The sequence below is a fragment of the Durio zibethinus genome, chromosome 17, assembly GCF_047325235.1.
Source record: "Durio zibethinus cultivar Kanyao isolate XHJ-2024 chromosome 17, ASM4732523v1, whole genome shotgun sequence".
In the NCBI taxonomy this organism is placed as follows: Eukaryota; Viridiplantae; Streptophyta; class Magnoliopsida; order Malvales; family Malvaceae; genus Durio; species Durio zibethinus.
In genome coordinates, this window is record NC_143178.1 from 8,207,851 (window position 1) to 8,279,939 (window position 72,089).

General features: G+C 32.5%; 3 protein-coding genes, 1 long non-coding RNA gene and 1 pseudogene across 8 annotated transcripts; 4 read left to right on the forward strand and 1 right to left on the reverse strand.

The window, feature by feature from the left end:
- The first annotated feature begins 18,934 nt into the window (after positions 1–18,934).
- On the forward strand, positions 18,935–20,476 carry LOC111288218 (uncharacterized). 2 transcript variants are annotated; one of them, XM_022879011.2, is made up of 3 exons: positions 18,935–19,325; positions 19,759–19,853; positions 20,110–20,476. In XM_022879011.2, exons 1-3 carry the CDS (start codon positions 19,112–19,114, stop codon positions 20,146–20,148), a joined length of 348 nt encoding a protein of 115 aa, XP_022734746.1. In that variant the 5' UTR covers positions 18,935–19,111; the 3' UTR covers positions 20,149–20,476. The 2 variants fall into 2 exon arrangements, with proteins under 2 accessions (XP_022734746.1, XP_022734756.1); XM_022879021.2 differs by having other exon boundaries at positions 19,762–19,853.
- A 1,984-nt stretch (positions 20,477–22,460) lies between these two features.
- LOC149514006 (uncharacterized) lies at positions 22,461–24,267 on the forward strand. Of its 2 annotated transcripts, XM_089745812.1 has the most exons (4): positions 22,461–23,090; positions 23,583–23,671; positions 23,768–23,850; positions 23,941–24,267. In XM_089745812.1, the coding sequence occupies exons 1-2, from the start codon at positions 22,552–22,554 to the stop codon at positions 23,596–23,598; spliced, it is 555 nt and encodes a 184-aa protein (XP_089601938.1). In that variant the 5' UTR covers positions 22,461–22,551; the 3' UTR covers positions 23,599–23,671; positions 23,768–23,850; positions 23,941–24,267. The 2 variants fall into 2 exon arrangements, with proteins under 2 accessions (XP_089601938.1, XP_089601937.1); XM_089745811.1 differs by having other exon boundaries at positions 23,768–24,267.
- Positions 24,268–43,513: 19,246 nt separating this feature from the next.
- Positions 43,514–44,861, forward strand: LOC111288228 (CEN-like protein 1). Of its 2 annotated transcripts, XM_089746408.1 has the most exons (5): positions 43,516–43,678; positions 43,756–43,948; positions 44,057–44,118; positions 44,236–44,276; positions 44,382–44,861. In XM_089746408.1, the coding sequence occupies exons 2-5, from the start codon at positions 43,826–43,828 to the stop codon at positions 44,597–44,599; spliced, it is 444 nt and encodes a 147-aa protein (XP_089602534.1). In that variant the 5' UTR covers positions 43,516–43,678; positions 43,756–43,825; the 3' UTR covers positions 44,600–44,861. The 2 variants fall into 2 exon arrangements, with proteins under 2 accessions (XP_022734767.2, XP_089602534.1); XM_022879032.2 differs by having other exon boundaries at positions 43,514–43,948.
- Positions 44,862–45,249: 388 nt separating this feature from the next.
- On the reverse strand, positions 45,250–50,755 carry LOC111281310 (E3 ubiquitin-protein ligase XBAT33-like; annotated as a pseudogene). The gene is made up of 10 exons (XR_016329177.1): positions 50,143–50,755; positions 49,950–50,009; positions 49,424–49,495; positions 49,034–49,218; positions 48,567–48,727; positions 48,425–48,483; positions 48,298–48,344; positions 48,045–48,188; positions 46,809–46,900; positions 45,250–46,144 (listed from the first exon to the last, which is right to left on the reverse strand). The product of XR_016329177.1 is annotated as an E3 ubiquitin-protein ligase XBAT33-like (transcript).
- A 1,268-nt stretch (positions 50,756–52,023) lies between these two features.
- LOC149514007 (uncharacterized) lies at positions 52,024–55,350 on the forward strand. Its single transcript, XR_016329178.1, has 3 exons — positions 52,024–53,636; positions 53,719–54,297; positions 54,379–55,350. It is a non-coding gene; the product is annotated as an uncharacterized LOC149514007 (long non-coding RNA).
- The last annotated feature ends 16,739 nt before the right edge of the window (positions 55,351–72,089 follow it).

Below are 72,089 nucleotides of genomic sequence, written 5' to 3' on the forward strand. Positions count from 1 at the left end.
GCGAAAATTTTTTCTGGAAATTTCTGGGAAATTTCCAGATTCCGGTGAAATTCCGACGAAATTTGAATTTTCCGACGAAAATTTCGGCCAACCTTGAAGTTTCCAGCGACCTACCCAGTTTCCGGTGAAGAATCCCAGAAACCGGCGATCTTCCGGCCAACTTTCGACGAAATTTCCAGATTCCGGCGACATTTTCCAGAATCCGGCACCGGTGTTCTTCGGTTTTTAGAGAGAAGGGAAAGAAAAAGGGAAGAAGAGAGAGAGGGAGGAGCGTTCTACCGAAAAAACGAAGGGGATTGCCTTTTATACCCTCTCAAAACGACGTCGTTTTGGCCTTAAGTAACCCAGAGGATCCGCGCGTTTTGCTGAAAACCGACCCGACCCGGACGTCGACCCGCTTTCTGACCCTCGCGTGCCAGCCCCCCTCCAAGCCGAGCCGAGCCAAGCCGCCAAGCCGCTCCCCCGAGCCGTTTTCTCTTCCTTGAGCCGAGCTGAGCCGAGCCGCGATCCGAGCCGCTCCAAGTCTTTTTTTTTTTTTGAATTTTTTTTTCTTTGTTTATTTGTTTATTTTATTTTTTATTTATTAGATTAGATTTATGTAATATTCTTTTTTTTTATTTTTTATTATTCTATTTTCTTTAAATAAAAATAAAAAATTTCAAAAAAAAATATTTTTAGGGAAAAGTTGAAAGTATCAATTTTCCTCAGAAATAAATTTCAAAAAAAAAATATTTTTAGGGAAAAGTTAAAAGTATCAATTTTCCTTAAAAGAAAAATAAATTTCCAAAAAAAAATATTTTTAGGGAAAAGTTGAAAGTATCAATTTTCCTTAGAAATAAATTTCCAAAAAATATTTTTGGGGAAAATTGATACTCAGAAATAAATTTCAAAAAAAAATATTTTTAGGGAAAAGTTGAAAGTATCAATTTTCCTTGAAAATCAAAATTTCAAAAAAAAAAATATTTTTGGGGAAAAGTTGAAAGTATCAATTTTCCTTAGAAATAAATTTTCAAAAAAAGGGTTTTTGAGGAAAAGTTGAAAGTATCAATTTTCTTTGAAAATCGAAATTTTCAAAAAATATTTTTGGGGAAAAGTTGAAAGTATCAATTTCCCTAAAAAAAAAATCATTCTTTCCTTCCTTTCTATCTTAATTTTGATTTTGGTTTTTTTTCTTTAAATAATCCGACGACGGAGCCTCTGTAAGTGAAACAGTAGTTTTTCTTGCATACTCTTGAGGTGAGGGAATTTTCTCAATTTTCTGCTAAAAGTATTAGAGTCAATTGAGAATAATTTTCAATAATTAATTACTTGGTAAAATTTTAAGGCTTTTGGATAACACAAATTTAAGCTGGTACCATCTTTTGATGGGCGTTGTGAGGGTGCTATAACCTTCCTCACACGTAAACGAATTCCCGAACTCTGTTCTGGTTTGTAGACCTGAACCTAGTCTTTTAGGGACCCTTAAACTTAGATGTTCCCTAAAAGGACAGATTCCATAGGTGACCAATCGCACCTAGACAAAAAAGATTGGTGGCGACTCCCTAAAGTCAATGCCTAGCGATAGATCCCCGGATCTAGACGTTATGACAGCTTGGCGACTCCGCTGGGGAATTTGAGAGTCAGGCCAGCAAATAATTTGTGTTATCCAAAAGCCTAATAAAATTGAACCATTTTTGTATATATGTGTTATTATTCATTCCTGTTTATTTATCTTGTTAATTATGTCATTCATGTACATGTGCATAACATGAGCTCTATACCCGAGCTCCGTCCCTCTAGGAGGGAGTAAAGTACCTATTGCTTTCGTGAGGTCTAATGCCTCCGCAGTGGCTAGCGAAATACTCCCACTCAAATTGAACCTTTTCCGCTTGTAGCCTGTAATGGGTGAGGATTAGGGTGCCTTACTAGTCTGTGATGGACAGGGATGTAAGGAGCAATTTGAGGACCTTTAGACTTTGACCTTAAACCACATATAGTGAACCTTAAGAATGCCTAACCTATAGATAGAGCTATCACTCTTCCTTTTTAGAATTGACCAAAAGCATAGGATTCATCCCTTTTACTTTGTGTGATGTGTGATGTGTAAAATTACTTAGTTATTTGTTTTTTTTCTGGGTATACTAACCTTTTTCTTATTTCTTTTGCATTGGTTCATACGCATATCATAAGGTTGCATAAAAGAACATTTGCTTGAAAAACGGTCTTCAACAAATTTTTTTCATGGACACCAATGAACGCCTAGTTTGCTCTTCATCAGTATTAGCACCCTGTGGGACACCTAATGAAGTAAGGGCCCTATCAGAAAAGACTCAATTGAAGATGGGAGATTGCTTGCCAATTGGGTATGAGTCTACTCTGTCTCAAGAAACATCTGTCCTCCTCAAACAGAACAATTTAGAAGATTTGGTTGACATCTGGAAAAAGATGAGTCTGTCAAGACAAGGGCAGTTTTGTCAGAAGCATGGGCATATAGCACACCTTCTAGCAGTGGCTGTTGATGATCAACTAATTAGAATTGCAACACAATTCTGGGATCCTGCATACAGGTGTTTTATCTTTAACGAAGCTGATATGACTCCCACCATAGAAGAATATTCGATCTTATTGGGTTTGCATCTAAAGACTCCTGACAAGATATATGTCAAAAAACATAAGTCAGGATTTCGTAAAAGTCTGGCTCAACTCATGGGGATAGACAAGGAAGTTGTGGATTCTCATACAAAGAAGAAACAAGAACAGGTTTGCCTACCTTGGAAGTTCTTTCATGAGTTTCTGATGCAACACATCAATGAAGAACGAGGGTTAGACATATTTGCCTTGGCTATATACGGACTGGTAATCTTTCCAAAGGTTTTGGGACATATTGAGATAGCAGTGGTTGATTTCTTTGAGAGTGTGATCAATGGCTGTAATCCTTCAACGATAATATTAGCAGAGACTATCAGATCTTTGAGTTATTGTCGTCAGAATGGAGGGCGCTTCATAGGATGCATACAACTATTGTACGTGTGGATGAAAAGCCATTTCGAACAAGGAAATGGGGCTTTCTCAAAGATTTATATCCGTAATCGCTTTCCGATCAAAGAGTTCTGCGAAAGCGGGTGGTCAAAACAGAAGTCTAAACAAGAATGGATAACTTTCTTGCAAAAGTTGGAAGGTGCCAGGGTGAGATGGTTAGCCCCATGGATGAATCGAGAGCCTATGTTATACCAATGTGGAGATAGTACAGTGGTTTCACTTCTAGGTTTATGGGGAGTGACGAATTATGCACCGCTCTTAGTGAGGAGACAATTGGGGGGAGAACAGTTTATTCCTATGACTTATAGGCTTCATCAGTTAGATTTCTCTTACAATGAGCCTAAAGCATTTCAGAGGATGAATGGGATGATCAAAGCATGGAAAAATCCCCAAAGAGTGAGTCCTGGACCATTCACTGAAAAAGTCACTCCAGGTTACTTGGTTTGGAGAACAAAGAGAAGACAAGAAATGGTATTCACTTATGAAGTCTCTCAACCACCGACAGAAGAAAAGCTTGAAGAGATACCATTAGAGTTAGAGCTGGCAACAAAAAAATTTGAATTTGAAAAGATCAAGTTAAAGAAAGAGATTCAAGAACTTCAAGAAGAAAAAGCCCAGTGGAAAGGTAGAGCTGAAAATTATGAAGTTAAAGTTCATAAGATTGCTAGAGAACGTGATGCAGCTACTGAAGATCTAGCAAGGTTACACCAGGAGCATAAGGGGCTATGTGTGAGAGAAAGGGCCAAAGGGATAACCATTGTCGAGCTGACTGAGGAAAACACAAGACTGAAGCAAGAGTATGCCGAATTGAAAGAAGAAAGTACTGAAGCACAGGTAGAAATTAATATTTGAGCGGGCTAAGTCAAAGGTTGGATGAACAAGGAGACCACATTGCTGCATTGGTTAGAGAACATAGAGAATTATCATACCAAGTCTGGTGTGGTAAAAGAGAGAACCTAGGGAGGCAGAAATACATTGAGCACTTAACAACCCAAATTCATAAAGGGGTGCGTAAGGCAAGAGAGATGGTGGAAGAGGCAGAGGCATTAAGACAAGTGGTGGCCCCAGTAGGGGAACATGGACAGCATCTCTTGAACTTCATAGAAGAAGCCAAAGCTCAGTATGAACAGATCAAACAATTTTATGGCTATAATGCTAGGATGATAAACTCAATGTAGACCAAAGTTTTTTTTTTTTGGAATAAATGAAATTTTTTAGTTGAATACCGTTTTGAGGCAAATGTTCTTTGCATACATGCATTTCTCATTCATTACATTCTCATTCTCATTCATTACACTTACAAAATAACCATGTGATGATCATGCCAATTTACTGATTCTAAGATATGGTACTCAAGGTTCCAGGATAGCTCCGTCTAGCGAAAATCCTGCCCATCGATTCAACACAAGATTCAGAGTAAGGCAAATGGAGCAAAAAAATTCCCAAAGATTTGAAAAGATAGAGAAAGCCCAGGAAAAGATTGAGGGTGAGCTAAGCAAGATTCTGGAGGCTCTTAATAACATGAACAAAGGAAAAGGAGTTGAAGGAAGTACAAGCCAGCAAATTCCCCCATTACAAGAAATAGCTGACCTCCTGTACCCTCCAGGTTTTGGCCCACCCCAAGCTCAGTCTGCTCAAGAGGTCCCACCACAACACTTCGCATATCCAACATATCCTGGAATGCCATCGACTTTCAACCCCGGGCAGTATAACAGCTATATAAATCCTGTCTTCACTGAAAAGACAGTAGAACCAATTCCTGATCTAGATGATTTAAAAGAGAAGGAGAAGGAAAAGATGAGAGTAGAGGCTGAAGAAAGTTCCAAGATTAGCATGCTAGAACAAAGGCTAAGGGCTGTGGAAGGATTTAGCTTCTATGGGTCAGTTGATGCCGCTGGGCTCTGCCTAGTTCCTGATGTGGTTATCCCCCATAAGTTCAAGGTACCAAAATTAGAAAAATATGATGGTACAAAGTGCCCCAAAACCCACATCACCATGTATTGCAGGAAGATGGTAGCTCATGCACAGGATGAGAAACTCTTGATGCATGTTTTCCAAGACAGTCTTACTGGCTCTGCGGCCAGATGGTATGTTCAGCTGAACAGGACTCGCATTCGCTCGTGGAGCGATATGGCACATGACTTTATCAGTCAATACCGACATATCATCGATTTGGCCTCAGATCGTTTGTCTTTGCAGAATCTGGAGAAAAAGGCAAACAAATCTTTTAAAGAGTATGCCCAGAGGTGGAGAGATATTGCTTCTCAGGTACAACCTCCTCTGACCGAGAAAAAAACTACAGTGCTATTTGTTAGCACTTTAAAACCTCTCTATTATGAAAAGATGATAGGGAATGCAACAAAAAATTTTGCTGATATGGTAATCTCGGGAGAGATCATTGAGAGTGTCATCAAGAATGGTAAGCTAGAAGGAAATGAAGCATCTGGTAAAAGAATCTCGAAGAAGAAAGAAACTGAAGCTCAGGCTGTGAGCTTTGATAGACAGCAACTTAGGGGTTATTCACCCTACCCCCCACCAGAATATCTACCCTATCACCCCACTGTAAATAACACTTCTTTTCACCCATACCAACCACCATACCCCCAAACCTATCAAACCTCTCATAGACCCTAAAACACCATGTACAGTTCTAACATTCAACCTAACCCAAAACCACAAATTCGCCCAACTAACCCTGCTGGTGGCTCGCGGGAGCAACGAACCACTCGCGAAAGACCTATTTTTGATCTTATTCCCATGACCTATACGAAATTATACAAGGAGCTCTACAACAATCATTTGATTGCTCCAAGTAAATTAGAACCCCTCAAGCCACCTTACCCCAAGTGGTATGATCCCACTGCCCACTGTGACTACCATTATGGGATTGCTGGTCACTCCACCGAAAATTGCACTACTCTAAAATATAAAGTGCAACGGTTGATCAAGGATGGGATGATCTGCTTTGACACTGGAGGGATGACTGCACCAAATGTTAGTGGCAATCCTTTGCCAAATCATAATGTGAATGCTATAGGTGAAGAGCATGAGCGCCAAGTGAAGAAAGAAGTGGTAGATATTAAGACACCTCTCGATCAATTATTTGATGTCTTACGAAAAGTAGACATGATACAACTGGTAAGTCCACACAGCTATCATGAAGCATATATAGCTGGTACTAGTTGTAAGTATCATAGTGGGGCAAGAGGCCACTCTATCGAGACCTGTAGACAGTTTCATCAAGAGGTGCAAAAACTCTTGAATTCACATCAGTTGGAGGTCTACGAAGAAAAAGAAGGCTTGAAGAATGCTGAGGTGTGCATGACTGATAGGCCTGAAAAGCTGTTTCCCAAACCAGTGACAATTCGGTGTGGAAACAAACCAAAATCAGTCATAGACAAGCTCCTCCCTAGGCCGGTAACTTTTAAAGTCCCGACTCCTTTTCCATACAAAGATGATAAAGTTGTGCCCTGGAGATATGGATGTGACACTGTAGTGCAGGGGCAAAAAGAAGAGGTCTCCAAAGCTGATGCTTCCAATATTACTGGTGTAGGAGGCATTACTCGAAGTGGGAGATGTTACACCTCAGAAATGCTAGAGAAGGCTAAAGAAGGAGAAAGATGAAATAATCCAGAGATAGAGCCTGAAGAAGATCAGCCAAAGCCAGTATCAAAAAGAGAGGTTTGTGAATTCCTGAAGCTGGTAAAACATAGCGAATATTCAGTTGTGGAACAGTTGAATAAAATGCCAGCTCGAATCTCATTGTTATCACTGTTGCTGAACTCAGAGCCACATCGAAATGCCTTGCTGAAAGTGTTGAATCAGGCATACGTGGCACATAACGTGTCTGTCGAATATGTGAATCACTTGGCTGGAAACTTAGTCATGCCAAATCATATTTCATTCAGTGATGATGAGATTTCTTTGGAGGGAAAGAGAAATGCTAAGGCCTTGCATATCACAGTAAAGTGCCAGAGTCATATCATAGCTAAAGTCCTTATCGATAATGGTTCTGCCATCAATGTCATGCCTATGTCAACTTTGGCAAGGCTACCCATCGACTATTCTCATATGCGAGATAGTCAGATGATTGTGAGAGCCTTTGATGAGACCAGAAAAGAAGTCCTGGGAGATATTGAGATGCCCTTACAAATTAGGCTATGCACCTTCAATGTAAAATTTCAAGTGATGGACATCTCTCCGTCCTACAGCTGTTTATTAGGAAGACCATGGATTCACATGGTAGGAGCTGTACCCTCTACTTTACATCAAAAGATCAAGTTCAATGTAGAAGGTCAATTGGTAGTAGTAGTTGGGGAGGAAGACATGCTGGTGACTCAACCATTGAACACTCCATATGTAGAGGCTGCCGAAGAAGCATTGGAATGCTCCTATCGATCTTTTGAATTGGTCAATACTGTAGGTGAAGGATTCCAAAGTCAGCCTTTTTCAAAGATAATGGTGAGCCAAGTCATCAATAAAGGCTGGTGTCCAGGACTAGGGCTAGGCAAAAATTTACAGGGAATTAAAGAACCTCCAACAATAGCAGACAATAGCGATAGGGCAGGCTTAGGCTATGAGATGGCAGAGTGGGAAGTCAAAAGGAGGCCATCAAGAAAGACACCAAGACTGATGTTCATCCCACACTTGTATGAAACCTTCAGACCTGGAGGATTCATGAACCCAGATGCTAGAAAAAGTGTGGAAGATGATTTTGCCCAGTTAGCCATTAATGCTGTTGAAGATGAGGTGAGGGTAAATCAAGAAGAGTGGGTTCGTCTCTGTCCATCAGATTACGAGCTGAACAATTGGAGTGCTATCGAGATGCCTTCGACTTTTGATTTAGATGCAATGTAATTGTAGCATCCCAATAGCTATTGCCCAAGGCATTGGGGTGATCTTTTTGTTCGGGCCATTCATCATTTATTATTTTTAATAAAATTAGGAAGTATGCATTTTCATTCATTTCTTCTCGTGTTTTCATTATTTCCATCTTCCCAAGCACATCTTGCCAACATATCCCATTTCATTCAATTGCAGGTCTTTAAATGAACATGAGGATAATCATGATAACAATCAAGAGGTTAGCTTTGAGAATTCAATTAACACTGATGAATTTGATAATGAAGAGAATTCTGAAGAATATGTTATGCCTCCGGACCTAATGAGGATGATTGAACAAGAAAATAAGCCGATTGAGCCCCATCAAGAGTTAGTAGACTTAGTGAATCTGAGAGATGTAAAAAATAGGAAAGAGGTCAGAATGGGCACTTCACTTTCATCTGAAGATAGGCAACGACTGACAGACCTACTCCGAGAATTTGTAGATATATTCGCTTGGTCTTATCAGGATATGCCAGGGCTGAGCACAGAGATAGTGGAGCACAGATTGTCTCTAAGGCCAGAATGTAAGCCAGTTCAACAGAAACTGAGACGGATGAAGCCCGAAATGCTACTAAAGATTAAAGAGGAGGTGAAGAAACAATTCGATGCAGGTTTTCTACAAGTGGCTAAGTATCCAAAATGGGTAGCCAATATAGTCTCAGTTCCTAAGAAAGATGGAAAAGTATAAATGTGTGTGGACTATCGAGATTTGAATAAGGCTAGCCCAAATGATAACTTTTCTTTGCCTCATATTGACACACTAGTAGATAACACGGCTAAGCATTCAATTTTCTCCTTTATGGATGGTTTCTCGGGGTATAATCAGATAAAGATGGCTGCAGATGATATGGAAAAGACTACTTTTATGACCATGTGGGAAACTTTCTGCTACAAAGTCATGCCTTTTGGGTTAAAGAATGCTGGGGCAACATATCAAAGGGCCATGGTAACACTCTTCTATGACATGATGCACAAAGAGATCGAAGTGTATGTAGATGATATGATTGCAAAGTCTTGTGGGGATGAAGATCATGTCACCAGTCTCAGAAAATTATTTGAGAGGTTGAGAAAATTTCAGCTAAAATTAAACCCAACCAAGTGCACCTTTGGGGTAAAGTCAGGGAAGTTGCTAGGCTTCGTAGTCAATGAAAGAGGAATTGAAGTCGATCCCGATAAGATAAGAGCCATCCAGAATTTGTCACCTCCCAGCACACTAAAAGAAGTTCGAGGTTTTTTGGGTAGATTGAACTACATTTCTCGGTTCATCTCTTAGCTTACCTACAAATGTGATCCCATCTTTAAGCTTCTTCGTAAAGATAATCTTGAAAAGTGGAATGAAGAATGTCAAAAGGCGTTCAATAAAATCAAGCAATATTTATCGAACCCTCCAGTATTGGTGCCACCTGTTTCAGGAAAACCTTTAATTTGATATCTAACTGTATGTGAAAATTCAATGGGATGTGTGCTGGGGCAGCAAGATGAGGCTAGCCGAAAGGAGAGAGCTATTTATTATCTGAGTAAAAAGTTCACTGAATACGAATCCAAGTATTCTTCACTGGAGAAAATGTGTTGTGCATTAGCGTGGACTACCAAAAGACTTAGACAGTACATGCTCTATCACACTACATGGCTCATAGTGAAATTGGATCCCATTAAGTACATCTTCGAGAAGCCTTCTTTGTCTGGGAGAATCGCTAGATGGCAAGTAATGCTCTCGGAATACGACATTATATACATGAGCCAAAAAGCAATAAAAGGGGGTGCTATAGCAGAATTTCTTGCAGATCGTGCTACTGAAGAGTATGAGCCGATGAAGCTAAAATTTTCTGATGAAGACTTGATGACTATTTCTCAACTGGAAGAAAGGGAGTATGGAGAAAAATGTTGGAGAATGTACTTTGATGAAGCTGCCAATGCCTTGGGGCATGGAATTGGGGCAATTTTGATTTCTCCAGAAGAACAGTACTACCCTGTAACAGCGAGGTTAAATTTTAATTGCACAAATAACATCGCTGAGTATGAGGCATGTGTTATGGGCCTGCAAGCTGCTATAGAAAGAAGAGTGAAAGCACTGAAAGTGTTTGGAGACTCAGCTCTAGTTATATACCAGTTGAAAGGAGAATAGGAGACGAGAGACTCAAAACTCGTTCCATATCATAAGTATATTCTAGAGTTGATGAAACAATTTGAAGATGTCCAGTTCGATCACTTATCTCGAGAAGAAAATGTGATTGCTGATGCATTGGCTACTCTGGCTGCAATGATTCGAATTAATGATGACATTGACATTCAGCCCATAAAGTTAGATGTTAAGAATATACTAGCGTATTGTTCTAATGTAGAGGGGGAAGAAGATGGAAAACCCTGGTATTATGACATCTTACAGTATGTCAAGGATCAGCAATATCCAGTTCATGCAACAGAAAATGATAAAAGGGTCATCCGAAGATTGACTATGAGCTTTTTCCTGGACGGGGATATCCTTTACAAAAGAAGCAATGATCAAGTACTATTGAGGTGTGTAAATGAGACTGAAGCGAAAAAAATCATTGAAGAGGTGCATGATGGAATATGTGGGGCACATACTAGTGGACATATGATGGCAAGACAGATTATGAGAGCGGGATATTACTGGTTGATTTTGGAGAATGATTGCATTAACTATGCTCGTAAATGTCATAAATGCCAGATATATGCTGATAAGATTCATGCTCCGCCGTCTGCTTTACATGTTATGGTACCACCATAGCCATTTTCAATGTGGGGCATGGATGTCATTGGTCCAATCACCCCAAAGGCTTCTAACAGGCACAGATTCATTTTTGTGATGATAGATTACTTCACAAAATGGGTAGAAGCAGCTTCATATGCAAATGTGACACACTCTGTGGTTTGCAAGTTCATAAAAAAAGAGATCATCTGTAGATATGGACTTCCGGAGAAAATCATTTCAGACAATGCCAAGAATCTAAATAGCAAGATGATGCAAGAAATATGTGCTCAATATAAGATCAAGCATCATAACTCGGCACCATACCGTCCAAAAATGAATGGGGCAGTTGAGGCAGCCAATAAGAACATAAAGAGGATTTTAGAAAAAATGACTGAGACTTACAAAAATTGGCATGAGAAGTTGCCATTCGCATTGCATGCATATCGAACGTCAGTTCGCACCTCTACTGGGGCAACCCCATTTTCGTTGGTTTATGGGATGGAGGCTGTACTACCAGTGGAAGTAGAGATCCCCTCTTTGAGAGTCTTAAAAGAAGTTGAGTTAGAAGAGGCTGAATGGATTCGAGGACGTTATGAGCAGTTAAATTTCATAGAAGAAAAGAGATTGACTGCACTGTGCCATGGTCAGCTATACCAAAGAAGAATGATGAGGGCTCATGATAAGAAAACTTGGCCTCGTTGCTTTCGAGAAGGAGAGTTGGTTTTGAAAAGAATTCTCCCAATCCAGCACGATAGTAGAAAAAAATGGACTCCGAATTGGGAAGGGCCGTATGTGGTGAAACGGGCCTTTTCGGGTGGAGCGTTGATACTGACTGAGATGGATGGAAATGATTTACCCCATCATGTAAATTCTGATGCTGTGAAGAAATACTATGCTTGAAAAAAATGAAAAAATGAAAAAATGAAAAAATGAAAAAAATGAAAAAATGAAAAATGAAAAAATGAAAAATGAAAAAATGAAAAAATGAAAAAAATGAAAAAATAAAAAAAGAAAAAATGGGAAAAAAAGAAAAAGTGAACAAGGAGGACTCAAGGCGAAAACCCCAAAAGGGCGGTTTGAGTCATAGGGGGTTTGTCTAAGTTGAAAACCTGAAAAGGCGGCTTAGATAAGGAGAATACAGCATCGAATCTGAAAGTCTGCTGATATGGAGGTTAGCAAATTCAGAAGAGTTCCAAGTTGTTAAATACATCAGAGGGTTGAGTTTTCAGAAAAAACTTTGAGATATGTTATCATGATTATCTTATTGTTCATTTCGGGCTTTGTCCCCATACCTATCCTTGTAATTCTTTCTTGGCCAAAGTTTTCTGACATTTGCTAATAAAGAAACATTTTATTTCATTCTTTGCTTTTTTTTTTTTTATGATTGTTTCCCTACCATTCATATCTCTTTCTTCTTAATACCCCATCATGGAAGGAATGTGTAAATGCATTCTCCCTTTCTGAGTTGAAAATAATGATTGATGAATGAATAACAACATAAAAAGATTTTTACATTACATTGAATAAATCGAGAGTGATAAAGGCAGAATCGAGATGTTCAGCTCCTGATTAAGACATTGAATTTGGGAAGAGATTTTTGTTACAGGAAGAATATGAATGGAAGAAATAATTAAGAGTCACACTGGTTCGATCTTAGAAGAGCAGTGCAATTGGATCCTTGAGGAATCAAAGGGCTTGACACCCAAGAAAGAAAAAAAGAGCTTGAAAAACTTGAGTACCATACATTAAACAGGAATTAATTGGCCAACATTTGCATAGCATGCATTGAAATTCATATGCATTTGCATAGCATACACTACTTTCAAGAAAGTATAGTGTACAAATTCAAGAAGCAGGGGTGTTCCAACATCTCACATGGAAAAGACAGATATGAAAAGACTTTGCAAGTTTGAGAAAAAACTTGTCAGGTAAGTTCCTAATCCTTAAAATAGGATGTCTCTTGGTATCAGGGTTGATTTATAAGACCTTTGGGCATAATCTCCTGAAATCCCTTCAAACACAACTTTCAACTCCTTCGGACATGATTGTCTAGGAGTATTTACTTCTTCAAAGTTCGTTGCCTCTGTTTAGAGGAGCAATTTACTTTCCAAAGTCGTGGTGCCTTTGTTTAGAGGAGCAATTTACTTTTCCAAGTTCGTTGCCTCTGTTTAGAGGAGCAATTTACTTTTCAAAGTTCGTTGCCTCTGTTTAGAGGAGCAATTTACTTTTCAAAGTCGTGGTGCCTCTGTTTAGAGGAGCAATTTACTTTTCCAAAGTCGTGGTACCTCTGTTTAGAGGAGCAATTTACTTTTCAAAGTTCGTTGCCTTTGTTTAGAGGAGCAATTTACTTTTCCAAGTTCGTTGCCTCTGTTTAGAGGAGCAATTTACTTTCCAAAGTCGTGGTACCTCTGTTTAGAGGAGCAATTTACTTTCCAAAAGTCGTGGTGCCTCTGTTTAGAGGAGCTTTGGTAAAACAAAAAAATAAAAAAATAAAAAAAAAAACAAAAAAACAAAAAGACCAAAAAATGTTGAGTTGAGTCTTGATTGGGTGTCTACGTCTTTGCGCACTTTCTGTTTCACAGAAAATGTGCAAAGAGGGGCAGCTGTAGACACCCAATTAGGTCCGGCCCAGATCAATTGGGCCTGGCCCAAATGGGTAAGCCCAATTTAATTTTATCTTGTATTTTTTTTTCTCTTTTCTTCTTCTTTTGTATTTTATGTATTGTATTATTTATTATTATTATTATTATGTATTAATATATGTATATATTTATTTATTTTTTTTTTGTTAATATTTATGTGTATTTTATTATTTATGTATATATATATATTTTTTATCTTTTTTATTTTATTCATTTTTGTATTTTTACTTATCTAATTATATATCTGATATATTTTTTTATTATTATTTATCCTATAATATCTGCTGATTTATCTTCTCTAATTATCTAGTTTTTTATTTTATTTGATTTTGATTTTGGAGGGCTGAGATTGAAGGCTGAAGAATCCCATTGGAAATGGGAATTCAATCAGAAGAGTCCAGTGGGATTCAAAGATTGAATTCCCGTCCAAGGAGGAATTGGGATTGATCAGGAACTCCTGATCAATCCTTATAAAAGGGACTCTGGAACAGAATGCAAAACACACAGAAAACAGTAAGCAAAGCTACTGATTTGAGAGAAAAGGAGGCGTTTAAGAAGCTAAGAAAAGTTTAGGAGTGTTCTGGGAGTGAGAAAAATTTTTTAGAAATTTTTGGCAAAAATTTTTTCTGGAAATTTCTGGGCAATTTCCAGATTCCGACGAAATTTGAATTTTCCGACGAAAATTCCGACCAACCTTGAAGTTTCCGGCGACCTACCCAGTTTCCGACGAAGAATCCCAGAAACCGGCGATCTTCCGGCCAACTTCCGATGAAATTTCCAGATTTCGGCTACATTTTCCAGAATCCGGCACCGGTGTTCTTCGATTTTTAGAGAGAAGGGAGAGAAAAAGGAAAGAAGAGAAAGAGAGGGAGGAGCGTTCTGCCAAAAAAATGAAGGGGATTACCTTTTATACCCTCCCAAAACGACGTCGTTTTGGCCTTAAGTAACCCAGAGGATCCGCGCGTTTTGCCGAAACCGACCCGACTCGGGCGTCGACCCGCTTTCTGACCCGCGCGTGCCAGCCCCCCTCCGAGCCGAGCCGAGCTGAGCCAAGCCGCCAAGCCGCTCCCCCGAGCCGTTTTCTCTTCCTTGAGCCGAGCCGCGATCCGAGCCGCTCCAAGTTTTTTTTTTTATTTTTTTGAATTTTTTTATTTCTTTGTTTATTTGTTTATTTTATTTTTTATTTATTAGATTAGATTTATGTAATATTCTTTTTTTTATTTTTTATTATTCTATTTTCTTTAAATAAAAATAAAAAATTTCAAAAAAAATATTTTTAGGGAAAAGTTGAAAGTATCAATTTTCCTCATAAATAAATTTAAAAAAATATATATTTTTAGGAAAAAGTTGAAAGTATCAATTTTCCTTAAGAATAAATTTCCAAAAAAATATTTTTAGGGAAAAGTTGAAAGTATCAATTTTCCTTAAAAGAAAAATAAATTTTCAAAAAAAAATATTTTTAGGGAAAAGTTAAAAGTATCAATTTTCCTTAGAAATAAATTTCCAAAAAATATTTTTGGGGAAAAGTTGAAAGTATCAATTTTCCTCAGAAATAAATTTCAAAAAAAAATATTTTTAGGGAAAAGTTGAAAGTATCAATTTTCCTTGAAAATCAAAATTTCAAAAAAAAAAATATTTTTGGGGAAAAGTTGAAAGTATCAATTTTCCTTAGAAATAAATTTTCAAAAAAAGGGTTTTTGAGGAAAAGTTGAAAGTATCAATTTTCCTTGAAAATCGAAATTTCCAAAAAATATTTTTGGGGAAAAGTTGAAAGTATCAATTTTCCCTAAAAAAAAAATCATTCTTTCCTTCCTTTCTATCTTAATTTTGATTTTGTTTTTTTTGCTTTAAATAATCCGACGACGGAGCCTCTGTAAGTGAAACAGTAGTTTTTCTTGCATACTCTTGAGGTGAGGGAATTTTTTCAATTTTCTGCTAAAAGTATTAGAGTCAATTGAGAATAATTTTCAATAATTAATTACTTGGTAAAATTTTAAGGCTTTTGGATAACACAAATTCAAGCTGGTACCATCTTTTGATGGGCGTTGTGAGGGTGCTATAACCTTCCTCACACGTAACCGAACTCCCGAACTCTGTTCTGGTTTGTAGACCTGAACCTATTCTTTTAGGGACCCTTAAACTTAAATGTTCCCTAAAAGGACAGATTCCATAGGTGACCAATCGCACTTAGACAAAAAAGATTGGTGGCGACTCCCTAAAGTCAATGTCTAGGGATAGATCCCGGGATCTAGACGTTATGACATTATTTTTTGACAACTATGTAGGTAGAAAAACTACATTGAAAGAGTTTGTTAAGCAATATGAAATGGCTTTGCAAGATAGACAAAAGGTAGACAACTTTGCTGACTTTACAACATTGCATAAGAAACCGAAATTAAAAACTCCATCACCATTTGAGAAACAAATATCAATGTTGTATACCTATAAGGTATTTAAAAAGTTTCAAATTAAAGTTTTAGGAGTATTTAGATGTTATCTTATGAAAGAGAAGGAAGATGGGAAAATCATAACATTCAAAGTCTTAGATTTTGAAGAAAAATAAAGACTTTATTATTGAATGGGATACATCAATGAAGGAGATCTCTTACCTATGTCGTTCATTTGAATATAATGATTTTCTTTGTCATCGTTCATTAAGTACTCTTCACTCCTTGTGTTTAACATCTTTAATAAGGATGTTAAAACCAAACACAATAGGGCAAATATGTGTAAAAAAGTGCTATCAAATAAACAACATTATGATCAGTTGTTTCAAGGAGCCATTGAATTGATTGGAGAAGGCTTCCAATCTTAGGAAAGCTACAATGTTACACATAAAACATTGGGGGATGTCTTGAAGCATTACTTAAGCATTAATCATTCCATTAAAATAAGTACTAACTCTGCATGCGGAGCTAATGAATATGATATTCATAAAGCAAATATTGACAGTAACATATTGCCTAGGACATTGATACTTGATCCCCAAGTGTCAAAAACAAAAGGAGCTCCAAAAAAAATTAATCATGGAATTGAAGAGAAGCAGAAAAAAAAACGCAAGGAAAAACAATACAGTTTCATATCATTAATTTGATTCTTACTACATATTAATATTTAAAAAAAAAAAAATAAGATTCATACTATTTACAATTATGTACTTTATGAATAATTAAATTTTTTTGTTAGAATATGGTTTACAAAAAAGAAAACTCCAAGGATGGAGGAAAAAACTCTATATAGGATGTGGTATGGAGTTAACTAATATTAGTGATACTAAAAAATAACTTTCATTTCTTATAACTTTTCTTATTACGAAATTTATAACATTTTTATATACTTTCTAAAATAATATTACACTGATGTTTAGGTAATCTCAAATGCATCAATTATATATGAATCTTATCATGGCCAGCAAAGGATAAATGAATTGGTACAAATTATTGCTTTATATTATGTACTATATTTGTTGTTAATCAATAAGTATACAAGTTCATAGACAGATATAATGTTTAATTATACTTTACTTATTCAAGAAACATATATGTATAGGTGTTTAATTTCTTCATTGTTTTTTTTTTTAATTTTATTTTGATGCATGTTTAAGGAACAAAAAGGTCAACAATATTATACCAATATTATCCATATGAATGTCAGTCCAACAATTTTACACAATATGGTATATATCTAAACTTAACTTTTTATTGTGAATTAAATAATTATTACTTCATTTTAGATTATAATTACCAATTTCTAGTGGCAGCTATGACTAACATTTTAGGTAGTACCTCAACATTGAATTGGACAACACATTTGATAGATGAAGAAATATTTGAGGTATAATTCTATGACATTGTTCTTATTTATAAGATTTTGTATAATTACTTTTATTGACTTGTTAATATTTTAAATTGCAAGGAAATTTCAAAAAGATTTATTGTTGACTAATCTCTTTAAAGATTTTTTTTTTTTTTTGTAAATTTAGCATCTCTATTTATAAATTTCCCAAATTTAATAGTACCTATTAGAGAGATATTTGGATATTTTGAATATAATACTTTGGTGGAATAAAGATATGGAGGATGCAATAAAAATTTTAGTTTATTTCATTTTTTTTGGTTGCTTAGTGGTGGAAAAAATATTTGTATGGTTTGTTAGGCTATGATTCAATAGAAATAGAATGTTAGTATTATTGAAAATTTTATTATCTACTTGAAAATTTAATTGATAGTATAAGAGCATTTTTTAAAAAAATTTCTTATGGTATAAAAAATTATTTGCTATTTACTTTTATGGTTACTTTTTTTTTTTTTTTTTTGCACTTGCCACATGATTAATTAATTTATTTTTTGAAGTTTATTTTGGTCAGTATTTTTTTTTTTAAAATTTGGACTTGGATAGGTCATGCTCAATTACTTGTGATTAATTAATATTAAAAATTAAATTGAGTAAAAATATTTTTTAACAATTAATAATAGTTGAAAAAGGAAACAAAAATGATAGATTCAATTTTTAATGTAATCATAAAAATTTTTAAAAAAATTGAGATACGTTTGATTATGAAAAGAATTGCATTAAAAAATATTACGTAAAAAATGAAGGAATAGATTAAAAAAAAAGTAGAAAGACATTTTAATCTAAAATTTTGGATGAAGTGAAATGATAAAACATGAGGCATTTTAACTTTCACGTAACAAAATGTATATATTTGAGATTCGAAACATCTTAACAAATAACCGATTTCCAATTTAAAAAACATGATGCGGTCAATTCTTACATCGAGCGTTAAAAGGACCTGTTCGGACGAGTGTCCCTAGAATTCGCCTGCCTTACCCTGTCCTGCCTGAGATTCTTTTATGAAATGATAACATGTAAGTATAATGACAACTGGCAAGCAGTCGAATTTAAGTTGAACATTCCATATCTAAATTATTTTGAATTTAGATATTTTTAATTTAAATATTTTTAAATATTTTTAAATTTAAATAAATTTAAATTTGAGTTAAAATTAAATTCAAATTAATCAGGTATTTTAAATTTTATGTAAAATATTATTGTTTCGTTTTTTTTAGTTTATTTTTTTCGTTTAAGTAATTTTAAAATTGAATTTTATAAATTTAAATATTTAATTTTTTTTATCAAATCTATCTAATTTAAATTTAAATATTTTTACAAAATTTTGAATTTGAATTATTTTTGTCACCTTTACTTGAAAAAGGAAACTTTGAAAACTACTATTATTATTAAGTGATTAAGATTATTGTTCTTTGGTGGTTTTTTTTTAAGTTGGATTCATAAAAAAAAAAATTTATATTTGATATATTGTTAATATATAAATTTTATATATTATCAATAAATTAATAATATTATTTTATTAATAAAATAAATTAATAATATTATTTTATTAATGAATAAATTATTTTTTAAAATATTAAATTTTATGTATTTATTTTAAAAATTAATATTTATTTATTAATAAAATATCATCATTTTATTTATTGATAATATATAAAATTTATATATTAATAATTTATCAAATATAAACTCAAAAAAAATTTATATTTAATATATTATTAATATATAAATTTTATAAACTACTAATAAATTAAACGATGCATCTATATGAAACCCTGAAACCCATCCCTTGGAATACATCCCAAAAATAAAAAAATAAAAAAGAAGAAGACACATACACTCTAAAAACAAGCTTGGCGTTTAAAGGAAACAAACAAATAAATAAATAAATCCACCCACCTACCCACCCACCAAGGCACCAACTGTTTGTTTCTCGGCTATCCGAGAGAGAGAAGGAAAGAGAGAACAAGGTTGTCTTTGGCTAGCTTTGGAGCCGGAGGGCATGGACACGCACGTGCCCAGAAATCGAAATGAGTCATGGACGGACGAGAAGCATGTGCACTTCTTGAACTCCATGGAGGCATGGTTCGTCCGTACAATGCTCGGGAACAAATATCGCTATAATCTCCGTCTCGACCCTCACCTGCCAGACAGCTCTGAGTCAACTCTCGATTACAAACAGAATATTCAGATAAGAAAAAAGCATGCCACTTCAGGTAATGTTAACGTTCTTGTCGTCGACCTTGTTTTTTTTCTTGTTCACGGTGCATTTGGCAACAGTATTCTCCTTTTGTAGGATTTCAGGGTTTTAGTTTTGAGCTGTGTTAATCATGGTTCCATCTTCCATTCCATGGTGCAAAATGGTGAATTTTAGCATAACGCAATTGTTTTTTCTATAATCTTTAGACCTTTCTTGTTTAGTGCTTTAATGTTTTGTTTTAAGTTCCAACGCCTGGAAGATTTTTTTGGGCATTTCGTGAATTTTTTTTTAGAGGTTTGAAATGCGTTTTGACCAGCCTTCCAAACACCACCGAAAGAATATGCAAAATGTCGGATATGCCTGGAGATATTTGTAGTAGTGGCCCCTTGGTTTCTTTTTTTTCCCTTTTAAGTATTCTTTGTCTTTGGTCCATTTTGGCATCCCCGCAGCAGATTTTATTGGCACTACTAGAAGCAAAATGAAGGGCACGCCTAACAAATGTTCAAGGAGACCATCTCAGCCGCCTGACTCGTCACAAGATCAGGTGGGTCACACTCTCGACCACATGTAGATTGCACATTGATCTTTTTATTCATGATCAGATTGTTGAAAATCAAGTTAGCTGGCAAGTTCCAATCTTTACAACAGTTTGTCTTAACTCTTCTGACATTCATGAATTTTTAGTCTTATGGTAAATAAACTTCTGTCATTGCTTTTTTTCTCTCTTAATTGCATGTGTGGGATTCAATCACTTTATCTTTTCTCTACCATCGAAATCCCCATATGTAATGACTTCTCAGGTGGTCCCACAGATTGAAAACAGAACAGGAGATATATAAAGATGAGAAAGAACTTCCCAGTGTATGCCAGTTGCATCCATGGCACCAGCAGATTGATATAAAGATTTATTCTTCTTTGTTTTAGGACTTTTTTTTTTATTAATTTCTTTTCCATTGTTTCTTTGCTTTATGTGTAGTGGGTTTCTTAGTAGAATAGCAGCAGAGTGATTTGTCAGTGAATGTACTATGAAAAATGGTTGAATTATGCTAATGGATGTGTCCTTTCTGCCCCAGAACATTTATAGTAGTACTTTCCAGGATTATGACAGTTTTGAATTTTATTTAAGCATTTCAGTCAGAAATTGAATTTTAATTATTTAAAGTTAGAATTATTAATAGATTATACGAGTATTGGATTATAGACTGTCGGTAAGTTTTTTCACTTAGTTATAAAACGCCCTTTTAGACTTGCATTTAGGCCAGCTGATTCATGAAAGGTATTTTTTACTATATCTTGCTCAGGATCCTTTCGCTCTTAAAAGTGTACTACTCCCTATGATTATACAATGTTGTGATTGTTTTTATATATACTCGAATTCTTTATTGAAAAGATCACAGGAGATGGCGACAAGGATAAAGAAAGGAGGGACTTCAATCTTTGATCTCTCAGGCACGCCTAATTATCATCCTGATAATAGAGTTCGTTGTTTAATCTCTTCACAAAATAATACCTTACTAATTTACATATATAGTACATATATAAAAGCCTATCAGATGAAGTTAAAAGTGTATCTTACCCTATCTGTTGCAAGCGACCGGTGCATGGCAATGTTTTAAGCTAACTGGGCATAACTTGAATTTTATAAACGTCAATGGACAATGATCATGTTTTGGGATCTCAACAACAGAAATTACATATTACCAAATATGATGTTTACCTGGAAGATTTTTATTTGGATGTGTTTGGTGCAATTTGTAGTTAAATTCTCGAGTTAGCTACCATCAAATGACTTGAGGTTGCAGGAAGAAAAAGAGAGGGCCTCTTTCATTCCTATTCAAATACTTTTCACTTCTGTTTGAAGAATTTAAATGGAAATTAAGAAAGCAAAAGAAACAAGTGAATGTAAAAAAGAAATTTATTATCAGAGCATGGCTCTTCATGCACAAACTCAAACCAGCATTAATAATTAACAAAATTATGTTTTTCAGTTCATTATTAGTTTTCAAAGAGGCAATAGTTATTTCTAACTTGAAGTTAATCCAAATGAAAGAAAACAACTTTTCATTGCATTTGAGTCCTAAACATATTCCCTTTTCATTCCCTAAGCAATAATTGAATGTTTCATTCCTATTTCTATTATTTTCAGATTATCATCACTAATTTACATTTATATTTCCATCCCTGCAGTAATTGTTACCCACCCATTGTGAGAGAAGAACAAAAAAATGCTTGTCTTACGGCCCAGAAAAGTTATCAGGTTAATGGTAAGAGAACTGAAGCTAGTCTTAAAACAATCCAAATGGAAAACAACCTAGCTTCCTGAAGCAAGGATCTTTGATCGGAAGCAGGAGAGGGGCATTTTCAAATATTTGTAGTTCTAATCTCGACCTAACAAACTTGTGCACAAATGAACTTCCATTGGGGTTATCTAGAGGAAATACATAAAGTCACCGATTTAGATGAAATCAAACAAACTTAAGATGAAGAAATTGAGAATCGATCTGCAACCATCAGTACTAGCTGTTTCAGTGAGTTGTACCAGTATTAGAATTCCTCAACCTCAAGGTAGGATTGGGAATAGTGTCCTCTTTTGAGTGTGAGAAGTGTCAGTAGAAATAATACTGCGTCGGAGAAAATGAAAAGATGAAAAACAGGGAAAAAAAAATTTAACAGTCAAATGTTGGACTCCAAGGCCCAACCGGAGACATTTACTACTTCATTTCCTTTTTTTAAATTAATTTTTTTATAAATTAAATTCGATTATATTATCTTATCCCTTCTTCTCATCCTTATATTTGTTTGGATTTTAAATCCAAAATTAAAAATAACCTTTTATATTTAAAAAATAACACGAGAAGTCAAATGCTTATATAGGTGAATCAAAAACAAAAACATTTATAAAAAATAAATTGAATGCTATTGTAATCAAATCTAAATTTATATGATCTGTTAGTACGGGACTCTTAATTTTAATAATTAAAATTTAAATTTTGATAATTTTAAATATGAAAAAAATTGTTCATACAAGGAGAAAAAGCCTAATTCACAGAGCCAATAGGGAAAGGCAGATTTTTAATGTAGCATTTCTGTTTCAAGGTACAACGTGGACAGGACGCGCATATCAGTTGGGCTTCATTGAAGTCAAGGCCGACAAAACGAAGGAAACAAAACGACCCAAAGTCCAAACTGCAAAACTTTCCTAGCATAAACATATTCCCTAGTTCCACGACAAAACCATCGGGATGTCTCAATCATTTCTCTCGACGCTCCAAATTCCTTGGAGCAAACAAGCAATGTTACCTTTCTTTCAAGTTTACAAGAATCTTATACTCCAAACCTTACTCTTTTTGTCACTCACTTTAATCCTTACATTCCTTAAAATCCCAATTTTCTTTTTCCAGGGTCTCCACACTTACATCCACCCTGAAAACGTTGGTCACTGTAACAACGCCTCTTCTGGTGTTAGAACTGCTATTCGTAGACTTTCTGGCTCGGATTCAGGACCTGGACTTGATGGTTACCAATCTTTGTCATCAAGGAACAATGCAGAGCTCAAAAAGAGGAGCAAATCTAAAGACATCTTCGAGTTCGATGAAAACAATGCCCAGATCTTCGGGCTGAAACTCGATGATGGTTACCAATCTTTGTCATCAAGGAACAATGCAGAGCTCAAAAAGAGGAGCAAATCTAAAGACATGTTCGAGTTCGATGAAAACAATGCCCAGATCTTCAGGCTGAAACTCGATGAGGGTCCTCTTCAAACAAGGCTTTTTTTCAATGGGTATCACAATTCTTTTGTTTTCTCCTTTGTGGGTATTTCTTGTTTGTTGCTTTGGAAGTATTTAGGTGAGTCTAAGGGTTCCGGGGTTTTGGCAAATGGGAATTTGATTCCGGTTATTTTTGGATTTATTGGTTTAACCAAAGTGTTTTAATCACTTGCAAATATATCGTTTGAGAAATCTGCTTCTAAGAGGTCGGAGAAGCAATTTAGTGCTATTTTTGGCGTTGTGAGGTTTCTTATAGGGATTATGATTTGTTCTGGAATTGGACCGTCGGTTTTCGATTTCCATTCGATTCAGTTGAAGGGTCTTGGAGGATTTTCTTTGCTGTTTTGGTGGGATTCCTTGCTGGTTTTTTTGTATGCCTGCTGGGAAGAATGCTAGGTCCTTTTGGCTTGGCACTGATCAGCTTAGATGTAACTTGTCCATAATTTATTGTGGATGGTTTGCTAGAATGATTTTATATGCTAATTATTTGTTAACTTTGTTCACAGCTTTACTTTGGATTAATCCACTAGCTGAAATTCTTGTTAACAAGAATACTTCTGATGGTAGAGGAGCTCATGAGAAGTTGTTTGGAAATGTGGGTTTTTCAAAATTGGATTTTTCCAAGTTTAGGGTTTTGTGCTTATTGCTTTCCGGGGTCTTACAAATTGTGGCTTTACGTTCAAACCTGCAGATGTTTTTGAATGAAGCCGTTTTGTCTTGGTACTAAAGATTACATGCCAGCAAGGTCCCGATTTGGGTTTTAGTCGTGCAAAGGTATTTTTGCACAATCACTAATTATGCCTTGAAATTTTGCAATTCTTTGCACCACCAGTTTTGGTACTTCTCTTTCTTGGCTTATCTCAGGTTGACAGTAACTCATTTGGCAAGTACAACTTGGTTTGTGGTTTTCTGCCTTATTCTGCTTTTGTTAAAGAAGTAGCTTTGTTTATGGCTTGGTGGATCATATTTGTGTGGGCGGTTATTACTTCAGCAAGTCTGCTGTTTTATCTTCATGGTATTTTGTATGTTTTCTGATAACTTGGTTTTTTGTACTGACCTTCAGCATCTGGCCTTTACTTGGTATTTTTTTCCTATTTTTGGATGGAGATTGTTTTCCTTGTAACAGATTATTACAGATGTTTGTCAATAAATTGTAATGGAATACATGGGGCAAGAAAAGCTCTTCTCAAATGTTGTTTCATTTCAGTTTATTTCATTTATTGTTTCTATAATCATGCCTGTCTAAAGATGTAGTTGGAACTTTGCAGAAGTGTGCAGGTGTAGGATGATGTGAAGCGTAGTTGAATTTTTTTGGTTTCATATTTCATTTCAGTTTATACAATTTATGGGTTCTATGGTCATGCCTGTCTAAAGATGTAGTTGAAACTTTGCAGAAATGTGCAAGTGTAGGGTGATGTGAACCATGGTTGAATTTTTTTGGTTTCATATCTATTATTCATAAGAGAGGTGTAAACTGCTGTCAGGATGCATATCTGGATGCTTCCATCTATTATTTTCTGAACAATTGTGCTGCTACCAGGTGAACTAAGCAATATAGTTTCCTGGTATTATTGTCATCATTTTCCCCTCTATTCTTTTGTGTTGAGTGTAAGGACCTCTTATTGCTTCATGATCTTGACCTGCATTTTGCTCTCATAAGGTAAGTCATGTTTCCAATTTCATGCTACAGAACTGTCATCCTATCATTAAGCTGTCATGTGAGATACAAACTGTAATTGATATAAGTTTTTTTACTGTCATTTAAGTACACTGATTCTGCATGAACTTTTTTAGATTATGTAGGAATTCTAAAATTTGTGCAGATATTATATTGCTGTTGACTTTTTGGAGTACTTGTTACATGTTTGAATTTATGGTTTTGAATTATGCTATGTTAGTTGCAGAAAACAACAAATGCAGTTTTCTTGTTTTAGTTGAGTGGATGATTTTATCATTGTCGACGTGTGTAGCTTGTCTTGTATATGTGGTAGTAATTGTAATTTCTTGCCAATTACCTGTGAGGAAAATTTTGAAGGCCAATGATTAGGTAGGTAAATTTGTGAGCATCTATTGGTATGTAATAGAAAGCTGATTGTTAATGACTTCTCAGCTCTCGCAAACCTGATAAAGAGTCGTTTTCTGTTGGATGGAGAAATGCCAATTTTCATGTCTTTTTCTCTTCCCATGCAATGTTTGGCATCATTTTGAGCGCCAATTGATTCTTGGTCGTAAAAGCAACGGGGCAAATTTGGATCCAAAAGAGGGGAAAAGTTTTTATTCTTGGAATTTAGGAAAAATCTTCCAAAAAAACAGGGGAAACGCTAACCACGCAAGGGTACTAAGCCCAAACATTGTCTCTAACAAAGCTTTTCATGGTTAATTATCCTGGAGAAGAATTGTTGTTGTTGCTAGTTCTTGAAGAACAAGGAGAAAGAAAAATGGAGTTCAAAACCTAATTAAGTGCTACAAATTGAGAAACTTTCTTGTAAGTAAAAGTAAGATTATGAGCTGTCTCTATGTAATTTTCTTTACAGATTTTACAATAAATATAAACTAGTAATATTCCCCATCTATAACTATACATATTACTACTTAAACTGTGGGACTCGAAAGTGAAAAGTAGTAAGTAATAAAAAAGAAGGAACTTGGACAGCGAACGGCCCAATAGTTTCAGAATTAGCTTGGACATCTTCAAAATTTGATCGAATCCTTGTAGCTAAAATAAAGTCGTTTGATTATAGGTAGCTATTTAGGTGACTCGTAAAAACTTATTACAGATTTTATGATTAATTTAGGTATTGCGAACTTGATACGATTTTAACATTTTTGCATTATTTAATAAGATGGAAAAATGGAAAGATGAAATTTTGAAAGAGAAAAACTTGCAAATATGAATTAACATATATTTTTTATTAGTGTGCCTGGTAAAAAAAATAAAATATACAATTTTATTTCCATACATTGTTTGGTATAATTAAAAATAAAATATTATATTATATTTTTTAATCATTATACCTATTGTAATTAATATATAAAAACAAATTTAAATATAATATGATTAATTTTGTAAATATGTAATGTTTGATTCGCAATTCATACGATTTTTTTCTTTTATCTAAGCAACTTTTTTAATTTGAAATAATTTATTTTTGTGAATAAATATAGAATAATATTATTTTTTTTCTCTCATAATCAAATATACTCAAATTTTATTTATTTTTTACTCTCTCTTGTTTATCCCTTCTCTTTTCTACTCGTATATTATTTTATTTATTTATTTATTTATTTTGGGTAACAATACTTACAAGAATGTAGCTTTCGCCCCGCCTATGGCCTATAGCCTATGGCCTATGGCTCAAGGGGCTCATAAAAGGTAGTGAAAATTTGATAAACTATTATCGATTATACGTTCAATTTCAGGTATTGAGTTTTCAAATATTTTCAGTAAATGATTGAAGTACCAGTTTGTTTATGGTCACACCCACACCATGGTTTAAAAATAATAATAACTAGATTTCTACCCTCACTTTTTCGAGGGTTTTTTTGTCAACATCAATTTTCTTTTATGCTAATTTCTTTTTCATTAGTAGAGAATAATGAAGCGGAGGCATCAACATTACTTTGCTCATTTTACTGCCAGCTAGTTCTCACATTAAATTCATTTTCAAATGCTTTATTAACAACAAGCATGAATGGTGATGGTTGAAAAAGTTCTAAGATAACATGCTACAAATAAATCAAATCAAATTTTATTTTCAAAGGAAAAAGAAAAAAATAGTCGCCAAACTTAAATTGAAGTAAATTTTCAACTGAATTAGAAAATATATCAAAGGGAACAACATTCAGAAATATTTTAACATTTTACCACAAAAATGAAAGAAAAATAATAGAGTTGCATCATATCAATCAAAACTTCAAACAATCAATGATTGTTGCACTCTCTTGAAAAATTATGTGTAATGTCTTATAACTATATCATGAAGATCTAAAAGCCTAGCTCTAAAATACCTCGAAACTTTTGAGAATAGAACCCATAAGATGTAGTCGGGCCTCGTGAACTTTGGATAGTTGGTGTGTTGGTTTTGACCTAGAGTCCCGATTAAAATTGAGATTCCTCAATTAATTTGAATGGCCTTTGCTGCTCTTCTATAGATTGAGCTCTATAACCCTTCAATAGTGTAATAGTAACTTCTTATTATCTTAGAACAAATAAACTCCAAACCCATTTAAATATATAAAATAACAACAAGAAGTACTTAAAATACAGATAGTTCATTCAAAAGCAAATAAAAACTAATAAACTCTTGGAAAAATCATTCCAAATTGATGAAGATAATGAGAAGCTAATATATAGACAAACGATTTAAAGCATTTAAATTCATCAAAATTGACAACCTAAAGTAAATTTAAGGCAAATAAAAATCTGATTAACCCAATCTAAATTGCATGCATTTGAATCGAGTAATGAAAAGGTAATAATTGGAAACAACAGAAAAGATAAATAAATACCCATGGAAATTCAAAGCAAACCATTGGTTATCTACATGAGGAGATTAAGAAAAAGGTATTGGTCAATACTTTTGAAGTTATATTCTAAGTGAATCTTTTGAAAAATGCTTAGAATGGAATAATACATGTCCAATAAAGATTGACAAGTTACTTACAATTATTCCATATCATATTCACAAGCATGCAATTATTTACGAAAGGCATAAACAAAAATTTAGTTTGTACATCAAACATCCATGTGCAATCCAAAATGAAAGAAAAAATCTACCTTTTGTGCATCCTTTGTAGTAGCAAATTCAACATGTCTATACCTCTTAAAATTTTTTTCAGCATCAATGGAAAAACATATTTCCATAATCTCACCAACATCTTTAAAGAAATTCCTTTTGTAGAATAACATTGATAAGATAAAAATAAAATTTTAAAAAAATCAATTCAAAGCGAGTCAAAAACCTAAACGTACACATCATCTTGTTCAACTTGAAAAGGTAAGTTTCCAATAAATAGTGTCTTTCCAACAAAGGTAAGTTGTAAGGTAGCTTGAGATTGGTTTCAAACTAGGTGGAAGAAAGTCCTAAGTTTTTATTTTATTCTAATAATAAACAAAAGCTTCAGGACATGCCAAAAATTTACTTCTTCCTCATAAGGTTCATCTTCATATATAATTTATATCATTCAAGTCTAGGCACAATTCTTTTATATTATTTGAGTTTAATTATAATTTAAATTCATGTATTTTTAATTTCCTTATTGGTGGAATTGTTATGCTCATCTTAATTTTTAGCAATTTAAAATTTCATATTCCAATTTACTTTTAGAATAATTTATTTTTATACTCTTTAGATCTATTCAAAACAAAATAATATAATAATAATGAAAGTCTTTGAGGATGAGATTTTAAAGAAGTCTAAGTAACGATTCTTAAAATCTTTATGTGAGAATATTTTTTTAAAAGTACTACCAAAATAATGGAGTATTTAAAAAAATATTCAATACAAAAGATTTTTCATTCATTTATTTTTCAAAAATTATATTTACAATTAAATAATGATATATACAAAAAAAAAGGGAAGAAAGACTTTTTTTAGTAATGAAATTAATATAATGATACATGAATATTGCAATTAACTATTTATATTTTTTTTAAAAAAATAAATAATAGTAATAATAGTAATAATAAAAATTAAAAATTAGAATTAGAATTAGAATAAAAATAAAAATAAAAATAAAATAAAAACAAGAAGGGAAGAAATAAAATGAAAATCTCCAAAGATAGGATTCTAAGAAAGTCTAAGTAAAGATTCTTAAGAAATCTTCAGGTGAAAAAATTCTTCTAAAAATACCACCAAAGTATTTAGGTATCTAGAAAAATTTTTATAAAAAGATTTTCTTTGCTTTGTTCCTTTTAAAAATTTTTATCAAATAATTAAGTGATTAAGATAAAATTAAAGCGAGTAATAAAAAATATATAACATAAGGAAAATAATTAATATGTTTTTCTAATAAAAAAGTAATAAAAATATATGTAATAAAAATATAATAAAAAAAATAAAAAAACATTTGTATGCATATTGCACTTGTAATTGGCATTAATCATGAAAGTAACTCGAGTTTTTGTTAATAGGACTATAAGAAGTCCAAATAGTGATTTTTGAAAATTCCTTAGGTAAGAGAATTTTTTTCTAAAAATATTATCAAAGTATTAGAATATTTAAAATGATTCTCAATACAAAAAACTCTCGTTTACTTTTCACTTCTAACAATAAACTTTCATGCAATGTAATAGCATCACAAGTTAATCCATGTGCATCATATTATAAAAGTAAATCAAATCTCTAAGAATAAGATTCTAAAGAAATTTGATTAGTGATTCTTTAAGAATTTCTAGGTAAAAAAATTTATCTAAAATACTGTCAATATACTCGAGTATTTAGAGTAATTTTTGATAAAAATTTCTCGATTTAACATAAGAAATGAATTTTAAGAAAACATTTTTTGAATTTAAATTATAGATATCATATTTGACTATATGCATGGTAGGTATAAATATTGAAGATAAATATGAACCGTTAAGAATGAGATTCTTGAGAAGTCCGAATAGTGATTTTTAAAAAATCCTTAATTGAGAAAGTTTCTCTTCATATTGCTAGAGTATTGGAATATTTTTAGAGATTTTTTAATATGCAAGACTTTTATTTATTTTTCAAGCAAACAACTAAAAATAAAACATGTTTTTTATTACAATAAAAAAATTAATTTTAAATATCAAAATTAAGACTTTTTTGTCAAAATTAAAAGATAACATATAATTAATTGGAGCCGTTTTTTAATAGGCGTTATGGGGGTGTTAATTTTTCGTCATACATAACTTACTTTTGAACCCAAATTGTTTTTGTAGACTTAAAAATTATCTTTTTAATTAATTTTAGTATCTTATTAAAAAGGTAAATTTTAATAGGTAGCCAATTGCACCTAACCAAAAAAGATTGGTGGCAACTCCTTTTTATTTTTAAATTTATCTTATGGTTTACAAAACCGTTATGACAGCTTGATGACTCAATTAGGATGTCATTTTTTTTTTTTAGTGTTAGGCCAAAAATTAATTATGTGTTATCCTTAATTTTGATTTAATGGTCTTATTGGTATTTAACCTTAATTTCTTGATTTTATTAAAACAAGAAATAATAAAAACAAAGCAAAAAAAAAATAGAAAACTTGCATCTCATTTTAACCACATCATTTATTTATTATTTGTTCATTTATTTTGTTTAGTACGCATTATAATTGTTATTATAAGCCACCTAAAATAAGGATTATAATATTCTATTCCTTCATTCACACACGGCACATTCATATCTGTATGAGCTTTATACTCAGGCTTTAATCTTTTTAGGAGAAAGTAAAGTAATTATACTCTTATGAGATAATAACTTCCACAATGACAAGCAAAATACACCCACTCAAATTGAACTCTTTTCGTTTGTAGCTTATAATGGGTAATGATCGAGGTACTTTACTAGTCCTGAGTGGACCCCAATGATGAATAATTTGGAAACCTTTTAGATGCAAACAAATTCAAACCAAGCATGTAATAAGCTATAAGGGTCGATTTTAGATAAAGCCATGCCTACCCTAACATTGAACTACTCAAAGACCTAACAAACCCCATCTACTTAAGACATGCTTGAACCTATAAAAAAATCTCATCATCTTTCAAGGAACCACAGCAATAAAAAGTAGCAAAAAAAAAAAAAAAAACAACATAAAATTACAAAAACAAAATGATGGGAGTTTTGGCAAGGGTAGAAGGCTTTGGGGCTTGAGTTTTGTAGAAAGGTAGATCTTGGGGAAAGAAATAACATATCAAGAAATAATGGTGTTTTGAACGACAATAGTAAAGGGAAGCCAGTGGTTGCGTTGGACTTTTGGGTGATCAAAAATGATGAAAAAAGGTTGAGGGAAGGAGAACAACATACAAAAAGTGTAGCTGGATCGAACAACAGGATGGTGTTTTTTTAGGGGTTTAAACTTTCGGGTTTCAAGTCTACATCTAGGATAAACCAAGTTTCCTTTTTTTAAAAAAAAAAAACCACTTAGATAAAAGTAAAGAGGATGAAGAGAGGAACCTACAGTTGAAATTTGCAAGCCAAAGGGTGTTGAATGGAAGCAACAGCAACGGTGGCACCAGCCGATTGAGATCTAGGGTCTAGAATGACCTTTTTTTTTTAAAGAAAAGGGAAATTGTTTTTTGAAGAAAAAAATGTGAAATGAAGTAAAAAAAAAAAAAAAACACTTAGGTTATTTAGTGCTTGGCTATATAGTCTATTGTCATAGTGGATTTTTTTTCTACATCATGTGTCATGTTTGTATTTAAAATCCACGTGTTTACTATAACAACACTAATGGATTAAACTACTTTGTTTCAATTTGAGTTTAATTGATCAACTATTAAATTTAAACAACTTAATTGATTAAAATAAAATATTAAAGACTTAATTGATAAATAAATTTTTGTTTGAGAATCTTTTTCACTCTTCAGCCAAAGAAATTTTCAAACCCACTCCCTTGCATCGTCACATGATATCTAGGTATTTTACCAATTTCTTTACATTCTTTATTTTAGTTTTTTTTTTTTTAATCAAGTTTAGCAATATCTGTATGCTTTGTCTTGTTTTTTTGTTTTTTCCTAAAAGTAACATAACAATTATTCAAAATAAATGGATTTAATTTTAATTGTTAATGATTTAAATATTTTATAAATAAATTTATATCATAAAATTTTATTTAACACAGAACATCAAAAGCAAAATTGTTTCATCACATGTTAGTTAAAAAAAATGAAATACAACTCAATACCAACAAGCTGAGTACGTTTATAATCTATCTAACAATATATTAATTTATCTGTAGGATTCTGAACTTATGATATTTGGCAAGTTGACTCAGCTTATATTTTTACACCATGTATTTGCTTTATAATCCTATTGGTTACCTTAAATTTTTTAAGTCAGGGTGTATTGTTTTTAATTTTCTTTACTCTCTATGAATATTAAAATCTTTTCTCATTTAAGTCCTGATATTTATTAAACCTATACACACAAAACATTAAAGTGCTTAAGACTAGAATGTAGACCAGAGGGAAATTCATATGCCTATCTCAAAAAATTAATCTCCTTGCATTCTTCTTCCATTAAATTTGCCATTGTTCATTTGATAATGCTCATTTACTACACAAAACAAACCCCTAGCCTTCAATGCAAGAAACGTTTTGGATAACCTGAAAAACCATTCTTTCTCTATCGCCAAAAAATAGTGTTTGCAGATTATTATTCCCTTTCTCTCCAAAATTAAAACAAAAGAAAAAACCCAAGAAAATCGTCAAGTATCAAATTAAGCAATTCAATAGAGTAGACTAAGAAAAGATCAAAGATGTTTGGAAGAGCGTCAAAGAAGAATGATAACACGAGATACTATGAGATTCTGGGTGTTTCGAAGAATGCTTCCTAGGATGATTTGAAAAAAGTTTATAGAAAAGCAGCCGTTAAAAACCAAGAATGCTTCGTAGGTGATCCTAAAAAGGTATAATATTTACATTAATTTTATTCAAGATTTTATCTGAGTTTTTTTTTATTAATGGTGGGTGTGATTATTTTATTGCTAATTTTGCTTGGTTGGATGGCAGTTTAAAGAGTTAGCTCAAGTTTATGAGGTATTGAGTGATTATGAAAAACGTCAGATTTATGATCAGTATTGTGAGGATACACAGTCAAGGAAGGAATGGCTGGTGGTACTGGGGCTCATGACGCTTTAGACATCTTATCGTCCTTCTTTAGTAGTAACCTCTTTAGAGGTAACAGATTTAGTTTCAGAGATTGTTATTTAAGTATTATTTTCATTCGAATTCTGACATGTTATCACATTTTTAAAAGGTGATAATATTTGATTTAAAGGATCCTAATTAAAGAATAGGTTCACTTTCATTCTAAAATTGACATGTGATCATTTTTTTTTTCAAAAGCCCACTGGCCTAGAAAATCCACCTTAATCGTGTATTATGTATTGCTTGAATTCTTTAGTAGCAATAAACATTAACCATATTTTTTAATGTAGAGCAAATAGAGCTAAAAGAGTTGGAATATAAAACCAAAATAAAAACCAAATAGAATTCTAATGATCATCTTCTAAAAGCCTTTGAATTTAAAACAGTTACACGTCTTTTTTCTACCAAATGATTATGTATTTGAACGTGTAAAAAAATAAACCAATGATATGTTGTTCTTCTTTATAATATATGTGCCACTTATTAAATAGCAATAAGATAATCGATTAAAAACTATCAGCCTTTTATCCATACAAATTAATGATTTTTTTTAATCTCTTTCAATTTCAATGAACTTTAATTATATATCTTAATCTAGAGAAAATAAAGCTACAAGAGCTTAAATCTTAAGAAGAACTAAAAATAGAATAGATTCTCAACCAATATGTTCTAGGACAACTTTGAAAAAAAAGAAAAACAGCTACACCAATGTATACCAACAATATACAGTAGATCAAGCTTCAGATGAGCAAAAAAACAATGGAACTTTTATTTTTCTTAAACTATCATATGAACAAACAATGTACAAAGTAATGAGTTGTTTCAAACTAATATTATTTTTGAAGAAACTGGTATTTGTAAATACAAACTTACTTTACAAAGAAACTGTTAGAAACAATCAACAGATACTTATGTTTATAATTATTAAGACTTATTTATGGACCCATGTTTATTATTATAAAGACTTACCGAAACATTACATTATGTGCTATGATAAAAACTTAGGTTTTGTAAATTATCATTAGATGCTTTTATTGTGTTTATTATGGTTAAATCAGCTATTTGATATTATTTATTATTAATCTTGAATTGATCTTTATTTTGAAATAATAAAGTATTAAGCTCAATAAGCTTGCTTAAGATTAGGAAAAAGATTTATTTAGTATAAATTCTTAAGTTTTATTATTTTGGTACTAAACAAATAATATTATTTTCAAAGTTTAAACAAACCTTTTTTTATATTTTTTATTTCTTAAGTGAAAACTATCTTTAAACATTATTTATTTGAGCTTAAATGAAAGCCAATTATTTTTTTTTAAGTGAACTTATTCATTTTGGACTTAATATAATTTTGATAATATTGGTTCTGAGAAATAGATTAACTTAAAAAAGTTGTTTTACAAGAATAAAGTTTTCCAAATTGACTTATCTTTTTTTTGTATTAATTCACAAAGTTTTAACATTTGAATTTTATATAGTTTGAAAGCTATTTGAGTATACTTTCTAATGGACTAAACAAAATCAAAATCCAATTTTTCTAAGAAAAAGATTTTAAATTTTTATTAGATATTATACAGTTGTCTAAAAACTGCACAAGATATAGTTTTAAAAATTCACTGTAGTTCGAATATAATAAATTAAATGATGAATAAAAAGCTTTTTAAGTCTAGTTTCTAAATTTTTAGATGATTTTTTATTTGGAGTTGTATAACTCAAAATATGATCAAATTAATGAGTAGAGTGCAAAATAGGAGAAAACCACCTAACTTGACCCAATTGATCTCTTAAGGGATAGGATTAATCCCTTGCTTGACAAGATCGATTCTCTCTTGTATAGGATCGATTATGTATCTGTCTAGAAAGCCAAAATGTTGAAAAACAAGCAAAAATGATCGATTCATACAAAAAGGGATCGATTGGGTAAAGCACGAAATCGATCTTCTATTAAAACCAATCGATCCCTTATGCTTAGAAAAGCTCTAACGGGCTAGTTTTTCAAGCTTCAATGAGTTTTTTAACTCCAAATCACTCTTAATGGTTAGTTCTTCAATTCTTTTATATATTGGGCATTCTAACAAATCAAGAAGTAGTTAGAATCAAGAGAGCAACTATCAACAAGCCATACATTCATATCTTTGAAAGAAATAAAAAGTTTTAGAGCTTTAAAATTTATATTTTTATATTTATTGTATCCAAATCATATTTGTGGTCCATTCATCATTTCTTTGTACTTAAACTTAGTAAATATCTAGCCTTAGAGAGGCTATTCTATTATTTACAAAATTGCCTTTGATAAACAAAAAAGGAAGAAAGCAAATGTGAAGTATCCTCTTGAGAGTTTTGTAGTGAGATTGAGTAAAATACTACAAAATGTAAAAGTTTTTATATTAAGCCTTAGAGAGAAAAAGAAAGGGTTGTATTTTTAATTCAAGATTAGTGTATTAAAGCCATGGGATAGACAACCAAGAAAAGAGGATGTTAGTGCCTTGTCGAGAATAACCGAGTCTTTATACATCATTATATTTGATTTTTCTATCCATATTTCTTTACTTTACATTTGGTTTAAGATTATAAATTTATTGTTATTTGTGTCATATTTTAATATTGATTTTAATTTTTCATTTAATTATATTAAAATTATTGTTTGGGAAGAATTTGAAAAAATTCAATTTACCTCTCTCTTTGAATCACCATCTCACTTTAAAAAATTAATATTTATGTTAATCAATTAAGCTAAGATAAAATAGAATATGTGCCTTTCCTTTTTAATGTTTTGTTACATTCAATGAGAACTATATAAGAAATTTTTTTATATATTAAGTGGAACCATACCAAATTTTGATTACTATATTATTTATTTGAACATAATATATATGATATAAATTTATAAATTATAAATAATATTTTTCATGCATGCTTTATTTCATTTCAACTATTAACATAATATTATAAAATAATGACATTAAAACCCACAACAACGCACGGAATGTGACACTAATAATTAATTATTTATTATTTATCAATTAATTATTATTACTTGTCAATCATTTATTATTATATTATCCATCATTTACTAATTATTTGAAAATTTAAAAAGATTTGATGAATTTTTTAAAGTTATAATCATAATTAAGTATTATATTTATATAATCAATTAAATAATCGATTATTACATCATAATTAAATTATAATTATTAAAAATCAATTAACAAATTATAACATAACAAAACAACTAAATTCACATACAATAAAACTTGAACCTAAAACATTAAGATTTTAGTTATTGCAAAACTTAAAAATATAATTATAGTTGAGTGTTATAAAGATGTTTATATTTGTAAAAGTATAAAAAAAAAAAAAAAACTATTTTATGCTTAATTAATAGCATATGTAAATTTTTATAATTATAATTGTGAAATTTATTATTATGTTATTAATCATTTATTACAATCTTATTTGCTAACTACCCAAAACTTTTTGCTAACATTTTTATTTTTAAAAAGTTTTTAATTTAGAAGTATCCAACATGATAATTCAATTGTAAGTTACCTGCAAAATTTTATTTTAAAATATTCCGTTTGCCTTCTAGATAATGTATATTTAACTTTTTTTAAGCGTTAAAGCTAATGTTATTAATTAATTTTTATCATTATTTTATTTTTATTTAAAATTTTCACTCATAATTTTATTTTTAAAATGTTTTCAATCTAAAAGTATGTAACTTATGACATAATTGTATTATTATTAAATTGTCCATCATTTACTATTTATATTATTAATCATTTACTAAATGTGATTTATAACTTGTTACTATATAATTAATCATTTATTATTGTATTATTCATAATTTACTATTATATCATCATAATTTACTATTATATTATTAATTAATTAATATTATATTATTAATAATTTTTTACTATATTATCTATCAATTACCATGGTATTCATAATTCACTCAACAACCGCTACTGCTCTTTCTTGAACATGTTAAGTCAGATGCTATATAATTAGTACATAGAGACAATGAAGATGTGTCCCAGATTTATCGACAAAACGTGAAATTAAAATATTTAAAAGCAACAACCCTTTACTTGGTGAATTCTAATTTCTAACTGTAGTCTAAAAGTAAAGTATAGAGAACCAGTATATGTGTTTGATTAAACCTAAATAAGCAGCCTTTCAAAAGTTATTAAAGGGAAATAATTATGAAGCTAATTATCTACTATAAATAATGAAAGCTGTAAAGTTCTGAAATTATTGGCTGCTATTCCATCTTACTTTTTTTCAAACCAACTTTTGATTTACGGCAATGTCCACTGGGCATTAGCCCTTTGTTTGTTTAAACACATGGAAGCAGATTCTATATTTTGATAGTATCATATGATTATATATCTCAGTACTGAAATCAGAGCTGCAGATATACATCAGCATACCATGTGCTACTAGCAAGGCAGGCTAGAAAACTACTCTTCCTTCCCTTTTCTTTAGAGTTGAGATTTTTTTTTTTTTTTTTTTTGAAGATTGAAAAATTACTCCTTTCAAATTTCAATTGTTATCACAATAAAGAGTTAAAGACTGAAAAGAATGAGATTACATTGTTTCTGTATTATTTTACAGGTTTCATCTGCTTGCAATATATATATATATATATATAATTTTTCATCTTATTTGGAAAATATAATTTAGTAAAAAAACTGCAAAGCAACCAAGAATTTCTGGAATTGGGAGGTCATGTTTCAGTTTTAGGATGAAAGGTTTTAAGTCAATCCCCATCAATTGCGTTGCATGCGTCAGCCTATCAGCTGGCTAAACCTTTTTCTTAAGATAAACAAAGCATTACCTAAAGAGTGTTGGTTTGGCATAGCTCAATGCGTGCACGCCTTGAGAGGCAATAAAAGTTGGGAAGAATTTTAAAGCGTTTTCATTTTCTTTCTCTTTTTCTTTTTCCTCTTTAACCATAAATAACTTCCCAGAAATGGAAGATTGAGACTGGAGAGATGGAATGTGACATGACTTTGCTTGGCCAAGGGCAACTGAACTAACTTTAACAACTGGCTGCTCACTCTTTTGGGATTTGTATTCTTTCAAAGTTCCAGGAAAGCCGGTAACTGGCAGTTGAAAATGATGCAGAAGAAAGACACAGAGAGATTATTGTTCTGTTCTGGGTTTTTCTCTGTTGAAAAGATGAATTGATGGATCCAGGACCTTAATGACATTATCTCCATCTTTATTAATTATTGTTACTTGAAAATGCTGGCTGTATTTGTCGGTTTTTGGCCCACGACTCTATCCCTTAAAACAAGAAATATTGCAATTCTTCGTCCCTCCCATCTCTGCTTGGCTTTGGTCTCTCTCATGTTAATCTCACACTGGTAATAGATTCTTTTTCCTCCAAAATTCTAAGCTAATCATTGAATCATATGCTATAACTTAGTAGTATGGTAGAGCCAAATATTGCTATGGTTAGAAGAACGATGTTACTTTCATTGTTCAAAATTCCAAAGATGCTTTGCAATTCCCCCCCCTCCCCTTAAACTTTTTCGAGTAAAGGAAGTTGGGTTATGGGATCATAATTTGTGGGATTGTGACAGGTTGATGACCTATCTTCAACCTCGACTAGTCCCTATCAATTTTACCCATTTTTAAATGCAATATTTTTTACTATCACTTACATGGAACTTTGTCATCTCTATTGAAAATGTTAGATACTCGTGATCCAATGGCACTTTAGAAGGATAGGAGAAAACAATTACCTCAAATTCCATGATGGAACCAGCAAAATCTAAAAAAAAATCGAAATAGTAAATTTGAGAAAAGGGAGTCGAGTTTTATATTAAAGAAGGTCGAATTTTATATGTAATATTATAAAAAATTATTTTTAGGGATCATGGTCTGTGCCTATTCCCAGATTTGCCTCTGCCTAGCTCCAATCTTGAATCACTCATAAAGCAAAATACTCCAACCATATAATAAACATTAAACAGAGTAATCACTTGGCATCACTAAGCAATAAATGCCATCCAATATAACCGGTGAAAAATAGCTAACCGATAAATTTTTAGGACTAAACTGTATACCATTCAAGCAAAATTCTCCCAAAAGAAAAAAAAAAAAAAAGAAAGTTAGAGCATGCAAATATGCAATAAATGGACTAGTCAAAGAAGAAGCAAAGCAATATGATTCTTAATAACAAGTTGCCTCATCACATTTGAAGTTAATTCAGATGTGTCATACAAACTGTTATGTATATACGATTCTTTGATAATACGAACGGTAGGTTTTGCGCTGCCCGTCCAAATTTAGTTTCAAGCCAACTACCTAAGCAGCAAAAACTTATTTCATCACCATACATAACTAATGTCCAAGAGCTAAACTCAACATTACTGTTATTTCTGTAGATGCAACAACTTTTACAGGTTTGATTCAAATCAAACAATATGGAAAAGATACAAATTTTGCCTTCATTTTTTCTGTTCCACTTTGCGTTGGCCCCAGCATTAGATGAAATAACTGAAAATTTTTTACTCTAGATGCCATTCAGGCAAGCTTGCGGGTTTTGCAACAAGTGTTTGTTTATTTTAAGAACCTTGTTGGAAGTTGGGTTTATTACGTGAATCTTTGTCATATTTGTTTTGTCATTGTTATCATTCGAGAAAGCAAAGGAAAGAAGCTTCTCCATCCCAACTCGGCAGACAGCATTCTGCCGCTGAGTTCAAGTCGCACATTTAATGGTCTTTCAACAGGTTTGATAGAATGCATCGCAGGTTTTTTAATTGATAGAATTCACACATAATCAATTTACATCTTTTGGGAACCTTGACAGATTAGTTTCTTACTTGACCGTGTGCCATAGACCTATCAGAAATCTCGACTGCTTTTCTCTTTTTTGTGATGATTATGTTTGAATTTTTTTTTAACGAAGTTAGGTTATTATTAATCGATAATTTTATAATTTAATAAAATGTATTGATAAGTTTAATTTTAATACAAAATGTGTAAGAATTTTAGTAATTTAATAATGATCATTTCTATGTGAATTTTGCACATTTTATTGCATATTGAGTTAGTATATTTTGACGACTGTATAAACCTTTTGACTCAATAAATTTTTTATAAAAAAATTATATGATTTCAATGTAAATATGCGATTAAAGATTTTTATTCACTTTTAATGAAAAATATTTATTAATTTAGAATTATTAGTAAAAGAAAACGAATTATCTAAAAAATTACCGTTATTTTAGTTTATAAACTATAATTGTTCAAATAAATATATCAATTAATTTGTATATTCATATATGCATCTCGAAATTATGTAAACCTAGCGAGACCTGGACGGTTGAATAAATTTCAAAGCGCACGTTCGAGAATTGTGGCCTGATAGCGACCAAGAAAAAGGAATGCTGGCCAGAGACTCAAGAGGGCTGCTATGGTGGCTTTCCGGAGATGAGGCCCAACGAGGCCTGAATCAACCATAACCTTCTTTTGAATATACAAGCCAACGCAAAATAGGGGATTCAGTTGAGAATTGAGAAATCTATAGGCCATTGGCCCAAGAAAAGAAACTATAGGCCTAGAAGTTAAAAATTTGAAAGTTGAGGCCCAATTTCGCAGACCAATAATTTAAGACGAAGCCAGCTCACTCCACGAAGCGATTGGTCAATTTTGAAACCGTCTCGGTGGCCAAGAAAATCAACATCAACAATCGAATGGTGCAGAGATTTGACAGTAGGAATATAACAAAAGGAGGGACTAAAGAGTTCCTTGCGAGCATCTACGACTTTTCATGGCCTTTAATTGGCCGCGTTTCTTGACCCTGCAGTTGGGTTATAGCTTCATCGAATCTCCGAACAACTTACCAATGGGCGGCTTTTGGATCTTCTTCATCAGCTCTAGAAGTTTAAAGGTAGTACCGATTTGCAGTACACTCTGTTTAGGAACCTGTTTTTGTACATAACGTTATGGTGAACCTTAACTCGGGCGGCCAGTTTCCGATGAAAAATATTTCCAGAACCGTTTCAAATCAAAGGTGTAGGCCAATAACAATTTACAGTATATTATCAGTCATGAAAAAGCGAGAATGAGACAGCAACTTGATTAAAATTTGATATATGTTGCATTTTAAAAGAGAGACAAAGGGAAATATCTGCCAGGATTTCTTCTCGAACCATTACTTTCAACGAGCCTAGTCCCCAGACATAGTCGTACCAGAAAATTTTGCTTTGCCAGGATATCTAATGTGATCATTTTACAGCCTAAACTTTCACTTCCAACTTCCAAAGGCTGAGATGCTGGCCAGGTGCAGTTCCAGGATAACATGACACCTGGGTAATTAGTCTAAAACAACGGGCTTCTAAAGGTGTGTGTGGAGAACTACTCGTTAAAAATAGATTTTATTTTTTTCCTGGATTCATGCTGATCGTTGAGGAAGCAAGCAGTGTCAGTCGAAGAAAATGGGAAGCAAAAACTTTCTAGCGTTGAATTCTCTGTTAGACAAAAATTATTCTTTGAGAGTAATTCAAATACGTGTCGAATTTAGAAAGAATTATTCTCGCAATAGAAAATCAGATAAGTGGCAGATCCCCGCTTCAAATGCGTCCATATATATGTGTCTCATATATAAACGCTAGTCTGTAAGAGTGAGAGTGATACCCATACTTTACAAATATCTAAGGAAAAATAACTATTCGATCGTTGAGCTAAAAGCAAAAGACATTTATGGCGTTGGCTGCCAATATTTTCCCCACGTACAGCTGGACTTCTTAGTTTTCCTCTTCGTCTCACCCTTTTTCGCTTCTTCTCTGAATCTTATTCATTAATTAACTTAGAAAGGAATATAAAACTTTTATATTCGATCGAACTTTCAAAAGTTGGTGAGTGCTGTGCTTGGGAGAAGTGCGTCGCAATATTGTGAAAAGAGGAAAATAATGATGTTCTAGCTATAGTGATATTATATTATATATATTGCCAAAGGCTATAGCTATAGCCTATAGTCTATTGTTCTGCTCTGCCAGTAATAAATTAAAATATTATTAGTATATTATATGAGAAAATGTTAATTAAGGTGAGACTTGAGAAGATGATACTGAAGAAAAATTTGTAATTAATACAATATTTTTTAATTTAATAAAAATACAACATTAAATTTAATTTTATATAATATAATATTAAATGCTTAAATATGTCAACTATATGTATACAATGATGTTGTCCATTAATTTATATTGCAACAATTCAATTCAGTCCAGCAAATGGCTCCATTTTTTAACTTGAAATGACAAGACCCTCCTTAAGTGGTCCTAATATGGTGCATTCCATTTAATTTCAAGAAATTACTCGAGCTAAGTTTATTAATGAAATTTTAGCAATTTTAAAGCTTTATGATAAAGTCAAACATTCATGAAATTATATATATTAATTAGTAATAAATTAGGTATTTAATTTAATTAATTTATATATTTATTTTTAAAAGATGACATCTAATAATTTTAAATTTTAATGTTAACAATCTCTTTTCATATTCTTAAATGACTATTTTTATAATAAATTAATTTAAATTTGATATAAATATATATATGTATCAATTTTATGAAAATCATATTAAAGTTACTAAAAATTATATGTTAATCTCATATGTATGTCACCAATAAACTTCAAAAAGTTAGACAAAACTCCAAAGCTTTTTTGAGAAAGTATTTTTATCTATCAATTGTATAGATGTTTATTCAATTGATTTGATTAATTTCATAGTAATTATTTAAAACTAAATTAATAGAATTATGTTATTTTCTTTTTATTAATCGAATCAAATTTTTTAATTTTAAAAATTAATTAACTAAAATTAATTTGATCGGTTCAATTAATTTTTTTCAATTAATCGATTAATAAAATATATTAAATTAAATTATAATTTAATTTCTTAATTTATTATATTTAAAACAAATTAAATAAAATTATTCAATAAAATATTTAAAAACCAAATTATTAGATTAAAAACTTAGGTAACTTATAATGAAATTAGTAATTTCATATATTTTTAATTTTATATATACATTTTATTATATTTCGATTAAAATTTTGTTTAATTTTATTTTAGAATTGAATTAATTGAAAAAAAAATTTTCTATAATTATTTTTGATAATCAATTGAAATTAATTTAGTAACTAATTAGTTAATTGAATTTAATCCATTTAATCGATTAAATCTCTTAAAATATATATATATATATATATTTACCATTTTGCTAAATGAGATGACACTGACAGTCCAAATACCCTTTGCCTCCTTTCATTGAATTACCTACGAGTTTTTAAACATTTTGATCCCCTTATTTTTTTGGTTTCTACTTTCTTATGAGAGAAAGCATGTGTATGGAGTGAAGCACCTTAAAAGCTGAATTCCCATTTGTCCGAAGATATTATATTAAAGTGGAAAAGTCGTATTCTTCATTCATATGAAGCCAAGAAGCAAAATACGTGTTAGATTCCATAGAGAGATTTGGGCTATGAAATAAGCATTTTAAGCATTTGTGAAGGGATCTCTACGAAGCCAATAATCCCATCTCTTCACTTGTTTCTTCCTTCATTTTCATTTTTTGTAAAATTAGAAGATGTCCTTTCCGGAAAATGGACTTTTTTTTATGCTGAAGCATTTTCGAATCCTTGAGCCTCAAAACCAAGCTCCCTTCAAGTCTCTTTCTCTCTTCTATGCATAAAAGCTCTCATATTCCTCCAAACCCATTGCACCAAAGCAGCTGAAGCAAACATTTTGTATCTATCTCTCTCTCTCTCTCTCTCTCTCTCTCTCGATCATAACTGTTGCGTTAATTTGTCTTCATCATGTCAAGGGTCCCCGAGCCACTGACTATTGGAAGAGTTATTGGAGAGGTGGTGGACAATTTCTCCCCAAGTGTCAAAATGACGGTAACTTACAACTCCAACAAACAAGTTGCCAATGGCCATGAGCTCATGCCTGCAGTCATTACTGCTAAACCTCGGGTTGAGATTGCCGGCGAGGACATGAGAGCTTCTTACACATTAGTAAGTTCCACCAAAACCTTGCACTGTACGGTATAGTAGGTTAATATTAGTACCGAAGTCTAACTCTTGCAATTCCTTTTATCTGCTTCTCTTTTGCTACCTTTGTAGATCATGACAGATCCTGATGCTCCAAGCCCTAGTGATCCGTACTTGCGAGAACATTTGCACTGGTTTGTATCAGTATCAGCATCACTAAACTCTATATTTTCGATCTTTACTATAAATTTTCTTCAATATATGAAGTTTATAACTTCTATAACGTAAACCATTAACGTATCTTCCTGCAGGATGGTTACGGACATTCCTGGTACAACTGATGATTCTTTTGGTGAGTTTCTAAAATCACAATTTCAAAATATATGACCTGTTTCTGACTCATTTGAACCTATAAAGAATACAATTTTTCGCACTCAATCGATTTTAACGCCAACAGGGAGGGAAGTTGTTAGCTACGAGACCCCAAAGCCAACAGTTGGCATCCACAGATACGTTTTCGTTCTGTTCAAACAGAGAGGAAGACAAACAGTGAGGCCATCATCTTCGAGGGATTACTTCAACACCAGGAGGTTCTCAGACGAGAACGGTTTGGGCCTCCCAGTGGCTGCAGTGTACTTCAATGCCCAGAGAGAAACTGCTGCAAGAAGAAGATAACCCTACCCGCCCTAGTCCATACATAATAGCACTACTAATAATCCACATCAAAAAGAAAGAAAAAAATGCGAATGTAAAGACCCAACATTATCTCTCTCCTGGATTTAGGGTTTGACACGTATGTTTTCTGTGGTGGCTATTTTACTCGTAATCTTGTCGTGTCGTTGTGAGCTACTGCTAGGTGAGGATACTGGTTTCGGTTGTCTGTGGACTCGATCCTCCTTTTAAAGTTCTTTAATTAAGGAGTAGTTTTCTGATTTGATTCGGGATGCACCATAGTAAATGACCGTGGAAAGGACTGTTATGAAAATAACAGAAATTAAGGTCTGCTTTATCAGACCACCCTTTCTTTAATGATATCTTATAGTATTGCAGTAATAGTTTTAACTCTATGTTAAAATAATTGGACATTAATCAAATATATTACTTCTTAATAATCTAAATGTAGCTGGTTTTTCCATTCTCAACTTTTTATGATCATATATGTAGGATTCACAAAAATAGTTCCATATCATGAAGATAACAACTCCAGAGTTTGGATGGATATTAATGGAGCAGAGAGGAGGAAATATATAATTCAAAAACAAGGCATCAGTTAAACAGGCTTCAAGTAATAATTAATCAACTTGAAATTTTGAAATATCGGTTAGTGGCGATCAAGATTGCAAATTTTTGTTAATATGAGAATTATATACATCCAGTGCCAGTGGCATCTCTTCGGCAAATCCTCGAACGACAGAATACTAGGATATAGCTAGCTGTCTCTGTTCCCTAGACATTGACTCCGTATCATTTCATAATATAACATTGACTAGCAATTAGATTCACTTTCTGAATATTTCAATAGAAACAAAATTCAAGCTTTCTTGAACTAGTAATAAATACATAATACTACCCAAAAAAAAAAATCGAAGATTTCATGAAGGGTTTTGCACCCGGGGTATTGTCCCACAATGGAACCTATGACTGAAGCTCTTTCGTAGAATAGATCAACCACAGACGAAACCAATCAAGCATTTATTTCGGAATTGCATTGATGCTCTCTACTGCAGCTCCTCCTACCCCAAAACATGCTTGAACAGGTTGTTCTCTCCAGTCTTGGTCCTTCAAGTTTATCCTGGTCAATTGATGTAGCTTGCGAACGTCTTGGAGATTCATCTTGAGTTTCGGTATCTTGAGGTTCAAAAGAAGGGCAAGGACCATCATTGCAGGTGCACAAAGGGATGGCAACAGGAAGAAATGGACTACAGGTAACTGGACAGAAAAGATCTGAAGAAACTGAGGCGACGTGATTCTTTACGGTCTCTGAAGCAGGTGATGAGCAATCTGTATCACAAGGATGAAGCATGCATGGGGTACACAGACCAAGTGAAAGATGCAGCTTAATTTCTTTTGCTGGTGAACTGGGCAATTTGGCAAAGGAAAGAATGCCATGTCTACAAAGAGGGCATGGAATAGACCCAAGTGGGGCCACCATATTGGAAGGAATGTGGCTTGTTGAGCAAAGATAGAGTGCACACCTTACGCATAGTTCATGCCCACATCCTGAAAAGATAAAATGAATTCACAGGGTGCAATAAGTACAATAATTGCATACCTGTAACTTGAGAGCCTTATAATTGATTTTTAGTGAAGAAATAAATACAGAAGTTTAATCATGACAGAAAACATAATCATGAAGTTGATATTAAAAAGATTTCCAGGCTCATTTACTAAAAATTTAAGCTCCTTCTGGATGTTACTTCAGCTACTTGCGTTTTACCTCCAGAAACAAAATGCAAGTGTCTAGATACCAAAACAAATAGTAATATATTTTGGATAAGAGCCAAAAGCACAATTTCACTATATATTCTTGATTGATTCCTAAATTCTAGCGCTGGATTATCTAAGTCATTGTACTCACCAGCTTGCTTCCTAACTCACCATAACTTCAACTATAAATTTAGGTTTTTCTATGCTATGGCATTAAAATAACTTCGAAATCTAATCTGTATCCCCTCTCTTGTCTTCCAAGGCCCCAACTAGAAGACTAGTGTGATAGTGTTTGAAAACTCATAAAAAATGATGCTAAAATCAATAAGGACAACCATACAAAATTAAAGAACGAAGTGATCCAAACAGTTGGCTGCTTTCTGCCAGCATTTTCTACAAGAAAAAAATGTGCAGGGAGTAGAAACCAAAATTATGAAACAGCAAGTTGAAGACATACCTTCAGCCGCAACACTACACGCTCTTTCAAGGCAGACAGCACAAGTGTCAGCATCATCTGAGGAGGTTGTTGAGGACTGCAACCCACATTCTCTGAAAAATAATAGTCAAAATGAAGGTTATGCACCATAAAAACTTTTAGCATGCTGATGAACCTAAAGTATCTGATTGTTGTATGTACTCAAACTGAAAACCAACTAAAAATTTTTAGCGCTAAGGCTATGATTTGCTGGATTAAGACAGAGATTGCATTTTGGACACAACTGCCCGCAATTCGGCAAGAGTAACAACTCATACCATTTTTATTTGAATAACTGAAAATAAATTACTGAGTCTATTTTCTAACTTTTTCCATAGTCCATAGGTAAGTCATTACTGCAAACAAGGCATAATAGCAACAGTAGTAAAAGAAATACTTGATTGCAAAAATTTGAGAAATGGAAGAAATCCTGCATCTGACTGCGGTTGACAGTAATATAGGCTCTTTCAAGTGAATTTAAGTCAGCATAAGCCCTTTACAACATTCTCAAACTTTACAATATTATCTATGGTCACTCATATTCTCCAAGCAAGATGAAGTTTTTAAATTTTTTCTCCTTATTTAAAACAGACGAAAAAAAAAAAAAACACAAGGAACAAACAATCCTAAAAATTGAAGTTTTAAACAGTCAATTTTCAGGGTCTAGGAATTATCTAGAACCAAGCTTTGCGTATTAAAATGAAGCCTACACATCATGATTTAGTCGTGACATATGTCACCTACTATTGATTTGCAACATGAAAGAAGCCTGTGCCTCAAAAGTAAATGTTTATTTTTAACCCGTTTTAATATGATAACCAGTTTCAGATCACCTAAAAGTTTCAAACTTAGGAAATAGTAAGTCTTGCAAGGAGAATCATTGTACCAGCAAAAATAAAAAATTTTGAATTGCTCCCAGCCACACTAACCACATATTGATTTGATAAGAAGCTTATTAAATTTCTATTATTTTTCCTCTAATGATATATCTCTCTGTCATTTAGAAGTATGTTATATACCAAAAGACTAAAGTATCTTGAATCACCATTATATCTACCATCTAGCAAGCTCTCCATTCAAGTTTGACCAACTCCAAATCATCAAGGATGTCTTTTATTTCTTTTAACAGAACATTGTGCAATACAACTGTTCAGTAGTGATTGAAAACTAGCAATCCTAGCCTATATAGACTGTAGACTATAGTAGTTATAGGATTACCTTGCTATGTTAAGTAGACTCAAAAGTGGTAAGGACAAGTAGTTGGAAGAAGGAAATCTAGGTATGATTGTGTTAGAATTAGGTGCCAACAAGGGCTCAAGCCAATGACGACCCCATATCCTGGCAACATCAAGTGGCAGCCACCTGAGAAATACAGATAACTCTTTTAGCCATGGTACGTGCAGAACTGAAACAGCAACCGTAGTGAAAGACCAAACAAACAAGAACAGAATGAGATCAATAGGCAGTTTACCCATTGCAATTCAAAGTCAATCGACTGGCTCCTCTTGCAAGAAGGATCTGCAGATAAAAGAATTAACATAATATCCAATTCAAGAAAATTACAGATGGGCTCAAAAAACATTGTTTATAAGTCGTGCCTGGCAGCACTCCAAGTTTCCCCCACAAGCAGCATAATGCAAAGGAGTGCTTCCAGCTCCTGCCCAAAAAAAGTAACCATATCACCCAAAAGTTTAAATCAAATGACAATCATCCATGGAAAAAATAAAAAGAAAACCATACCTATCAAATCCATTGTAGTTCCATAATGAAATGTGACAGAAGAGACATTGGCCTGAAGGTCTAACAAAAGCTGTACACAATCAAAATACCCATTTAGTGCAGCCATATGAAGAGCAGTAATCCCACCATCAGCCGCTTTATTTACAAACTTTGACAGTGCACTGCATAGCAATAAGTTACACAATTAGCACAACTACACGAGTGCCTAGAACTTTTGGCATTGAAGTTTGAGGAGTGATTCCATAGCAATGGAAATCACTTGGAGAATATATATGCTATGAGCATCAATGGTTTGCACATCCCAAAACTTAGATTTTGCTGTAAAATAACTTTTTCTTTCCGTTTAATTTATTTCACAATATTACAGAAGAGAACATGCAATAAACCCTGGACCTAATCCTCCATTTAAATTCAAATTAGAGCAAGCAGGAGCACATAGTTATTCAGTGGAATGGTAAAACACACACCTTTGATCATTTTTATTCCTCACACTAGAACCATCCCCTCTTTCACCTTCTATTTGGGTGTTTATAGCTTCAAATGGAGCACTAGGAACAAAATCAGCTACAACTAGTCTTATGCATCTTACGTGTCCATTTGCAGCAGAAAAATGCAGAGCAGTTCTCCCACTCAGATAATCTGCTCTCATAACCTATACATAAAATAACAACAGTCATCTACTAATTAACAAACATTCAAAAATACTTCCTATAAGTTTATAACAAAATTAGAAAAAGAAAATTTAAATGAGAACCAAATGATGCTCTCATGAGCAAGAAGCACCCAACCCAGTTATAACTAAGAATCATTTAGTAGTCATATTTTATCATAAAAGTTAAAAAAAGAATGGAACTCACATTGCATCTGAAAAGCAGAAGGGTCTGTACAACTTCCCAGTGCCCGTATCTACATGCTTGCATCAATGCCGTCTTTCAAATAGAAACATTCAAAAAAAAAAAAAAAAAGAAATAAAAGTTAGTTATACTTCAGATCGGTTCCATCTGTTGCCTAGCAGGGATCAGATTTTGAAGTCCAGATTCTTTGAAGCGGGCTTTGGGTTTCCACAGAATCAGATTTGGAATCTAAAATCATGTTAAACGATTTCTAAAAACCAATATGATAGATTCTTTCGAAAGGTTAGCCGACCAGAATATTTTCTTTAAAATTATGTCCCATAATTCCAATTTTTAATTCCAAATCCCATATCCATAAATCAAATGCCAAAGTTTCCAAAATTTGAAATCTACATAGGAACTCTAAAAATAGAACTAAACCCACAACTAAAAACCTGCATAAGAAAATTATCATACCAATCATTCATTCTGAAATTTTAAAAAACAAAAAAAAGAAAAAAACAGATAAGAAAATGACAAAATCAGTTACCTGGCCACAGTAATTCCTGGAATTAACATCAGCTCCGTTTTCGAGCAACAAAGCAACAATCTAAGAAAAGCCCACCAAATAAACAAAACAGGAAGTCAAAAATATAATTCAAAAGGCAAGCAGTAAACATTATATAAACCAAAGGGAAAATCAAGTACAAATTTTTTAACGGAAGATAAAACAAAAAAGAAACCTCATTGTGGCCTTTGGCAGCAGCGAAATGAAGAGGAGAATTAAGGCCACCAAAGGTGGAATATTTAGCAAGACAAGGATTGCAATCCAAAAGCATCTTGGCTTCCACCAAATCCCCATCTCTCGCCGCCGACACTAATCTCTCCCCTGAAGCTGAGCACCCAAACGAATTTCCCATCTTGATTCTCTTCTTTTCTCCTTCTCTTTCTGTTTCTCTCTCAGGTATCTGTCTTGGGTTAGGACTTAAAAAGGAACTTTTTTATTCCTTTTGTATGGGAATTGAAATTAGATCAACTGTCTGAGAACAAAATTCAAATAAAACAACTTTTAAAAATGCAACCCTAAAATGGTTGCCGGGATGGGGATTTTCGTGTCTTGTTCTCTTTTCCAAGTAGGAAAAAACAATTTCAAAGTAGTCGTAATGAAATATGGGAGAGGTGTCGGATTTTGTTCTTTTTCTTTTCGTTTGCTTGTTTTGGGGGGCTGTGCTTCTTGTTTGTTTCTGCTGTTTTTTAGGACAAATGGAAAAGAAACAGGAGTGTGCTGTCTCGCAAACTACGTCGCAACTATCACTTAACCTTTCCTTTCCTTTTTTTTTTTTTTTTTTTCTCTTCCCTTCTAATTCTCATCTGTCATGGTTTTTGTCTTGTTTTCTTGAAGTCCTTTTGTTTTCGTTAAAAAAAAAAAAACAAAACAAAAATTGGATGGCAGATGACAGTTTCACACTTCACTTCAGCTTTTAAAATCCCCAAAATCCCTCTTCCCATGTAACAAAATTGAAAAAAAAAAAACCTATTTCAAAATTTATTTGGCTCAATTTGTACAAAATTGTCTTCTATTTTTAGATTCAAAAGCAGAAACGCCAGGTTTCGAGATTTAGTATTGTTAATAGTGTTTTGGGTGTTAGTTGGAGAGAAGTGATTTGGTGACTATATAGTGGAAAGCTTTAACCTGCACCTAAAAAGCACGATCAAAGGGCATTGGAGTTAATTCTTTAGGATGCGTTTTAACATTCAAGTCTGCTAAGTGTTTAGAGGTTTAGCAAAGAAAAAGATGCACAATAAACACTAGAGAAACTTTAAGAGGAAAAATGTTTGGCTCATATCGTATCTGGACCTTATTTTATTTTATATATAAAAAAAATGACATAGTTTAAAATAATTTATAATTGATGATAAATTTCGTGAAATTCAAAAAAGATTTACATAAATGATTGTAAGCTGTGTTTATAATCTCAAATAAATATAAATTACATGATTTTTAGTAAATTAAAAATTAATTAATTTTATTATAAAGTGATGCCTTAGTGAGACATGAGTGAAGGGTTGTTGGGCGAGTCCCTCTTGATGAAGTGCAAGCTTACTCTATGACAGAGTGTATATGGCAATACTTATATGTGATGACGTAATAGTCGAGCATATGCTAATTTGACGATTATGGGAGTTGCCCTTATTAATTGAATAAATAGGTACAACAACTGCCTGCAAGGCTGAGAGGGTTATAAAGTGACTGCTCTTAGGCCTTTGGCGAGAGTTGGTGAGGAAGCACTAGTTGGTATGACGTTGCTTTGGCAGGTTATGAGTGATGATGTGTCTTTGTGTCCCTTTTAGATAAAAGACACGAGCTTGGCGTGCCTTGTGTTTTGTCGACATATAGGGAATCGTAGGTGAGGATTTAGGAAAATTTTTGTGTCAAATACTTATGCAATGCATGTAGTGTGTGTGGGTGGAGCATGTCTTTGAACACATTGTTCAGCACGCACCTGTGTTTCTAAAAATGCGATTGCGTAGGTCACGCGGTGCAATAGGGTTGAAAAATTGAAAGGCACAATTAATGGGTTTAAATTTTAAATTGTACTAATTTAACAATGAAGGGAATAAATATATATATTTTAAAAAATGTGTGTAATCGAAGCATTATCCTAATTAAGAATTAATCTTGATCATTTTGAAATCAGTTAAAATAGTGTTTTAATTCATATTATTTCAACGAAGCATTTAGCTGGCTATAAAAGAGGGAGATAGAGAATTTTTAAACTCAATTTGTAACTTGTGAGCAAATTGGAGAATTTGTTGTCTAAGTTTTGTGTTGTTGGTGATTGTGTTACTGTTTTCTTGTAAACTTTCTATGGCTAAGTAATCTTGTAGATTTTTTTTGTGTTTGTTTGATTTTTTGTAGGGAAATGGCACCGAAGAAAAGGATTGTTATTTAGAGCTCGAGTGATGATGAGAATACCATGGTGCCCGCTGTGAACAGTGGGGGTTAAGGTAGGGGAAAAGGTGGTCGGGTTAGGGGTCTAGGGGCCAGGGATCGCTAAGTAATGGTGGTTATGGTATATGTATCATGATAAATGAGGTAGGGGCTCTTGATTCTGTAGTAGCAATGGCAAAAAAATGGGAAGAAAAAGGAAGTCGTGATGGAGGAGCCCAAGGATCTGGCTCCAAGGACATGGCCATCAGATATTTATCGCTCTAACATGACACCAAGCATGGTGAACCAAATCTTGGACTGTGTAGCCTTCGATCCAGGTAATTCCATGTATACCATTTCAATGCCTGATGAAAGTTTCACCATCAGCTAGATTAAGGCCAATAAAGGAATGACAGCGTTCTATTTGCACAATTTCCTCTATGAGTTCTACCTGCCACTACTCCATTCTTCCTATTGGTGCTGGTCATGTTTAAACTGACAGTTCGCAAATAGCATCAAATGCCTAGGCAATCATATGACGTACTTCATTTACTGTCATCTGAAAAGTAGGTCCCTTAGTGATCGTGATTCTGGTGTTGTACTTGCTGAGGGAGATTAATGGTTGACTGTACTATCTTCAAGCTCATGAGCAATCATGCATGGTCAAGTTACTGTCCAATAGGCATTCTTTGTATGACATATTTATGGTGGCCTGTACTAAAGCTCTTGGCATGCGGTTTTCTTTTAAAATTAAGTGGTCTTATGCCAGCGGGCCAACAAGAGAGACTCAAGAGCTCAAGGAGGATGAGCTAAAGTAAGTGAATGCTCTAAAGAATGAGAAACTGTTTTATCTAGAGTTGGCCATCCGCAAAAACATTTGCAGCTAGTGAGGATCAAGGCTTGGCTACTAGTGTTCAAGAAGTGCTAGACTAGGAAAAAAGTCAAGATGGGAAAAAAATGACCCCTAAAGACAAGGAGAATTTGGGCGGGAAAAAATGTAACTAGGTTGTTTTTTGTTGCCTTATGTATTGTGTTACTATGTTAACAATTAATGTTGATGTGGAGTTATTATGTTTGTCGCTGCATTGAAAAGGCAGCAGTCAAGCCCAAAAAATCTGTGGCTCATTAAGGAAGTCCCCTAGCTGGTGGCATACAGCAAATAATATAAAAAAGATCAGTTATGGCTACCTCTGTTAATCTACGGGGAATGTTAACGTGCAAGGTGTTGAAAGGGTCCAGGGTATTCAGGATAATGAAGGGGTGTTAGGTGTGGGTGTGCCTACTTTTGGTTTCCCAGATGCTAAGGTTGTTGCTAAAGGTAATTGCATTATATTTTGTTTAATTTAATTATAGTTAACTGATTCAAATATTTATGTTTGCTTTGTAGAGATAAATCACACTTCAAAGCTTCAAAAGATACTCCAACAAGTGAAGTAGAAAGGGAAGAGGTATTTACATGTCAATTTTCTTCTCGTAAAGAAACAAACCGTGATGAGCTCCAACATGCCCAGCAGTGAATGCTTACTTCTGGCAAAGTTCAACCAATAGTGGTCAAATAGGCCTCTCTAATGCCTTCAATTGCAGGATCAAGTGCAACTCCACCTGCTTTAGTCGTACCCAACTTAATGCCAATTGTGCCTTCTGTAACAACTTCTGTTGCTAGCACCATTCCTGCCCTTATTGCACCTCTTCTACCAACTGTTGCTACTCCATCTATGATGGTCAGTATTGACATTAGAAGGCTCACCAATGAAAACCTGGTGGCCTTCTTAAAAGCTTATGCTGGCTACAAGTTGGATAAGATGTCCTCAGATTTTACTGCAATCAACAAATGTCCACTACTGTATTCCCTATTAAGGCAGCATGTCCGAGTGCCACAACTAGTCTTCTTCGCATTAACAAAAAAATGGTGCAACCATTTCCTAACCTTACCAACCTGCAGGTTGAATTATGCTTGGCTACTGAGGTAAGTATTGAATAAAGTTATTTTTACTTTTGATTCTTCTACGTTGAATGAGTTGTTAACAGTGAGTATAACAATGTGCAGTCTTTGGGTAATAAGGTAGGTCTTTACGAGCAAGTCAAAATGCTAATGTAAGACTTAAGGTGCAAAAGGGAGATGCTTCAAGATGAGGCCTAAGCTAGAGCCAAGCAAGAGATATTACAGGAGAAAAATGCCTCCATCGAGAGCCTGAAGACTTTGAACACCACCCTATAAAAAAAGTGAATAAGTTGGAAACTAGTCGAAAAAGGCCATTGTGAGGAATATTGCCATTCAACAATATTTGGATGCTACAACTGCTCACCTCAAGGAGGTGAAAGAGGAAAAGAATAAGTTGTAAGGCGAACAAGTGGCAGCTACAGCACGCACCAACCAAGTTGAAATAGGAAAGGATCAAAGTCAAACATGGGCCTAGCAATTAGAAGAGAAGCTTGCAAGGCTGAAGGCTAAGCTGGAGGCGGAACATGCTGCGTCTTCCAAACGATTGGTAGAGTAAGAAGATGAATGGACTAGTGTTTACTTAGCCACTGGCGACCATTAAAGGCTTTTAACCATGTATCAGGTACAACTACAATTGAGGCCTCTAGACTTAAGAAGGATTGACTTTTCAAAGATGAAGATGCCACTAGAAGTTTTCAAAGTAGAGTCCCCAAAAAACTTAGCCCAGTTGAAAAGGGTGAGAGTGTCTGAAAGGATTGGTAGGATCTCGACGGTTACTTATTTGAATGCCTTGCCTGTTGTTGTTGGGGATTCTTAGGCCAGTAGTTCTGGAGCTGAACCTACGTTAGTTGGTCGTTATGTTGAAGCCACTCCTCTTATTACTGATGTTGATGTAGCCGAGCTCCTTGTGGCTTTGACCGATGCTACTTCAACTCCTGCCACCAATGACGATCTAACTCCTACAACCTCTTAAAGCCCTTTGTATTTTCTATTGTTGTAATTTGGTTTTTATTTTTTTAGTTTTATTCTTTATTCTTAAAAATTATCATCAATAAAAGTGGAAGTTTCAACATCAATTCTTGCCATGTGCTAAATTCGTATTGCTAATCTGTGTTGTTTGTTTGAAAATTCAATTATACCAAATTCTAAGCTGGAAAGAGTTTTTGTTGACCGTCAATTTTGCCTTACAACTTAAATAACTCGAGTGGTTTTTATGACTATCGACTTGGTACCATAACTCATACAGTCCAGACTTGTCTTCGTGACTGCAAATTTAGCCTTTGGCATTATTTGCATCTTAGACTTAGTAGTTTTTAACTTGTTTGGTTATTAATACTAAGTACCTATAAGTGATGGTTTCCTATAGATGCAGAAGTTTTCTCAAATCAAGCTAAGTTTATTTCAATTTTCTTTTGATTACTAAGTAATTTGAGTAACATCATAGGATGATCTTTGGGTGTGTGAATTTTTACATAATTTCAAACTAAGCTTATTCCCACATTCTCAAAGAGGTTAAGTAAATTGAGTAACTTCTATGATAGTTTCCTATTCATATGGAATAGAGTACTTCTTAACTTTTTTAACTTAAACAATAACTTATTTATTGTTTGATATAATAGTCTTAAGCAATAACTCGTTTATTGTTTGATACAATAGTGTTATGACACGTAATAGACTGAGGGTAAAACTTATTGTAATTTGGGTAAAGGAAAAGCATAAGATATAGCACTATAGCACTTAAGCATGATACCTTAGTATGGAGTAAAACAACATTTTCAGAGTGTATGTGCTAAAATTAATGAGTATGTGTACCTTGTTACAAGATTATTTTCTATTGTAATGTTGCTAAGAAAACTTTAAGTAAGGAAGAAGGTGCATAGTAAACACTAAGGAAACTTTAAAAGGAAGAATGCTTAGTTCATACTATACCTAATTTTTTTTTTTATCTGACAGTGACATGATTAATACAGTTAATAATTAATGATGAGTCTACGAAAAGCTCGAAGAAAAGTCACATGAGTAATTGCGGGCTACATTTAATGATCCAAAGTAAATGTGAGTTGCATTTAACCTAAGTAAGTTGAAAGCTAGTTAGTCCTATTTTTGAAATGATACATTAATAGGACATTAATGGAGATAGTTAAGCAAGTTCTTCCTTAATGAAAAGCAAGCTTGCTCTGTGGCAAGGAGTGTAGATATCGACTCTCATATGTGACGATGTAATAATCGGACATGTGCTAACTTGAAGATCATAGGAATTAATCTTGTTAACTAAATAAATAGGTACAACAAGTATAATTATTTTAACAAATGACCAAATATCCAAATATTGACTTAAAAAAATAAATACTAACAACTCACTACTTTGACTAAAGCTGCTACCAAATAAGTTTAATACTATTTATTTATAATTTTATCTTTAATCTTTTTATTTTTTATTGTTCATACCAAATATAATAAAAAAATATTTTTTTCTCTTGGTTTCATTTTCTTTCTTTCTTACAACCTTAATGTAAGGATCTTAATATAAACAACTCATGTTTCTAAGTGGATTTATTGTAAGTTTTTTTTTCTTAGTTTATTTTGAAAGGGAAAGTTGTTGTACAACCTGTATTAAAGCCATAGCTAAGGTGTTAACAGTTTGAATTAGATTCAATTTTATTTTTTTAAATAATCATAATATTATAAATTTTTAAAATTTGATTCGAATTTGAATTAATTTTTTAAAAAATTGATCTAATCCAAACTAAATTTTACCAATTCAATTTGATTTATTGATTTTTAAATTTTTTATATATTATTTTAATAAAATTTATAATATATTTAAGTAGTTTTATATATAAATTATCATTTTATTTTATAAAAATTTAAAACATATATAAAAATATATAATATAATTTGATTTAATTTTTTAATTTTTTATATTTCAATTTAAATTCAATTTATATTATATATATTTAATATATTTGATTTAAATCAAATTAAATTAAATTAAATCGAATCGATTTGACATCTAAGTACGTGCCTCTCGTCTGCCAAAAGAGAAAATATCAGATCACGATAACCAGAAGTGCAGATACCGTGCATCAACCAGATCAAACAAAGCAAAGATCATGACTTTAAATGCACCGTACACGTGGGGCAAGCACAGTAATATGATATCTGACTTGATTGGTTAAATGATGATTAAACGGCAGTGATGATAAATGGATGAATGGTTTCACGTGGAAAGCTGTGAGCGATCGGATACACAATTAGTCTCATCAAATTTACCTCCGGATTACGTAAAGTTCGGTGGGGAATGTGGGCTGTTGAAAGGTGGGAAAATGGTCAACAGTTGGAAAAAAAAATTCAGAAAAATGTACAAAATTGCTATCCAACCAAAAAACAAAAATGGGTTAATAATGAATCATTGATTTATACGTGTCGTGATTGTTTAATTAAAAAATTATCATCTTTCAATAATAAGTAAAATTAAGATAAAAAGAGTATTTTAAGGCTAGATAACAATAGTACTGTAGATGGAAAGAATTTGAATTAAAAAATATATTTAAAAGGATAATAAAAAATATGATTTAAAAAATTTTATGTTTTTAATGTTACTATATAAATGTGTTATACTAAATTAAAATTTCTAAAAAAAAGGTATAAAATAATAAAAAATTAAAAATATAAAGATAATCAAATCATTTTATTTATAAAATTATGATTGAATGGTAAAAACACTTTCTTACTAGTTTTTTTTATTTGAGTTTGTAAATTCAAAAATTTATATTTTTTGGTATTTAATTTAGAAATTTTTTTATTTGATCTTGCAAATCAAGTTTTTAAATTGAAGAATCATATATTTTCTTGTTATTTAATATTTACTTTTAGAGTGTGTTTGGTTCGAAAGAATTTATAATTTTTTTTTTTTTGAATCTTGATGATGGGTATTTGATTCTCACATTTGGTTCAGAATAATTTGATTATAGAGAAAAATGTTAGATTTTCAATAGTACCTAAAGTCTCGAAATCAAAACTTCACATCTTCCTGTGGTATTTTAAGTTTTTGTAAAAAAAATTATCTTATTTTCAAATTTAATTTAAATTAAAAAATGATAAAATAGTTATTACTCTTTTAAAAAGCATATATAGCAGTTACTAAAACTCAATTATAGGTTTTTGTAAAAAAATATATATTTTTTATATTGTAATTAAGGCGTTTGACATGAAAAAATGCCTTAAATAATCTTTGGCCTTAATTGAGTGATGACATGAATTACTTAAGGCATTTAGGTTTAAGAAACACCATAATTTATTATAATTTAAGGTGTTTCTATACACAAATGCCTTAAATGATCATCAATTATGACGTTTAGTGCTTAAAATGACTTAAATAATCATTGACATCAACAATTTAAAACAAATCTTTTTTTGATCTCGTAGATAATGTTATAATATGAATTATTTTCAGTCACAGTATAAACAAAAGATTAAGGCGTTTGTATAGAAAAATGCTTTAATTGGTTATCAATGGAGGCGTTTCTTCCTACAACCGCCTTAATTGCTGCATATTAAATTTATTTTCTCTTGAAGATCGTGTTCTGACAATGAACATTCTTACGTCTAATCATAAAGCAGAATCGCCTATAATTTATATATCAAATAAAACGTTTGTATGTATGGAATGCCTTATTCCATGTCTTCATCATGTTTCAATAACCAATAAGTTTATGATTTATATTTCAATAGATCTCTACTCATAGAATTTACTTTTTTTTAAACTAATTTCACCTTTAACATCTGCCATTTAATATTTGTCTTATTAAGTTTATATTCATTTTTTACACAAAATGGTGTGTATACTTTCTTATTTATCTTTTATAATTGATGTTGCCTTCCAATGTTTTTATTTATTATTTTTTTAGATATCATTTAAATCTAGATTTATGTTTATGATATAAATGCCTTCTTTTGTGATTGTTTTAGCTCTTTCCACTCTTTCAATGTTTTGTTTTTAATTTATATTTTATTTGATGATATTTAATTAATTCCATCTACCATATGCCAAGATTTGTTTTTCATTTATGTTTTCAACTTTAACGATATTCTACCTTTTAGACAGTTATGATTGATTTATCATTAAAAAGGAAAATGCAATTGGTTACATTGTTTTTGATGCATTTGAAACAGATGGAGACTTTGTTGAATGTGTTATGTTTTATTGCTATAACTTTATTAAATATGAACATTAAAAAATGACATAAACTATCTTATGGTGGAACATCTTATGATAGGCTATAAATTAGAGAGTTAAACTTAAACGCAATGGTCTTTGAGAGCCGTAGACAGTGTCTAAATAATATTAAAATGGATGGAGAGCTTTTGCAAAATTATGTCATTTACTTAAAATTGAATAGGGTTATAATCATCTAAACATATGTCAATAGAAGAATTAGTTATTAGCTTTCTTCACATCATTGCCCATCATGCAAAAAATAGGGTTATGAAACGTCAAATAGCTATATCTGAAAAGATGATTAGTTGACAATTCCATTTTGTGTTGAATTCTATTTTAAGATTGCATATGCCGTTGTTTAAAAAACCTGTATCGATACCAAAATATTCAACAAATAATAAATGAAAATGGTTCAAGGGTTATTTAGGTGCTTGAGATGGGACATACATCAAAGTTAATGTAGATGCAATTAATAGGCCAAGACACAGAACTAGAAAAAATGAAATTGTTACCAATGTCCTTGGTGTTTGCACCCAAGATATATAATTCATATATGTTTTACGGGAATGAAAAGGTTCTACAGCAGATGACAGAGTGCTAAGAGATGCCATTGCACATAGAAATGGGTTGAGGATCTACAAGGTATCATTTATATTATATTCGTGTAATGTTAATCACAAAACACCTTTTTTCCATATTATTAATATTGTTGAATGGATAACAAGTAATTACTATTTGTGTGATGTCGGATACACAAAAGGGAAAGGATTCTTAGCACCTTATAGAGATCAATGATACCATCTTAGTGATTAGAGGGTAAAACTCCAACCAACAACCTCGTAGAAATACTTTAATATGAAACACTCTTAAGCAAGAAATTGTATCGAGAGATGTTTTGGTATATTGAAAGCTAGATGGTCAATTTTAAGGGAAGAGTCATTTATTCAATTAAGACATAGTGTATAATCATTTCTGCTTGTTGCCTTCTCCATAATTTTATTAGGTATAAGATAATTTTTTACCTTATTGAAAGTGATGTTGCTAAAGAAAATATTAGCCAACCAAATGAATTTGAACATCAAAATTTGATTACGAATGTTGAGCCATCTAATTTTTGGACTTAGTTTAGAGATAATTTGGCTAATAAGATGTTCACCCATTAGTTACAATCCTATAAATAATAACATTATAGAAATATTTTGTATGTTATAATTTGTTTACCTAATAGTTTTTATTATATGTGTCATACAGTTAAATGTAGAATTTCCTTTATATCATTGTTGAATATATGTTTATATTATATATTTTTATTCTTGAGTGTCCAATATATATTATAATTTAGATTACACACTCATTTATTTTCTTTTAATGTGTATTCATTTATTTCATTTCCTTGATTGTTTTTTATTTACCATATTGATATTGTTTCATAATATCTAATCATATGATTAGGAATTGAATATGTCTTCATCATGTGTCAATCCATCACAATACGTTTGAGGCCAATCCAAAAAAAGAGTGGACAGTTCGAGCGTTGGTAACATTCATGGACTCAAAATAAGGATTTCTATCTGGTTTAATACCTACATTCTTTTGTTGAAGATCCTAGATGAATAGCAAATAATTGGATATTCTGTGTCAGATATCTATGTTATATGGAATGAATGTTAAAGTAACTCATTCTTACTTTACAACTTAAAGACACCCCCCACATCAAATTTAAGGTTAAGCTACTCAAAAGACAATATCACGTAATTTGTGATATGATAAAATTTTAGTAGATTTAGATGGAATGATCAAGAAAACTATATCACAGCTGAGAAAAAAGTATTTGATAAATAAGTTCAAGTAAGTCTTTTAAGATTATATTATGGCTTATCTAACTTTTTTACATTTTTTTTCTATAGGTTTAATTTGATTCGTATTTGCTTGAACTTTGGCTGTCACACCCACATGCTAAAGGTTTAAGGAATAAATTTTTTCTTTTTTTGATTAGTTTAAAGTGATTTCAGATATGATAAAGCAACCGATCAAAGAGCTAAAATAGCAATCGATGCAGTTGAATCATTGACTGCTAACAAAGATGCTTACTTCTCTCTAGAGTTTGCCAAAAAAAATGCAAAAAGAGAAAACGATGAAGAAAAAATTGGTTCTGTTGCTCTGAGCAATGCTAGGGCGATGTTGTCAAGCAAAAAGTGTTCGAAAAATGAGGAAAAACTAATAATTTAATTGGTTGATCAAATTGACAAAATTGGTGCTTCATATGATAGAGTTATGAATTTGATAGAAGGTATTTTAGCTTACTTAAAGAAAAAAGTTGAGAATATGGATAAAAGAAAGCCATTTTTAAATGAAAATAATGCAACTCAATAAATTCACACTTGATGAAATAATTGCCGATTGTGAGTATATGTTGAAAAAAATCACAAAGTTGAGTTTTTTCATACTCTGTCGGCTATATTTAAAAGTAATTACATTAGGAAATGGTTAAACGAATATACTGCATATCGTCTATTGTTTGACTTTTTTTCTCTTAAACATATATAGATTTCACTAAATTTTCTATACAGATTCATACAATAATTTTGTAAACCTGTTTATTTAATTAAGGTAATAAGGGGAAGGTTGTGAATATGTACCATATTGTATGGCATGTTATACGTAGGTTTATTTATAACGGATCATCGTACTTATGTGAATTAAATACATATTTGTGATACAATAAATTTCATATTTGTATTTAGAAAACAAACATTATAATACTTCAATATGAACCTATAATTCAGATTTACAACTGATAGCATTGGCGTATAAAAATATGCATGTTTGGTGGTCAACATTGTATGTGTCTTCATATAATACAAATGATATAAAACAAATTTATACCAATAAAAATAAACCAATAAACTAATAACAAATAACAAATATCCAATCATACTACCTTCACAAAAAAATTAGATCAATGTAATGCATATATTTATAGTCAATCAACATTCTCCAGCATCAAGATCTAGTGAGTGATAATACATAATCAAGCCACTCTCTACAAACTTCATAAAGTTCGTAATTTATGAAGCTTCCCTTATTCTCCGACTATAAAATAAAAATCAAAAGTCAATGTTATTAAACGTACACAAACTTTATGTTTTTTTATTAAAAGATATTACTGAATGATCTGGACTAAGTCAATACCAAGTGATTGAAACGAAATCACGACACGAAATCATGAGTCAAAATGAGGCGATCAGGACTGAGTCGAGATTAAAAATAAATGATCGAGATAGAATCACAAGTCATAAGGAATGATCTAAACTGAGCTAAGATCAAGTGATTGGGACAAAATCACGAGTCAAAAATGAGATGATCAGGACCAAGTCAAGGTCAAAAATAAAAAATCAGGATGAAATCACGAGTCATAAGAAAAGATATGGACTGAGCCAAGATCAAGTGAGTGAGATAATGCAAATGTATGCCTTATCTAGGATGTAGACGAATCATTAATTATGGTGCTAAAGTTTTTGTATTCTCATTTCTAAGCGCCTTTAGTAGAAAAACCATCGGACATCATCCTGCATGTTCACCTTTACTGTGCACTCTAACAGAGAAATCTCTCTTTGCATTTGGTAAATAAGCTATTTTTCATCAACCTGAAAGTACATTAACCTGGAGACATGTTCTTTGTTAAAGGAGTCATTTCACCTATCTGTTGAAGAAAGTCATGGAAGTCAAATTTTTCCCCTTTTTTTTTTTTTGCCTCTATCTCTTTCAATCATTCAAAATAACACACTTCTTGTGATTTTGTTCAATTATTAATCATTACCCTAATTTAAAAGCATCATGATGCAAGTTATGCATTTCTTCTATTCATGGTAAGGTATAAAAAGGAAGAACAATGTATAAGATTTAGAGAATGATAAAATGGCTTTCATTTATGTGGATAATCAATTACAAATGATGGTATGAAGGAAAAGAATGTATAGGAATGGTTATTTTAGGGAGGCAGTGCCCCAAGACAAATGATTAGATAACTATGACAACAAATTTTAGATTTTCCTTCAAAAACTCAATCAAAACTTAATGCCCTAACACTTTGAAGCTCTTCAAAATTTATTGTCCCTGATATGCCAATTTCAATTACCTTTTAGAGTTTTAGTCCTTCTTTTGGTTAGAAGTCACCCTTTCAGATTTTAGACTTGAATTTTTTTCTTTTTTTTGTGGTTCAAATCGCCCTTTTAGGTTTTTAATTTGACCCTTTTTTTTTAATATCAAGCAAAATACTTCTTCACTATGTTAGAGTTGATAGGACCAAAGAACTCATTTCTATCCATCTCCGACAAGATCAAGGCTCCTTCAAAAAAAGCTCATTTTACCACATAAGGCCCCTCTCAATTTGAAGTATATTTTTTTCTATCGATATAATGACTTGGAAAAATCATTTTCAACACCAATTCTCCCTCTCGAAACTACAAAGGTCTGACCTTTTTATCATGAGCTCTCACTATTTTTTTTTGGTACAATTGACCATGGCATAAGGTTGTCAATCTCTTCTCTTCAATAAAGTTTAATTACTCATAGCATTCTCAATTTCATTCAGCTTTATCTAGTCCTACTTCCCTTAGAATCCTCAGAGATGAGATTTTTACTTTTACTGGTAATACAGCTTCCATCTTATAAACTAAAGAAAAAAAAATTGCTCCTATAGAGGTGCACAGAGAAGTTCGATATGTATGTAGGGCAAAAGGCAACTTCTTGTGTCAGTCCTTGTATGTTTCAGTCATCTTTTCTAAAATCTTTTTTATGTTTTTGTTTACGGCTTCCACTGCACCATTCATTTTTAAATGATACGGGGTCGAATTATAGTGTTTGATTTTAAATTGAACACATACTTATGCATTATCTTGCTATTTAGATTCTTGACATTATCTGATATAATTCTTTTTGAAAGTTCATATCTGTAAATTATTTCTCTTTTGATAAATTTACAAACCACTGCTCTAGTCACTATCGTGAAAGAGGTAGCCTCGACCCATTTGGTGAAGTAGTCAGTCATCACAAAGATGAATATATTCCTATTTAAAGCCTTTGGTCTAATAGGGCCAATGACATCCATCCTTTATATAAAAAATGGTTAAAATGAAGCTATGACATGTAAAGCACTAGGCAAAGCAAGATTCTTATCAACATAAATCTGGCATTTATAGCACCTTTGGGCATAATCGATGCAATCTTTTTTCATTGTCAACCAATAATATCTGACTCGTATGACTTGTCTCACTATCATATGCCAATTTACATGTGCCTCACATACATAATTGGGTACCTCTTCAACAATTTTTTTGGCTTCAGATATATTTACATAATGGAGTAACACTTGGTCCTTGCCTTTTTTGTACAAAGTTTTCTTATCCAAAAAGAATCCCATGGCTAATCTTCATAAGACTCTTTTATCTTTTTTTGTTACTTAATTTGGATACTATTAATTTTTTAAATACTACATGATATCATAATACTAGAGGCAGCCATTTTTCTCTTCTTCCAAGTTGGCATAATGTATTGGCATATATTTGATATCCAATTTGATAGGCTAAATTTTAATGGTATCATCAATCTGTACCATGACAGCCAAGGTAGCCAAAGCATCTATAATCTAATTTTCTTTTCGAGGTAAGTGTTCAAACCAAATTGTTTTAAACTATTTGCACAGCTCTAAAATATATTTATGATAAGGGATGAGTTTTGAATCCCTTGTCTTCCATTCACCTTTCAATTGATAAATGACTAGAGCTAAGTCTTCAAACACCTTTAATATTTTAATCTTCTTGTTTAAAGTCACATATAATCTCATGACACAAGCTTTATACTCATAGACATTATTAGTGTAGTTAAAATTTAATCTTGTCGTAATAGGATAGTAATGTTTCATTGGAGATATCAAAATGGCTCCAATCCCATGCCTCATGGCATTAACGGTTCCATCAAAATACATCCGTCATGTTTCTTCATCATCATCATTTTTTTTATTCTAAGATGGCCATTAATTCTTCATCTGAGAAATCAAACTTCATGGGCTCATAATCTTCAATGGCCCTATCTGCCAAGAATTCAGTAATGGCATTCCTTATGATTTCTTTTTGACTTACATATGCTATGATGTATTTAGAAAACAACACTTGTCATCTTGTGATTCTTCCTGATAGTGAAGGTTTCTCGAAGATATAATTGATGGGATCTAATTTAGCTATGAGCAAAGTGATATGGTACAGCATGTACTGCTTGAGCCTTTTAGCCGTCCAAGTCAAATCACAACACATTTTCTCTAGTGATGAATACTTGGACTCATACTTTATGAATTTTTTACTCAAATAATAAATAACTTTTTCTTTCTTGTTGGATTTATCTTGTTAGCCCAGCACGCATCCCATCGAGCCTTCATATACCACTAAGTATAAAATTAGTAGTTTTTCTGGGATATGAGGCACTAATATTGGAGGGTTTGATAAGTACCACTTGATATTATCAAAAGCTTATTGACATTATTCATTCTATTCCCTAAGATTATTCTTTCGAATGAGTTTGAAAATGGGGTCACATTTAAGAGTGAGTTGAGAAATGAACTGAGAAATATAATTTAATTTGCCCAAGAACCTGCGAACCTCTTTTTGTGTACTTGGTGGAGATAGATTTTGAATGGCTTAATTTTGTCTGGATCTACTTCTATCCTTCTTTCACTGACTATAAATCCCAGTAACTTTTTTGATCTAGCTTCGAATGTACATTTAGCTTAATTCAGCTTGAGTTGGAACTTTCTCAACCTTTCAAATAGCTTTTTGAGGTTGATTACATGATCTTCTCCTTTTCGGGACTTGGTAATCATGTCGTCTACATACACCTCATTCTCTTTGTGCATCATATCATGAAAAAGTATCACTATAGCCCTTTGATAAGTTGCCCCAACATTCTTTAGCCCAAAGGGTATAACTTTGTAGCAAAAAGTTTCTCACATGGTGATAAAAATGGTATTTTCTATGTTGTCTGAGGCCATTTTTATTTGATTATACTTAAAGAATCCATCCATGAAAGAGAATATTAAATGTTGGGCCGTATTATCCACCAAAGTATCGATGTGTGGTAAGAAAAATTATCTTTAGGGCTAGCCTTGTTAAATTACTTTTTAATGTCTTTTTTTATTTTCAATAGCATCTTCAATTTCATTTTTCTTAGTTTTTGTTGTATCAGTTTGCATTTTGGCTTCAATGGTAACTTATGTTTCACTATTTCAATGCTGAGTCTGACATATCTTGGTAGGACCAAGCAAAGACATCCATAAATTCTTGAAGCAAATTCTCTAATAGCTGTCGATCAATAATCGAAAGTGAAGTACTAATCTTGATTGGGATCACCTAAATTGATCAATTCAACTACTTCTTAATGAGGCTCAATAAATTTATCTTCATGTTTAATCATCCTCATTAAATCCAAAGACAAAGTATATTTTTCAAAATCTTTTTCAGTATTAAGGTCATTGGTATTAATTGAATTTTTAAAGTTAAACCCCATATCATTATCATGATTATCTTCACATTCATCTGGGAACCTGAAAGTTAATAGAATAAAAAATATCAGCAAGAAACTTTAATGGTGGAATGAATGGAATGAAAGAAATGAATAAAATGCATGCTCCTATTTTTATTGAAATAATGAAAAATAAAAGGGCCAAAGATGAGATTTCATCCTAATGCTTTTGGGTATAAGCGATTAGGATATGTGATTACATTGAAGGAAAATTAGAAACAATAGGCATTTGGATAACCCTCTAATTCTGTAATTCATATCCCGACGAGCAAGGGTAAATCATAGCTTCCTCATTTTAGCTTCCATCATCCATCATGTGAATGGATAGATTGGCAAAAGCTTCTTCCCACTTTGGTTTCTCTTTTGCATCCTTTTTAGCTTTTGAAAACACGTATCTTCTAAGAGTGAAAATCTCATTTAAGTGGGGAAAAACCATCAATTCATTTCTTGTCCTACTGCTGAGGTTGGTACTCCCTCCATCTTATAACCTAATCCTGTTCTACACTATTATCTTCAAGCTTTGAGGATTCTTTCATCCCTTGAAGGTTCTTACCTAAATCGAACCCAATACTACAACCCTTGTTGACCATCTGATTAATTATAATTTGACTAAATTTAAGCCTTTCACTCACTGCATCAATAGGTTTAAAAGATCTGTATGAGCACTCCAATGATTCTTTTATCATTTCTACATATAGGGCATTTATGGGTTAGGTTACCAGTAAATCTTTCTCCTCGACCATAATCACTAATGCCTTTCTACATTGAATTTGATTTTTTGATGCAATGAAGAAGGAATAGTGCCTACCATGTGGATCCATGGTCTTTCTAATAAGGAGCTGTATGATGGAGAAATGTTCGTGACTTAAAATTTTATATTGAAAACACATGGGTTAATCTGTATGGGTAGCTAAACATCTCCTAATACTTCTTGTCTAGTCCCATAGAAAGCTCGGACTACCATTTGACTGTTCTGGATATGAGACATATCAAAGGATAACTTTGCCAAAGTGGATATAGGCATAACATTAATGACTGACCCATTATCAATAAGGACATTAGCCACTATATGACTTTTGCATTTAACAGTGATATGCAATCTCTCAGTGCTTCTTTTACATTCTAGTAAGATCTTATCATCACTAAAGGAGATATGATGTGACACTACTAAATTACTTGTCAAATGATTCACATACTCTATGGAGACATTATGGGCCATATATGCCTGATTCAATACCTTTAATAAGGCATTACAATGTGGTTCAAAGTTCAAGAGAAGTGATAACAGAGAAATTTTGGCTGGCATCTTATTCAATTGCTCTATCACAAAGTACTTACTATGTTTGACTAGCTTTAGAAACTCACAAGCCTCTTTTTCAAGCACAAGTTTTGATGTATCTTTCTTTATAATTTTTGATTCAGTTTGCTTCTCTCTTTTTTTTTATTTATTCAAAGTTTTTAGAGTATAATATCTTTCACTTCTAGTTATACCCCCTACTTTTATTATATGAGTAGTTTTAGATTTCAGCACATCCTTTTACTGCCCTTGAATTGTTACCCTACATTCATAATTCTAGGGTACTACTTTATTGTCTTTATAAGGAAATAGGTGTAGAACTTTGAGAGCTACTGGTTTGGGAATAAACTTATTCTCAACTGATTGTGGTTTCTCCTTATAGCGTATAATGATAGGTTTTGACATCCATTTGTCTGTCATAACCACCTCGGTGTCCTTTAAAGCTTTCGACTCTTCATAGAGCTTTATTTGATGGGAGTCCATTAGTTTTTAAACTTCACCATGAAATTGTTTACAGACATCAATTGAATGACCCGGTGCCTCACCATAATATTTACACATCTGAGCTAGGCTAGATTTTTCCATATGAGTGCATGAAGCCACTAGTTGTATCATTCCAGCTTCATGTAAGGCTTCAGATAGCTGGTCGAATTACATTTTAAGCTCTTCTACTCTTCTTTTCACATGTCTTTTATTTGTGTCCAAAGCATTAATCGTATAACTGGGCAAAGGGTTTCCACTGATATTAGGTGTAGAACTTTCACTTTCATCAAAGCTTACCAACTCTTTCTTAATCAAATTTTATATCTTATATTTAAAAAGGATACAGTTTTAAGTAGAATGCCTCACCACTCCGAAATGATAGTTGCAATGGGGCATTGGAGTCATACCACTTGGGGTAAGGAGGTTCAAGTTATTTTGTAGGGATAGAAGCTATTAAATGATTTTTGTAGAGCTCTTGATATAGCTTCATATAGCTCATAAGTATGGGATCAAAGGTTGGTTTTTCTCTGGTTCATGATTCTTTGGTATTGCTTGTAGTGCTGACTGGATGAGCAGGGGATCTTGAAGAAAATGGATAAGATGGTCGACTAGTTGACTAGTATGAAAATATGAAAATATGGCTTATTGTGTGATGGTATGTGAGGTAGGTAGGTCGAAAGTAGCTTCTGAATTGCTGCCCCTCAAGACTCACAGCCTGAGTCTCACTTTTTTTTCTTAAGTGCTCTCTTAGAAGATTCACCTCCTTCAAGCTTACCATTTTTATAGCATTTTTTATGATCTCTCCAGAAATCACCATGTCTGGAAAATTTTTAGTTGCATTCTCGATCATCCTCTCAGAATAAGGTGACTTTAGAGTGTTCACAAATAGCACAGTGGTTTTTTTCTCTATTAAAATGGGTTGTACCTAAGCAACCATATCTCGTCACCTTTAAGCATATTGCTTAAAAGATTCAGAGGCTTTCTTTTCCATGGCTTATAGGAAAAGATGATTGAGAGCCATGTGAATGATTAGACTATACTAGTTTATAAAAGATCTAGTCATATCTTTTCATGTCTTGATGCGAGTCCCATATAATTAGACATACCATCTGATCATAGATCTAGTAAACTATCTTGAAACACGTGCATAAGTAGTTTTTCATTACTGGCATGTACCGTTATTTTATGATAATACATGGTGATATGTATGATAGGACACTTGGTACCATCGTACTTTTCAAACTCTGGTATTTTAAATTTTAATGGCATCACTACATCTGGTACTAGGCAAAGTCTCACTGCATCCATAGATCCATAAAAGTCTATTCTCTCTATAGCCCTTAGTCTTTTTTTCAGTTTATTTATAGCTTGATCAATTTTAGAATCCTCAAAGGGCATAGTTGCTAGTGGCTTTTCCTTCTCTTTTACCTTATCTATAGTGGGGAGTTAAATGGGCTTAACTGTTTTCTTGGCAAAGATAGGATTATCATAGCTTTGGAGATTCTTATGACCTGGTGCATAGGTCATTCCTGGGTAGTTGTACTTTAAAGGAGCTACTTGTTGAGACTGAAGGATATGCCAAATTCATAGCTTCCTGTAAAGTATCTTCTTCAACTGATTTTTCCCTATTTATCTTTTCCAGAACTTTCAAATTTTGGCTCAACTTTCCCTCTAATGCTTCTTGAGCTTTCTTTATATTTTCAAAATGACTTGTATTATCTTGTTTCATCTTTTTAGCTCGAGCTCGAGTATTGTATTAATGAGAAGCTATTCTTACACCTTGGCAACATAATTAAAGATTCAATGATAATGAATACATGAATGAATATAATGCAAATGAAAAAAGATAAAAAGTGAAAATATTTACCCCTTGAAAAAGATCTAACAAAAGGAAATTTTCATTTATTCCACAGAAGTCTATTTTACATCAAACCTAATATTGTTCCTTTATAAAAATGTCTAACTTACTCATACTGGTCCTTAGCTTCTTCAATGAAGTTCAACAATTTCTACCTATGCTCCCCTGCTAGTGTGATCAAACCTCTCAGAGTCTCAGCCTTTTTTACCATTTCACTTGCTTGGATTACAACTTTGTCTACCTAAGCAGTGAGATGTTCTATGTACCTCTGTCTTCCTAACCCTTCTCTTTTACCACACTATACCTGATAGGATAATTCTCTATGTTGTTCTGTAAGGGTCCTGACACGATTTTTTTTATTCTTTCAATTTTAATGTTAAAGTTAAGATGTGATCTGAGAGCCATTGATTCTCCTATTTAACCTTTATGAAAGCATTTTCTATGTAGTCTTGCTTTTCTTTCAACTCTTCATTTTCATGAGCCAATTCAGAATTGTTTATTTCTTTGGCTTGTACCTGTATATGCAACCTCTTATGCTCATGTTGTAACTCTTTTAGCTCTTTTATGACATCATCCCATTCTCTAACAATTTTTTAGGCCTTGCTATATTTTTTGAAAATTTTATGGGCTTGGACTTCTAGTTTCTCTGCTTTGTTTTGCCATTAGTCATTTTTTCCTGTAGCTTCAAGACCTCTTGTCTCAATTTCTCCTTTTTCATCTCATGCTCTAGTTCTGAAAGTTGTTTATCAAACTTTTGACCTACTGGTAAGTGATGATCCTGAGGCCCAAATGCAATCTCCTGACCTCTTTTATTTTTTCAGACCAAATATCCCTGAGTGACTCGATCAGTGAATGGTCCTGGGCTTACTCTTTTGGGCTTCTTCTAAGCTTTATTAATTTTTTGAAAGGTTTCAGGCTCTCCATATAAGTAGTCAAACTGGCCGAGCTTGTGGGTTATGGGAATAAACTGTTCAACTTTGTGTTGTTTCCTTACCATTAACAGGGCATAACTTCTTAACCCCAATAAGCCTAGAAGTGGGACCCTTATCTCATTTCCACATTGGTAAAGCATAGGTTCTCTGTCCATCCATGAAGCTAACCATTTTACCTTACTAGCAGTGAGTCCTTGAAGTAAACATTTCCACTCCTTTTGAGTTTTTGCCTCTAGCCAAGCTCTCTGATAGAATTTCCTAATTAGATTTCGAGTGTGGAGATAAAGTTTAGTAAAAGCATTTTTTTTGCATTCAAAATGGTTTTTCATTTATACATATAATAAGGGTATGCAACCCATGAAACGTGCTTTATCCATCTGCTTGTAAAAACTTAGAGATCTGATAGTTTCTGTTAAAATAACTAGTGAAGGGTTACAACTTCTTTCAATTTGT

Coding starts and splice junctions, on each gene's coding strand:
- LOC111288218 (XM_022879011.2), top strand. CDS start 19,112: ATGGACACGCACGTGCCCAGAAATCGAAATGAGTCATGGACGGACGAG. Junction 19,326..19,758: donor AAAAAAGCATGCCACTTCAG/GTAATGTTAACG, acceptor GCATCCCCGCAG/CAGATTTTATTGGCACTACT. Junction 19,854..20,109: donor CTGACTCGTCACAAGATCAG/GTGGGTCACACT, acceptor ATGACTTCTCAG/GTGGTCCCACAGATTGAAAA.
- LOC111288228 (XM_022879032.2), top strand. CDS start 43,748: ATGTCAAGGGTCCCCGAGCCACTGACTATTGGAAGAGTTATTGGAGAG. Junction 43,949..44,056: donor TGAGAGCTTCTTACACATTA/GTAAGTTCCACC, acceptor CTACCTTTGTAG/ATCATGACAGATCCTGATGC. Junction 44,119..44,235: donor TTGCGAGAACATTTGCACTG/GTTTGTATCAGT, acceptor ATCTTCCTGCAG/GATGGTTACGGACATTCCTG.
- LOC149514006 (XM_089745811.1), top strand. CDS start 22,552: ATGTCTCAATCATTTCTCTCGACGCTCCAAATTCCTTGGAGCAAACAA.